Source organism: Mustela lutreola, chromosome 4, assembly GCF_030435805.1.
Source record: "Mustela lutreola isolate mMusLut2 chromosome 4, mMusLut2.pri, whole genome shotgun sequence".
Taxonomy (NCBI): domain Eukaryota; kingdom Metazoa; phylum Chordata; class Mammalia; order Carnivora; family Mustelidae; genus Mustela; species Mustela lutreola.
Window position 1 is genome coordinate 101,846,684 of NC_081293.1, and position 72,089 is coordinate 101,918,772.

Genomic DNA, 72,089 nt, shown 5'->3' on the forward strand with positions numbered 1-72,089 from the left:
AAGCACAAAGTTCCATTCCTAAGATAATTAAGTCCTGGGACTTTAATGCACACTGTGGTGACTATAGTTAACATTACTGTGTTATGTGTTTGAAAGTTGTTAAGAGATTAGATCTTAAAAGACATCATTGTGAAAGAAAAAACTTGTAACCCTGTGAGGTGATAGAAGGATGTCAGCTAAGTTTACTGTGGTAACTATATTTATAGCTATATATACAATGTTATATGTTGAATTATTGTTATATGTTGAATTATTTCTATAAAACTGAAAGAGGGACACCTGGGGGAATCAGTCAGTTAAATGTCTGCCTTTGGCTCAGGTCATGATCTCAGGGTTCTGGGATTGAGACCCCCAGCAGGGATTCTGCTTCCCCCTTCCTTGTCCCTTCCCCCAACTTGTGTTCTCCCACTCTCTCAGATAAATAAATGTTAAAAAAAACCGAAGAAACCCCGTTTTCCAATCTGCAATGCTAACAGTTCATAAATGTATATTCATATATGTGTGGATCTGTTTAGAGATCCTCAATTCTGTCCTGTTCATTTGTTTTTCCCTGGTTTGACACTTGGCCACTTTAAAGAATACAATTGTATAATATGATTTGATATTGGGAACACTGAGTCTTCCCATCTAAGTTTCTATTAAAGGTAACTTAGGTCTTCTCGGCCCATAGTGTTTTCACCGTGGTTTGTAATCAGCTCATAAGATTCTACCATAAAACTAAAAAAAAAAAAAAAAAAAAAAAAAAAAGAGAGTCTATCATAAAACCTCTAATGATCGAAGATACATTGAATCTATAGGTCATTTGGGGGAGTATTTTCTTCATTATAATACTTGGAATTTCACTGCATGAATGTGGTTTATTTTTCTTTTTTCTTGGGTCTTCTTTAATTTGAAAGAATTAAGTGTTATTTGGTAGTTTCCTTCATATTTTATACCCAACTTAAAAAACTCTTAGTACGGTTTTGATGTGTTTAAGCTATTGAAATAGTATACTTCTTGAATTCTCATTTTTGCATTTTGCTGCTAGCATATCCGTATGATTTATAAATTGTCCCTCTATCCGGTAGTTTTGCAAAACTCACTAATTTCGTTCACTCATCTGTAGATGATTTTATCAGTGCATCAGATGTGCCTCCTTAGGAATTTCATATATATATTTTTCCCCCTGTGGAAAAAATCAGAGATGATTGCCTGATTTCTTCCCTTTCAATATTCATTCATCTACCCCTTCCCTCACTCACTCATTCATTGTTTTATTGTACTGGCAAAATCCTCAAACACAACTAGAGCTCAAGTATTGTAGCCAAACATCCTTGCCTTGTCCTGTGTCTCAAATGAAAAATTTTCAACATTTCACCATTAAGGAGGATAGCGGTTTGAGGTATTACTATGTATGTTGTTCACATTAAGAATATTCCTTTCTGTTCCCAAGTTGCTAAGATGTTTTACTATGAGCGGATGTTTATTTTTTACCAAATATGTTTTATGCTTCTATCAGAGAGTCATAAGATTGTTCTTTTCATTTTTTTTAATGTGAAGAATTACACTTCTTGATTTATTACCTTTAGGTAGATATCCTCTTTATTGGATTTTTCCTCCTCCCAGAAGTAATAATCAAAATAGTAAACAACTGGCACAGCAGAGGTACCAATAAATCAGAATGGACAAAGTCTATACACATGTAGGGCAGGACTAGTATGTCAGCACACCTCCACCTGTTAAGTACCATAACCTGTACCTGTGGTCACACCTCCTTGTTTATGACTGATTCCGTTTCTATCTTTGCTTTTTTTTTTTTTTTTGAATATACTACCTTTTTTAAAAAAAAAAAAGATGTTATTTATTTATTTGAGAGAGAGAATGAAAGAGAGAGAGAGCCTGACAGGGCGGGGGGGTGGTCAGAGGGAGAAGCAGGCTCTCTGCTGGGCAGGGAGCCTAATGTAGGACTCAATCCTGGGACTTCAGGATCATGACCTAAACTGAAGGCTGTACCTTAACCAATTGAGCCACCCAGGCACCCTGCATCTACTACTTTTAATCCCACCTTTCATGCCAGCATGCCAGGTATAGGCTGCTGAACTCGCTCGTTCACACTAATTTTTTTTTCTTTTTTGCTAATATTTGTTTAGAATTTTTGCACTAAAGTTTATAATGGTGGACTTTCATTTTTTAAAATATATACTTCCCTTTTAAAATTTTTGTGAAGCAAAGTGAAGATAATATGAACTGAGTATTTAATTGCTTTTCTATTATTAGAGGTGATTGTGTAATTTGCAGATACTTTGTCTTTGAGTGTTTGGTAGAACTTTTTTTTTTTTTTTATAAACATATATTTTTATCCCCAGGGGTACAGGTCTGTGAATCACCAGGTTTACACACTTCACAGCACTCACCAAAGCACATACCCTCCCCAATGTCCATAATCCCACCCCCTTCTCCCAAACCCCCTCCCCCCAGCAACCCTCATAGCCAAACTATGTTTGGTCGAACTTTTAAGGGAAGCCACCGGAAACTAGAAATTATGTGTGTGTGTGTGTATGTGTGTGTGTGTGTGTGTATGCAGGTATATATGTGTGTAAAGGTTTTTGATGAACCTGAATAATTCAAATGAACAATTTTAAGCAAATGCAAGGTTGCTAAGTTTTTGCAAGTCAGTCTTGGTCTTGATAAATTACGTTTTTAAAGAAATTTGTATATTTTATAAATATTTTAATTCATTGGAATAAACACATAAGTTTGTTCATATTGTCATCTTATTTATAATGGCTGCATGATCTGAAATGATGTATTCTTATTCATTTCAGACATTGTTTATTTGCATTTCATTCCACTTTCTTTGGGTTTTTTTCCTCCCCTAACATTTTGAGATTTTTGTAGCTTGTTTCTTATTCTAATATATGTATATAAGGTTATAAATATCCCTCTAAATGCTATTTAGCTGTGCCACTCTTTTTGATAGTGACATCTCTCTTAGTATTCATTTTAATTTTCTTTGACCTGAGGGTTATTTAGAGCTATACATTTTAATTTTAAAACACCTTTATTTCTTTATGTTATTTATTCTAATTTAATTAAATTGTGATCCAAGAAGTTAATGCTATGGTTTTAATCTTTTCAATATTTTGAAACTAGTTTTATTCTCTAATAAAATATTCAGATATTTTGCATGTGCTTGAATAGAATGTATATTTTATATTTATAGGTTCGTTTGTGGGTTCATAAACATCTATACGTTTTTATTAGGGGAAGTTGACTGCATTGCTTAAATTTTATATATTTCAGCACTATTTTTGACAGTTTACTTAATCAGGTGCTAAAAGAGGGAATATAAATTGCTGATATAATTCTGGATTTGTTTTTACCTGCTTGTATTTGGTCAATTTTATGTTTTATATAGTTTAAGGCCACGTTTTTAGGTGCATACTACTTCAGATTTGCAAAATACTTCTGCTGAATCCATTATGATAAATAAAACAATTCCATTCTTAATCTCTGATATGCTTTCAGATTAATTTATTTTTTGAATGAATATTTGTATTTTCCTGTAGTTGGAGTTTAAATGATGTATATCTTTCATTATTCTTTGACTTTCAAACTTCCCACTACCTTATGATTTAGGCATATTTCATTAAAATAGCATAGAGCAGCTTATTTTATTTTATTTTATTTAGTCTAACACCTTCCTTTTCATTAGAACTTTGAATCCACTTTACATTCAATGTAAATATTTAGATAATTTTTTTTTTTTAATCTACCATTTTGCTCTCCATCTCTTCTTACCTCTTCCGGGTTCCTTTTTTCTCTCTTTTCTTTCTTCTTCTTTTTTTAATTAACTTCTTTTGGTTAATTTTTTTTCTTTCCTTTTTAAAAATTTAAAATCAATTTAATTAATATTTACTGTACTATCGTTTCAGGAGTAGAATTTAGTGATTCCTCACTTATGTATACCACCCAGTGTTCATTATTACATCACGTGCCACCCTTCACACTCATCCCCCACTTACCCCTCCCCCCACCCACCTCTCCTCCTGGAACCCTTAGTTAGTTTCCTATAGTTAAGAGTCTCTTATGGTTTGTCTTCCTCTCTGATTTCATCTTATCCTATTTTTCTTCCCTTCCCCTATGTTCATCTGTTTTGTTTCTTAAATTCCAGATGTGAATGAAATCATATGCTATTTGTCTTTCTTTGACTGACTTATTTTGCTTAACACAATGCACTCTAGTTTTATCCATGTCATTGCAAAAAGTAAGATTTCCTTCTTTCTGGTGGCTGAGTAATATTCCATCCTTATCCATTCAACTTTATCCATTTTTATGGATATGAAATCTTTATCCATTCAACTGTCGGTGGACATCTGGCTCTTTCCCTGTTCTGGCTATGGTGGACATTGCTGCTAGAAACATTGGTGTGCATATGCCCTTTTGGATCACTATGTTTGTGTCCTCTGGTTAAAAACCTAGTAGTGTGATTGCTGTATCAAGGGTAGTTCTCTTTTTAAGTTTTTGAGGAATCTCCATACTGTTTTCCACACTGGCTGTGCCAGTTTGCATTCCCAGGTTTAAGAAGGTTCCTCTTTCTCCACATCCTTGCCAACAACTGTTGTTTCCTGACTTGTTAATTTTAGCCACTCTGAGTCATGTGTATCTCATTGTAGTTTTGGTTTGTGTTTCCCTGATGCTAGTGATGTTGATCTTTTGGCCAATTTTTGTATTTTGAAGTCTCCTCTTATAGTTTGTGAGAAAGAAAGAAGCCTCTCCCTTTATTTTAGGATGCAATAGCTAAAGGACGGGACCTTCAGTGATACCATCCCCTCTCTACACCCTACCCCTCCCTTCCCGGGGTGAGCTCCCTGCCCAGACCCTGTTCTGGATAACTGAAGGAAGCCGCAAGCCAGGAGGCAACATGGGGAGATCCTCCTCCACCTCAGAAAGCAGGGAATGGGCCTAAAAATTGTCTTCTTCTCTTAGCCCACCTTGCAGGGGCCAGGGGAAGGTCTGCACCCTCTTTCCTTCCTAAGTGAGTGACATCGTTTAGTAAACCTGTCTTCATTTTGGAAAATATTTGTGAATAAGTAGTTTTATGTGAAAAAATAAAAAAAAAGAGATATAGATTTACAGTTGACCCTAGATCAACATTAGGGTAGGAAATGTTGACCCCAATGTGTTCAAAAATCTGTCTATAACTTTTTACTCCCCCAAAACTTAACTACTAATAGCTTACTATGGACCAGAAGCCCTTATCAATAGCATAAATGGTGAATTAATACATATTTTTTGTTATGTGTATTATATACTGTGTTCTAACAATAAAGTAAGCTACAGAAAGAAATATTAAGAAAATCGCAAGGAAGAGAAAATACATTTGCTGTACTATACTCATTTATAAAAATATTGCATATGAGTGGACGCACACAGTTCAAACCTACATTTTTCAGGGTCAACTGTATGTACATCTATATCTATATTTATGGCTGTCATCCAATATATATCTACATACTGTATATACAGACATAGATATGCACATAAACCCACATGTATCTATAAATACACATATTTATGTATGCATACATATATTTCCTCACAAGACATTTTACCTTCATTTTTAAGTATTTAATCAGTTACAATTTATATATATTTATATGTGCATTTACATTTTTAAATTATAATCATATTTTTCTATTTTGATTATACTTGTATTACTGAATTTCTTGCCTTTAATCCAAAATTGTATTTTTCTCCCTTAAAAAATTATGTTTTGGGGGGCACCTGGGTGGCTCTGTGGGTTAAAGCCTCTGTCTTTGGCTCAGGTCATGATCCCAGGGTCCTAGGATCGAGCCCCCCATCTGCTTTCTGCTCAGCAGGGAGCCTGCTTCCTTTCCTCTCTCTCTGCCTGCCTCTCTGCCTGCTTGTTATCTCTGTCAAATAAATAAATAAAATCTTTTAAAAACTATGTTTTTGTATATCTTTTAGTATAAATGCAGTGATTAATATTTTCCTAGTGTTTTTTTTTCCTGAAAATGTCTATATTTTACTTTCATTCTAGAAGCCTATTTTGTCCATGGTATTTATTTCTAGGTTGGCAATTATCTTCTTCACGTTTTAAAGATATTGTTAACTGTATTTTGGCCTCAACTATTTCTGTGGGAAGTCATTTTTGGTAATGATTGTTCCTTTTAAGCTCTTCTATACTTTACCTTTGGCTTCTTTAAAGATTTTTTTCTTAGTAATTTATGTCTTACAGTTATACTATAAGTGTCTCTAGATGTGCTTTTTTATATATTTTAATCATGCTGGACTACTTAGGGGTACTTGAATCTCTAGAACAGTATCTTGTGACCAGTTTCAAATGTTGTTTCTCATGTCTACAATAGCAAAATATGGAAAGAGTCCAGACGTCCATCAACAGACAAATGGATAAAGAACATGTGGTATGCATGTGTGTGTATATATATATATATACACACATATGAATATATGTATATTATGTATACATATACCTACATATATACATACACAATGGACTATCAGAAAGAATGAAATCTTGCCATTTGCAACAACATGGATAGAGCTACAGGGTATGATGCTAAGCAGAGTAAGTCAGTCAGAGAATGACAAAAAGCATATGAAATACTCATATGTGGAATGTTAAGAAACAAAACAGATGGATACAGGGGAAGAAGAAAAAATAACATAAAATAAAATCAGAGAGGAAGGCAAACCATGAAAGACTCTTAACTATAGGAAACAAACTGAAGGTTTGTTGCTGGAGGAAAGGAGAGTGGGGGATGGAGTAGCCGGGTGACGGGCATTGAGCAGGGCACGGATATGATGAGCACTGGGTGTTATATGCAACCGAAGAATCACTAAATTCTACCCCTGAAACTAAAAATACAGTATATGTTAATTAAATTGAATTTAAATAAAAACCTAAACCAAACCAAACCAAAACAAAAAATAAATGCTCCTTCTCCCCTCATTCTCTCTGGCCTCCCAGTGAGACTCAGTCCAACTAAACAAAAGTCAGTTTTTCTCACCTTTTTCCTTTTGTTGGTTCTTTTACAATAAATCATCTGTTTTTCCCTTGTAGTCCTTTAGTCTGAATAGTTTTTTATTTTTAATCTAGTTATTAATTTTCAGTTACATTTTCTAATCTGCAGTCAACCCTACATTCTGAAATCATAGTATAAATTATTGCAAATTTTTTGTAGACTTTTTATATAGAGATTTGCCTGTTCCTGTGCTCTTTTCCAATAAATTACTTGAATTTTTTCTATATTTGAACTTATAGTAGCAATAATTTTAATATAAAAATGTACAAGTAACATAGTTTGCCCAATTATTTAAAATTATGTTCTTCATGACTCCAGTATTAGAGGCTTTCTTGGTCTAATTCTATGGCAGAGCCATTTCTGTTGATTGGCATTTGTCTCACTCTTGTTTTGGTTATTTTTAATTGTGCGCCATTTATATAAGTTGCTTATACAAATTGCTTGTAGAAGTAACTTTAAGGCCTAGGTTGATGGTATAGAAAATAATCTTTGAAAGGGAAATTCTGCATTTCTTCTAGGTTTATGGTTATCAAAACATTAAGTAAAACTTTATTTCAGTTTTAGGCATTGATGGAGCTTTTCTCAGTTAGATGATTTGAAGTTTGAAGATAGTCTTGGCAAGTGCTTGCTTCACTTTTATCTCTTCCTTATCATTCTATTCAAACCTTTGGCATTTTACCTCAAAATACACAAACACTCATCTCCTTCTGCTGGCAGACCCCAAAATGTACATTCGTATCTCTAGTACTTTATGCCAACAGACACTGCACAGTTCCTCAGGTGCTTTCACGGAAAAATAGCCTTTCCAGATGCTGAGCTCACCATTCTGAAGGTTTGCTTTCTCTTGTTTCTTGACTCAGTAGTTCATCCCTAATTTGTTAACTGTCTGATGCTTTTGATTCTTCTGTGCACGTCTTATTTTTATTTTTCAGGTATATTAACCTGAACCAAAAAAGTGTGTCTGTGTGCGCAGAAGATATATACTATAGAAATTGACTCATGTGATTACGGAAGTGAGAAATCACAAATCTTCAGTTGGCAAACTGGAGACCCAGGAGAGCTGATGGAGTAAGTTTCAGTCCAAGTCTGAGTCCCAAGACAGAAGAGGACTGACATCCCAACTCTAAAACAGGCAGAGAGAAAGAGAAAGAATTCTTTACTTGAAGGAGAGAGACACAGTGAGAGAGGGAACACAAACAGGGTGAGTGGGAGAGGGAGAAGGAGGCTTCCCATCCAGCATGTGGAGCTTGACCCCAGAACCCTGGGATCATGACCTGACCTAAAGGCAGATGCTTAACGCTTAATGACTGAGTCAACCAGGTGCCCCAGAGAGAAAGAATTCCTTACTAACCTTTTGTTCTATTCTGGCCACCAAAGCATTAGATGAGGCCCATCCTCCTGCTTTACTTGATCTACTGATTCAAATGTTAATCTCATCCAGAAGCACTCTCATAGACACACTCAAAAAAATGTTTAGTGAAATATCTGGGCATTCCATGGTCCAGCCACATTGCCACATAAAGTTAACCACCACACCAAGGTTTCCAAGTTGTCCTGAGAGGGAGTTTGTCTAAATTACCTCATCTGTCATTACTAGAGTTGGAAGTCTTTACAGAATCCTTTAAAAATATGGATACACTCTGGGGTGCCTCAGTGGCTCAGTCATTAAAGGCTGGACTCTCGATTTCAGCTCAGGTCATGAGCTCAGGGTCCTGGAATGAAGCCCCACATGGGGCTATGGTGTACCCTGCTGAGTGGGGAGTCGGCTTCTCCCTCTTCATCTCTCCCTCTGCCTTCTCATGCTCTCTCTCACTCACGCTCTTAAATAAATAAATAAATAAAATATCAATATGCTCTGTTTTCAGGAATTTGTTTTATGGACTGAGACACACTGATACAGCCATGGCAATCTCCAACTATCCAGTATAAATGAAATAAAAATGTCATTAACTTCTACCCTTTAAATGCTCCATAAAATAAACATCTTTTTTCTCTTTCAAAGCTCTCCTGAGACAAAAGAATTCTCAAACTATGATCTATAAATCTTGTTTGTAACATTTCTGCTTAAACAGATCATTATTACTTCATAATCTTTGAAGGCTGACAGGCAGAGCTCCATGTAAAAGAAGTATATTTCAGTACATATTTTTTTCCTTAAAAATACACTATGCTCTTAAGTTTCATTTACCTAATAATGTTTCTAACAAATATAGGTGATTTTGATGTACTCTATTCAGAGGTAACATTGTCCTTTAACGACTAATCTTAAGAAATAATTTGTACTTTGATCTCGGAGGCAGGAGTCCTTGATCTTGACCTATCAGTTATTATGAAAATCCACTGTTTTTATCACTTGCCACCTAAATCCTTTTTACTCTCTGTTCTTTGCCTATGCACTCAGAAACTTTGAAAAGTAAGTCAAATTTAGAGTCATGAAATTATAGTTAAAGTTTATCGCTAATGATGAGAAGGTAAATAGACATCTAATTTGCATTCTTTAAATATTAATGTGTAGTGGAACTAAGTTCTATAACTTCAAAATGAATAATAAATCGACTTTCACATAATATTTTAGTCAACCTCTGTAAAATATCTCATCATGTAATTATAAATTGTTAGCCATGTAACACTCATTATAATTTACAATGGGAATACTTCTTCCCTGAGTGTCACTTTAAGGCCTTAGAGAAAAAAAGTATACTATCAAGAAATAAATTTTTCCATATATTTGAAATATGTACACAAATATTTATAATATGGATATTTACTGTATTCCCAGATAGACACACATCTTCAATTGAAAACACATATTTTAAATAATACTCTGCAGAGTATTTTCCCTGCAGTATGCTTTATCAGTAAGCAAAGTAGCTTATCTGACATTGAGAATCACTACCATTTTGTATGTGTGGGTCCTATCCCTCACTTTTTTAGCACTGGTAAAGAAAAAGAAAATAAATAGATTTGGACCATTGTTCTATAATTGCACAGTTACACTTCTGAGGACTTAAGTCCCAAAGTTTGAGTTGATCAAGAGGTGTTTCATTTAAAATCATATCACAATCTGACTTGAGCGTACAAAGTCACAAATACATATATGGGTACATATTTTCTTGAATCATTTCAACAGGAAGTGAGAAATGAAACAGTGTTGCGAGGTTGCGTGCATCGGTTGCAAGCAGCATCTATTCTTATGACCTGGTTGACCTTCTGTGCAGAAGCAAGTGTGTAGGCTGAGGAGACTGGGTGGCACACCGCCTCACCTGGCTGACCAGAAGAACCCTGTGGTAATTGCTACACTGACTCTGTAGCCTCCAGCTACATTTACCTCAATGGAAATCTTTTCTGAAAGTGTTGTTTCACCCTGAAATTTCATCACAGAAATCAAACTGATCTAAGCTTTACCATTTGGAACAGGCTACTTTGGTTCTCATATTGCGTTTCTAATTAAATTACTGATGGTGATTTATAAAGACACTAAGAAGTTTAGTGGGAGACTTCTTTTTGTAGTAAATGCCACTTTTATTCTATGGGAAACACTGCTTTAATTCTTAGTGGGACAAAAAAGACCATACAAATGTCAAGATGTTACCCTGAGGTAAAACATTTGTTTCCATTTCTTTCAGATTACTGCCTCGTGGATCTTTCACATAGAAAATCGGTACCTGTGCATTATGTACCCACTTACCATTTGTGGAATTTTTGTGTACATTTTGAAGATATTTCTGAGTATGCCCTAACTATGTATCTGTATTTTTTTTATTTTTTAAGAGTTTTTTATTTATTTGACAGACAGAGATCACGAGTAGGCAGAGAGGCAGGCAGAGCGAGAGGAGGAAGCAGGCTCCCTGCTGAGCAGAAAGCCCAATGCGGGGCTCGATCCCGATCCCAGGACGCTGGGATCATGACCTGAGCTGAAGGCAGAGGCTTTAACCCACTGAGCCACCCAGTCGCCCAGTATCTGTATTTTTATTCTCTAAGGATTATTCATTGTTTCCACTCATCTTTAGGTAACCAGTAACTGATTGCTAAGTAGTCAACTGGCATTTCATTAGTTTTAATTAAAATGATTTGATAAAACCATGAAAAAGTGCCGCATGAAATTCTTTCATAAAGATGGCTCCATTATTTCAAGTGAAAATTAGAACATTCTTAACAACCATTCCCATCACCCACTCTCACTCCCTCCTAAACAGTAAATTAGCTATCCAGTGTAGCTGTGCCCAGAAACCAGATATATCTCTATGAAGCAGAAGCTTAGGGCTGGAGTTAGAGGCCACCTGGACACTGGGACTGAAATAGGAATTGCAAGAACAGTTCGCCTCTTTGGAAACGATGGGTTGCAAAATGGGGAAGAGAATCAGAAATCCCTGTGTAAAGGAGGAAGCTGGAGCAGGTCCCTCAGTCTGTGAAAGAAGGCTGGAAATGATGGTGACCACACTTTGGCACACCCCTGGATGAGAAACCGCTATCGTGAAGGTGGTATAACACAGGGAAGATTTACACAGCCCTCAGATTGACAGGCCAATTCAGGGGGTGACAGGTCTCTGTTACCATCATATTATCTAGTGCTTTACTGGTGGCTCTGAAAGTCTGGATAAAGGTAATGCAAAACTCCAAGAAATGAAGACATGAACAAAACAAGAAAAGAGAAGTTCCACTCAAGGTTATAACCAATTAAAATTTAGAGACAAACTCATATTATATGAAAGTCAAATACACACACACATATATATATATATGTGTATATATATACACATTAGTTATATACATTAGTTATGTATATTATGTAAGTAGATATATATACACATTAGTTACTTATATTAGGTAATATTTCATATAGAAACCATATCTACAATCTATTTTGGTTTATTATTTTAAAGATTTTATTTATTTATTTGACAGACAGAGATCACAAGTAGGCAGAGAGGCAGGCAGAGAGAGAGGAGGAAGCAGGCTCCCTGCTGAGCAGAGAGACTTGATCCCAGGACCTTGAGATCATGACCTGAGCCGAAGGCAGAGGTTTAACCCACTGAGCCACCCAGGCGCCCCTCTATATCTATTTTCTATGCAAAATCCAAACCAAGAGAAATTGTTCCCTAGGAAAAACAACTAATGGACATAGAATATGACTCTAAAATCATGTTTACAGTCTTTAAGAAAATCAAGGCAAGAGCAACTTCCCTTAAAAAAGAAAAAAAAAAAAGACAATGGAATGGCAAAAACAGCATAGTTTAAAAATCTTTCCAGATCCCTACACACTATGTTAGGCCAGACACCTTCACTATGCACTCTAAAATCATGTTTACAGTCTTTAAGAAAATCAAGGCAAGAGCAACTTCCCTTAAAAAAGAAAAAAAAAAAAAAAAAGACAACGGAATGGCAAAAACAGCATAGTTTAAAAATCTTTCCAGATCCCTACGCACTATGTTAGGCCAGACACCTTCACTATGCACAGGATAGTATAGTCAAAGACCCAGGAATGCGGCCTACAACAGTATGCTCTGATAGGGTAGCCTTGCGATCCCCAAATCACAAGAAGGTAGAGACAAACCTGGGATAACATGAATCATTTCTGCAACTATGAGCCGAGAAGTGGATGGAAAGTAAAGTGACTTCTAATGTTCCTGTGAGCCAGAAGACATAACATCCAGTGACAGTTAATGTACAAAAGGGAAACATGAAAAGATGAGGAAGGCAGAGAAACTGGCTGTGAAATACGCAGGCTCCCGTGTGCAGGTGAGTGAAGGATTCTATAGACAGTTGGTGCTGGGGCAGTCTGGGCTCTAAACTGATCGAGTTAAATATTCCACAAGGAAAAGCCCATGGGGACATGAAATTTCTGTGAGTGGAATCCATATAAAAGGGACAGAAATAGTATGGGCAAAAGAGAAAAAAAGGATCCAGACAAAAGTTGTGAGAGAAAACTGTGTTCGAATATTTCAAAAAAGTTTGAAGTCATATTTTTGGTAACTGTATTGTGACAATAAAAGGAAATTCCAGAATCTAGAACTATAAGGTGGTGAAGCCAGAAAAATTGCCGAGATCCATGTCATTTTCTAAGAATAGAGGAAGTCACCTCACTTAAATGTGAACAAGTGAAAATATTATATTTGGATCCCACAAAAGTTTCATCTAAAATATATGAAGAAGAGAGACTATAAGAGTTCTAAAAAATGACAATGCTTTACCGGAAAGACAAGACTTCAAAGCAGATGCAAACTTGTAACCTAATATGTCAGAATGAGTTAGAATAAATTATACAAACAGTAACATGTATGAAAACAAAGCCAATCTTAGAAATACTCAGAAATGAGAAGATTGAAGAAAAGAGAGGTTTGAAAAACAACTAAGGAAGAATTGCTAATGAAATAAGTAAAAACCATTTTTGAATAAAGATTTAACTAGATGGAACAAGAGTGAATTAACACGAGGATAATGCCATAAGATGAATAAGACATACATAAAAATGATTTGACAGAAAGCAATAGCAATGCAAGATAGCATGTGAGTGAAGGGGCACACTAAGAAAAGAAGGAAAGCAATGGAATGAGACAAGAGGCAAAAATTATAATCCAAGGAAAGTTTGCTGACATAGAGATGACTTGGAAGTAAGCGTGTATTGAAAGAACACATGTCATACTTGGGAAAATCAACTCTGAGTCGCCAATGCTGAAGCGTATTTTGGTAAAATTTTTGAATTCTAAGGTAAAAGGGAGAACTCAAATCATCTCAGGAAAAAGTCTAAATTGCTTTTGATTTGAGTGACCAGATAATTTATTATCTGGAGAGTAAGAGGAATGAACACACAGGGCAATTGTTGTAAAGCAGGAATGTCCTGGAAGAAAGGAACATTTGATCCTCCTGTACAGAAAAGAAAGAAAATGGAATCGACATCAGCCTTTTTGACAGCTATAGTTCATTCCCCAAGAATATAGCGTAGCGAATTTAAGCTCATCAAGGAAATAAAATAATAACTAAAGATTTCATATCCAGTCAGATTGACTTCAAAATGCCAAAATAAACATGAAGTGAGCAAGTAGTTTTCCCTTGACTCACTTCTGATATACCAAAAGATCTTTACAGAAGAGACAAAACAAATAGTTCACATAGACTATTAAAAAAAAAAAAAAACACGAAGCATTTGATCAGATAAACATGAATTTTGCAATTTAAGTCACCAATTCCAAAGATTTTCAGATAGCTAACAAAGTGAAGTCTGACATTTCACCATGTATAAGAGACACGCAACTCATAAAACAATACTTAGAAAGCTTAAATATAAAAGCATGACAAATACAAACCAAGACTAGGTAAATGAATAGTAGAGCAGGAGTCTCACACTTGATGGTAGAATTCAGACCGGAAGACCTGAAAAAGCAAAGGTAACTTTATAAAGCTTAAAGGTGGGGCACCTGGGTGACTCAGTGGGTAAAAGCCTCTGCCTTCAGATCAGGTCATGATCCAGGGTCCTCGGGTCGAGCCTCGCAAAAATCTTATAAAGCTGAAAGGTATGGTTCACAACGAAACCATGACAATTCCTATCTTAGTTATTACCGCTCTCATATCTTCCCTGCAACACCGTTCTTCGCGGAGAGAATACGGAGCTACACATGGTAGGACGAATAGAATCGAACTCACAATAGAAGAAATTAACACGTCTCTCAGTCCAATACAGATCAAGGAATATAGATCTAAACAACGGAATGGACAATGCAGGTTTTATAAATACGTATCAAAGCTGCAATACAAATAGAGAATATCTGTCCTAAGTTTACAGGAATGATTACCCTAGTTTTGACTGCAAAAAAACCCTTAATGAATTCTAAAGGATGCAAATCATCCAAAGACCATTCTCTCACCAACATACAGTACCATAATCAATTTTAAATAAAAGGCCTTTTTCTTAGAAATTAAGGGGGGAGGACTATTAAATCTATTGTGGGAGAGCTCCCACCTCTCAGGTGCGCTGCAGGCTGTGCTGCCAGGCCCCTGTCACCGGGTGTCCACCGCGAGACGCAGAGAAGAGAGAGCGTCCGAGGGTCCGTGCAGTGCCTGGGGGAGTGAGAAGAGGAGATGCTGTGAGCCCTGCGCCCTCCCGCCAGCGCCCCAGCCTGGCCCGAAGCAGCAGGAGGGGCACTGCGGGAAGGCTTAGCGGATGGAGGTGTCCCTGAAGGGTTACCCACACTTCAAAGCACTTCTAGGGCTCGTGTCCATGCAGATGGTGATGATCGACTGGAAAATGTTCAGTATCCCTACCAACTCTGCGTTGCTCCTTCTGCCCGCAGCACTAACGGCCAAGTTCACATGGTCCACACAGAGCTTTTCAGTGTCCCGCTTGTGGGGTAAGAGAGAGGGTATTCAGGACCTAAGGAAAAAAAAAAAAAAAAAAAAAGCACATGCTTTTGGGTTCAGGAATTAACCCATTTCAGTGTGACCGCTAAGGGGAAAACTTCTCCTTGGAAAACACAGCTTTGAAAGCAACTGCTCTGTTCAAATGCCGGTAATTGGCCAGGTCTCCTCTACCCAGAACTGTGAAAGCACTTTCCCCTTGGGGTCTCTTGGTGGGCTGGCAGAGAAAGAAGAAAAAGAGCCAGAGCAGCCAAAGACCTGTGTTTTTGCCAAGTCAATCAGAGATGACACCCCGGAAACCTAATCAGAGCTGTCTTCTATAAGCATTGAGTGATTTCATGATTTGTCTTCATTTTTGGTTTTTGGAAGGTGCCTCTGCTTGGTCTTAAATTTAATTTAAATTAAATTAAAAATTATAAACAACAAAAAAAAAAGTTTGGGAGAGAGTTTTTCATGGCTGAGAGACTGTTTCTTGTAAGTTCACAATAATATATTGTTGAACCATAATTGAAACTAGGAGACTTCAGGAGAAGCAGGGGATTTAATCCATACATCAGTTTCTTATTCCATTGTTAAAAGTAGGCTGAGGAGATCCGTGGATAAAGAGGAATTCAGATGATTATTGACCTTCCTGAGATGGAAGAGTTGAACACAACTAGTTACTGCACAGAATTCGACAGATGTTCTAAATAGATGTTTACTCCCATACACAGGGCATTGTACAGTATTTTGTAATGCCTGAAGGTTTTGGAAATACTTATGGTAAACTTTCTTAAAAATTATTAGGGGAGGTCGCTTGGGTGGCTCAGTGGGTTAAGCTGCTGCCTTCGGCTCAGGTCATGATCTCGGGGTCCTGGGATCAAGTCCCGCAGCGGGCTCTCTGCTCAGCAGGGAACCTGTTTCCCTCTCTCTCTCTGCCTGCCTCTCTGTCTACTTGTGACCTCTCTCTCTGTCAAATAAATAAATAAAATCTTTAAAAAAAATTATTAGGGGAGGTATTTCTGAAACCCAACCCATTCTTTTTCTTTCTTTCTTTCGTTTTTTTAACTTTGTCATTTCTGTTATTTTTCATGGCAAAAACTGGCTATTGGGATAGGCATTTCCTCCACTGTTTTAGGACCAGGACCACTCCAAATAATCTTTCTTCTGTGAAAGAAGGCAAGAGAATCATGATCGAGAATAGTCAGTCTGCGCATGAAATGTGACAGGGAGAGGAAAATGAAGTACATATATCCTGCTTTACAAGAACTCTTGCAATACTGATTTTCTTTTTTTTCTTTTTTTTTTTTTTTTTAAGATTTTATTTATTTGACAGGGAGAGAGAAATCACAAGCGGCAGGCAAAAAGAGACAGAGGAGGAAGCAGGCTCCCCGCGGAGCAGAGATCCCGACGTGGGGCTGGATCCTAGGACCCTGGGATCATGACCCTAGCCAAAGACAGAGGCCTTAACCCACTGAGCCACCCAGGCGCCCCAATACTGATTTTCTGACTGAGACTGTGGTTTACCTGGTCTTTGGATGGTAATGCCTAACTAATTAGGTCATTGCCCAAATCATTCTTCTCTTGCCCCATGAACAATACTTTCTCTTACATATACTGGCATGTCATATGAAGGAAAAATTTTGGATCTTTTCTATATTTTATGTATAGTTTTATGTATTGTTGGAGATGTTTTAATTGTGCTGACTTAGACAAAATAATCCTCTGTTAAGGCTAAAACCCAAACAAACACAAATCCAAAATATATTCTAGGGGGAATAGAATTCAATTATCACAGAAGAAATAGAGAAAATGTTTTACGAGCTTCTTCATAAAACCCAGCATGATCCACTTGCTTTCACAGGGAAGTGTTTTATACAGATTTTCCTCATGTCTGTGGTAGATGCATTGTTGGAAAAATGAACTGGTTTCTCTTCAACATGCTATTAGTCCTGGACAGTACCTAACATTATTATTAAACTTTTTTTTTACACTGAAAAAATTTAACTTTTCTGATTTCTGATTTTGTGAATTTGTTGAAACTTTGATTCTCTAAGTGGCCATGTCTCTACAGTAAAATTTAGAAATTACTCTATTCTTCAGTGTCCCAGTGACTGAAAAGTATAAATAGGTTTAGTGTATGGATGTGAGGTTCTAGGTGGCCCATGATATTTGAGAAAATCTTTCCCATAGAAGAATTTTCATGCATCCTGCATAACAGTAAAATGTCTCCAGAATATTCATGTATGTAAAAAACTCCCATAATTATCCCATTTTTGATATCAATAAATGATATTTTGAAGCATTTATTATACAATAGATATGTTATTGGGGAGATATATTTTTGCTTGGAACTTTTCTAAGAATTTACTATTTTGGAAAATTGTATCAATAACTATTTGAACCACCAACTCAAGAAATCCACGTTAGACTTCATTTTCTGTTGTCATATTTGTGATTATTCTATATATAACTATATTTTTGAAAACTTCTTTCATAAAGTTTAAGATTGACATTCTATGAATAATTAAATTTATTTTTATATCTTTATGCACAGTTCTTCCTATGCCAAAACACTAGTTTTAATGAAGCAAGGAAACTGTCAAGATTAAGTAAATATTTTGCCCACATTTATCAGAAAATGTTGAAAAGGCTTATCTTGCTTCTGACATACAGAGGGAAACTATTGAATATTATCTTTGAAATGTTTAAAAGTCTTCTAATCAGCAAGACAAAAGCATTAGTTTTATGTAAAAAAATAGCAAAAAGTAATAACCCTGATAAACCATGGAATACTGGAGGAAAATTAACCTTACTAAATGTGAAAAGGGTTATTAATACACTAATAAAAAATTCAAGTGAAGTTATATCTCTGTCCAATCAAGCAATGATACTGTTTTTAAGAAGAATCAATGAGATGTTAAAACATTTTACAAATAACTATGTAACAATCTATAGTACAACAAATTTTTATTACAACTCAGTGAAATCATCCTATGTTACAAATGAAATTTAACTAATAGCATATATAAGTTGTCTGAGGAATGAAAAATTCACAGAAGAAATGCTATTTTAACATAATTATTTATGATGGATACAATGGGGTTGCTAGTATACACAGTCCTTAAAAATTATTTCTTAGAAAAATAATTCCTTTTACAAATGTCATTGTTTCTATAACAGAGGAAACCAAAGTTATAATTGGTGGACAACATGAATTTACAGAACTTTAGGAGATAACATCAAATATTTTACTTATTTATGTCACGAAAGATCTTAGTACTTGACAAATCATGTAATGACATGACATGAATGCTATCCATCCTTTAAATGACAGATTATTTGGTAAAGTCCAGAGACAATGAGGAAGATGCTAACAGCTTTTACATAGAAGTAAGATGGTCTGTAAAGGAAATTGCTTAAATATATAATGTTTATTATATTATAACAATGACATTTTATGCCCTTAGTTAAAAATTAAGGATGCTATTTTCACTTCTAGTTAGAATGTAGTAAAATGTTAATAATTGCCACTTTTAACAAAAGAGAAAGAAAGATTAATGGATAAAATAAAGTCATACATTTTTTATGACACTATTGAAATGCTGTGGGTGCAAGAAAGGTTTGGTTGATTAAATAGAGAGAAGCACAAATCCTTCACATGTTAGCAGAGAACCATGGCATCATCGATAGATTTGGTATGCAGAAAAGTGGGTTTGTCATCCACTGGAGATTGGAAGATTTGCAGGACCGAGAAGACATAGATCAAGCTTTGAGTGGCAGCATAAGCTAGAGGGATAGGTGGATATCTAGAGCGCCCCAAAAAAGGAAAATAAATAGCTTAAACACAATGTTTCCCTGCCACTCTCTTGTCAGACTGTAACCAAGGAGGCAGTAGTGAAGAGGTAGTAAATCAAAGAGAATTTATATAATGTCGTGTATTCTCCATGTGCTTGGATTCTGGGATCCTGACAAAATTGAATACAAAGTTGAAGAAAAACTATCTGAAACTGGAACAATTCCCTCTCGGCTCCAACTGTAGAAGATCAAAATTTAGCCTTTTGGTGATGCTGGCATAGAATGTAAAGACTTCGTTCAGTTTAAATGTACTCAATAAAAGTGTGGCCAGTTCCAGATCAGATCAATCATGGAGGAATCAAAATAGTCAACTCCTTATCATAACTGCCAGCTACAGAAAAAGGCTTGTGATTTCTGTGAACACAATAAGTAAATTCAAAAATATATTCCATTCTGCACTTTTTAAATCTTTAAATAAAACCTGGAATAAAAAAATTAAAATAAATAGAAAGAAGATAAGAAATAAATAAAATAAAATAGAAAGAAAATAAACACAAAATAAACAGAAAGAAAACAAGCAAATTCTGAGTGTCTAGTCATTGGAATTAATGCAAATAAAAGGATTTTAAAACAAGTATTATTTTTTTTAAAAAATAGGAAGGAATAGGTGAAGAAATACAGAATTTTATAAGATAAATGAAAACTCTAAAAAGGATCAAATAGAAGTCAAAAATAATAAAATACCTACAACTGCATCAGAACTGTTGGCGCCTTAGAGATATGGCAGAAATTGCCTGATGGACATTAAGGAGGGCACTTGCGATGAGCACTGGGTGTTATAGTATGTGTAGGTGTTGAATCACTAAATTTTACTCCTTAAACAAATACTAAACTATATGTTAACTAACTTGAATTTAAATTAAAAAAAAAAAATCCCTTCCAATGTGATATTCACACTTATGTGCACAGAAGTCTTCAAAATATCTTGATTTAAAAATACATATATTTTCTTCTGTATCAATGGTTATTTGCCCTTCTTGCTTATTTCTCATCTTGTAGTTTTGTGTTTTGGTAATATATTGTTAAAAATTAGGGGCGCCTAGGTGGCTCAGTGGGTTAAAGCCTCTGCCTTTGGCTCAGGTCATGGTCCCAGAATCCTGGGATGGAGCCCCACACTGGGCTCTCCACTCAACGGGGTACCTGCTTCCTCCTTTCTCTCTCTCTGCCTGCCTGCCTCTCTGCCTACTTGTGATCTCTATCTGTCTAATAAATAAAAAAAAAAAATCTTAAAAAAAAAAAGGGGGAGGTGAACCATGAAAGACTATGGACTCGGAAAAACAATCTGAGGGGTTTGAAGCGGTGGGGGGTGGGAGGTTGGGGGAACCAGGTGGTGGGTATTAGAGAGGGCACGGATTGCATGGAGCACTAGGTGTGGTGCAAAAACAACGAATACTGTTATGTTGAAAATAAATAAAAATATATATAAATTAAAAAATATTAACCAAGTTAGGCAGTGACTTATATATTTAATCATATTTTTCAAACACCAGGATTTTGATTCATTTGTTATTAGGTTTACTCTTTTTCTATTATCTGTCACTTTGGTTTTCCCTTTTACTATTTTCCATCTTGTGCCTTTTTCTGGTGTACTTTGTTGGTCCTTTTCTAGGTTTTTGGACTGGGAGCTTAATTCACTTATATTCATCTACTTTTTTTTCTTTTACTTGCAAAAGTGTATAGTGGCATCAAATTTCCTCTGGTCAATGCTTTTAATATATCCTATAGGTTCTGACATATTTATTTTCCATTATCATTTTTTGTTAGAAATTCAATCATTTTTGTACAAACATTGCTTAATAGAGGGTGACCATTGATAATTTTAAGCAAAAATTATAAATATGTGCTATGGTTTACTTGGAAGTAAACCATCTAAGATTGTAGCACAAATAATGGGAGGACATATAAATGGAATTATAATATTTTAAGATTTATTCAGTCTACAAAGAGTGATATGATATTAAGTCACAGCAGATTGTGATAATTTAAGGGTGGTTGTACAATTTCTACAGTACTAATACATAAGCAAACAAAAAACCCAAAGCTAAAAAGTAATACAGTATATAAAAAGAATATGAAAGTAAGCATTTGAATAATCAAAACAAAGCTGTAAAGGAGAAAATAAATAAAATAAATGGTATACAAACCACAAATACAACCACATATATAATTGCATTACATATAGTTGGACTGAACAACTAAAAAGCAATTAAAAGTCTAATTAAGAAGGTAGAGATTAAAAAAAAAGAAGGTAGAGATTGTCAATCGGGGTTTAAAATAAAAGGAAGTCTTTTTTTTTAATTTTTTCAATTTATTTATTTTCAGAAAAACAGTATTCATTATTTTTTCACCACACCCAGTGCTCCATGCAATCCATGCCCTCTATAATACCCACCACCTGATACCCCAACCTCCCACACCCCTGCCACTTCAAACCCCTCAGATTGTTTTTCAGAGTCCATAGTCTCTCATGATTCACCTCCCCTTCCAATTTACCCCAAGTCCCTTCTCCTCTATAACACCCCTTGTCCTCCATGATATTTGTTATGCTCCACAAATAAGTGAAACCATATTGACTCTCTCTGCTTGACTGATTTCACTCAGCATAATCTCTTCCAGTCCCGTCCATGTTGCTACAAAAGTTGGGTATTCATCCTTTCTGATGGAGGCATAACTCCTCAAACTCAACACACATGAAACAGGCAAACATATCAAAAAATAGGAAGAAGATATGAACAGACATTTCTCCAATCAAGACATACAAATGGCTATCAGACAATGAAAAAATGTCAATCATCATTAGCCCTCAGGGAGATTCAAATTAAAACCACCTTGAGATATCACCTTACACCAGTTAGAATGGCCAAAATTAACAAAACAGGAAACAACATGTGTTGGAGGGGATGTGGAGAAAGGGGAACCCTCTTATACTGTTGGTGGGAATGCAAGTTGGTGCAGCCTCTTTGGAGAACAGTGTGGAGATTCCTCAAGAAATTAAAAAAAGAACTTCCCTTTGACCCTGCAATTGCACTCCTGGGTATTTATCCCAAAGATACAGATGTCGTGAAAAGAAGGGCCATCTGTACCCCAATGTTTATAGCAGCAATGGCCACGGTCGCCAAACTATGGAAAGAACCAAGATAACCTTCAATGGATGAATGGATAAGGAAGATGTGGTCCATATACACTATGGAGTATTATGCCTCCATCAGAGAAAAAAGGAAGTATTAAGTAATATTATTTAAAGGAGAAATACCTGATACATGAGGACACAGGCTGAAAGTGAAAGTTAAATGATTGAAAAATATAGACCATGTAAACTTCAAGCATAAAAAAAGCTGGTGTACTAATATCAGAAATAATCATTTCAAAATACAGAGGAGCACTTTATAATGATGAAAGGGTTGATATATCAAACAAACATAATTCTAAATAAGTATGTACCTAGGAGACTCACTTCACATTAAATGAAACCAAATCACATCCTTTTATAATTATTTACAAAGATACTACTTATTACAACATTTCTTAGTTACATATTTGGTTGAAAACAGTTTCAGTACAGTTGTTTAGTTAATGCAGAAACAAAAAAATCTATTTGGGGTCCTTATGGAATATTTAGAACTAATATTAAGTTACCATCAATGAATATAAGAATCTCTTTCATTTTATTAGTAACTGTTAAATCAAAATTATGCTATTTTCAGCATATATATTTTTATAGTTATTGAGGTGGAATGAAAAAATCCGTTTTGAAAATTAAATGTTATTATTACTTTTTTAATCTTAGGGTTGCCTATTGCTCTTCACGTTTATCCTGGTATCATCCATAAGGTTTCATATTAAATTGTATATCACCTCTTTTCTCCCCTATCACCTATTTAAAATATCACCCCAAGATTGAATGTATCTGGATATGTGTGATAGGTTCACAAAATATTTTAAAAAAATCCTCATATTTTGTTACAATCACACCTCAAAATATGTTAAAGAAATTTATTTTGATATCATATATATATAAAAGATTTTATTTATTTATTTGGCAGACAGAGATCATAAGCAGGCAGAGAGGTAGGCGGAGAGAGAGGAGGAAGCAGGCTCCCTGCCAAACAGAGAGCCCGATGTGGGGCTCAATCCCAGGACCCTGAGATCATGACCTGAGCGGAAGGCAGAAGGTTTAACCCACTGAGCCACCCAGGCGCCCTTTGATATTATATTTTAAATAAGGTCTAGATCATATGCAAGAACATTTTGTTCTCTCATTTTTGAAACTAATTTATTCTTACTTAAGTTAAGGTGATTTACCTCTAATCATATGCAAAAATGAATGGCTTATTCTTACCTACTCTCAAACTAATTTTGATTCTAATATCTAATATTCATTTGTCTGTTTATTATTTATTGAGAATGCATGCCTATGAAAGGGGCAGGGGGAGGTACAAAGGGTGAGAAGGAATTTTGGAGAACAGGCTCCAGGCCCAGTGCAGAACCCACTGTGGGGCTGGATCTCATGACCCTGAGAGCATGACCTGAGGTAAAACCAAGAGTTGGGTGCTGAACTGACTGAGCCCTTCAGGTGCCCTTCTAACATCTAATTTAAAATCTGTCTGCTCTTTCATTTCTCTTTAATTTTTTCAAAAATTTGATGTATGGTCATTTTACTTCACTTAAATCTAAACTTACTCATAATAGATATAAACTTCTGACTATAATTTCTTCTAGTTTTGAAATAAATATTTTTTCCCGTAAAGTATTTCCTATAAGACCTTACATTATAATAAGGCCACTGTAAGTTATTTTAGAAATTTATGTGTAAATAGTTTATTAGTAAATTCTATTTAAATTTCAAAGATAAATGTTATGGTGTATTGAGTCTAATAAAGTTGACCTTTAATTTAGACTTTCTATCTAGCAAAACTTATGGCTGAGTTGTCATAGTTCTAAATTTTATTCTCATAAATTTCCTAAATATAGTTCTCTAATCCTCTACTATCACATATTTCAGTTTCTTTTTTTCTCCTTCTATATATTTTAATTAATTTATTTTTAACTCTTATTGAAGTATATTATGACTCATTGTTAAACAGTTTCATGTGAACAACATAATGATTCCACAATTTTATACATTACTCGGAACTCCATTAAATAAGTGTAGTCACCATCTGTTATGAAATGACATTATGACTATCTTATTGATCATATTCCCTGTATTGTACTTTTCAGCTTCAGGACTTATTTATTTTGTAACTAGAAGTTTGTACTTCTTACGCCCTGTATCTATGTCACCTATCTCCTGACCCACCTTCCTTTAGTAGCCATCGTTTTATTTTCTGTATTTTTGAGGTTTTTTTCTCTCTTTTTCTTTGTTCATTTGTTTCTTTTTAAAATCTCACACATGAGTGAAATCATATCGTATTTGTCATTTTCTACCTTATTTATTTTATTTAGTATTATTCCCTCTAGATCCATCCATGTTGTTGCAAATGGCAAGATTTTGCTCTTTTTTATGGATGAGAAATATCCTAAGGAATATATATATATATTCATATATCATATCATATCATATATATGATATTATATATAAGTATGATAAAGAATATAGAATGGATAAAGAAGATATATATCTTTATCCATTCATCTATTGATGGACACATGGATCACTTCCATATCTTGATGACTATAAATAATGTTGCAACATTCATGAGGGTGAATTTATCTTTTCAAATTGATGTTTTTGTTTTCTTTGTGTGAATACCCGGTAGTAGAATTACTATATCATATGGTATTTATCTAACTCTCTACTGTCACATATTTCAGCCTATGTATTTAATATAGTGGGAGGGAGTAGATGAAAAGCCACAACATCTCTTTCTTGTCTGATTGATTAGAAGAGCAGGAGTGTCCCTTGGTAAAGAACAATCAGACGTGTGGTTGGCTGCTGGGAAACTTGTTTCTGCCACCTATCCTGTTAAAGTTTGCAGTAGATGATAGACCAACAGACACTTTTTGTGAAATCAGAGTCGTGATAATTAACTCTTCATTCCAGATAATTACAACACCAAGTAGTAAATCTGAGGATAGTGTTTTAGAGATACCCTGGATTTCCTTGACCATTACCGTAATGTGGGGTGGGCAACCATGCCACTGAGAAGAGTCTAAAATTAGTTGAGAGAAAGAGTTGATGCTAAAATGTGGTCTTGACCAGAAGATATAGAAAACAGCAAGAAGCTTATTAGATGGAGTTCACCTGAATGTCAACAGAAACTCAGGTGAAGAAGAACTAGCTCCTTCTTGAGTGCAGTTGGGCTAGGCAAAGATCAGAAGGCACAACTGTACATGGCACAATTGTTCATTGTGTGAGATAAAACTACAAGATGACCATCAACCAGATGCATTCTTTGATTCAATGTTACTACACAGGACTCCCAGAGCTGAGATGTCTTCTGGAGAAAAGAAAAGCAAGAAAAGAGAAATACCTAATAATGGAATTAACATGGAGTAACTCTAAAAACTCTTTTACTATAATTTGCTATTATGCAGAAATCAAGAGTCAAACTAAAACTTCAGTAAGGTTTTAGAAGAAAACAGTTATGTAATTTTTGTATTCCCAAAATTCTAGTCTAGGAATTAATTCTTATATTAAAATAAAAATAATCTCACTGGCATATGTGCTCCTTTCTAGGTTAAAGTAGACTCCTTTTAAAATCAATTTCATTGGGGCGCATGCGTGGCTCAGTGGGGTAAGCCTCTACCTTCAACTCAGGTCATGATTCCAGGGTCCTGGAATCGAGCCCCACATCAGGCTTTCTGCTCAGCAGGGAGCCTGCTTCCCCCCCTCTCCCTGCCTGCCTCTCTGCCTACTTGTGATCTCTCTCGGTCAAATAAACAAATAAAATCTTTTAAAAAAATCAGTTTCATTGGATAACACAGCAACTTGCTAGTGAGCATCTCAAGAGATCAGAGAACTCTCCAGAAGAGGCATGATAAAGGAGGGGCCAAAAAGTTATGTAAAGGCTAATAAAGGGCCAGGAACTCTAATCTTCAATTTGTGCTACTCTTCTTAAAACTGAGTTGTCATTGCACAGAGAGTCAAATCCGATGGGAAACAGGTCAACAAATATTATTTCATAAGCATATGACATATTACATGTATTTGCTGTATTTCATAGCAAATCACTCCTCACTTATCGTACTTTTTTTTTTTTCAGTTGCACAAGTACTGTTTATTCTGTGATAAACTGTGAATTTATAAACATATATTTTTATCCCCAGGGGTACAGGTCTGTGAATCACCAGGTTTACACACTTCACAGCACTCACCAAAACACATACCCTCCCCAATGTCCATAATACCACCTCCTTCTCCCAAACCCCCTCCCCCCAGCAACCCTCAGTTTGTTTTGTGAGATTAAGAGTCACTTATGGTTTGTCTCCCTCCCAATCCCATCTTCTTTCATTTATTCTTCTCGTACCCACTTAAGCCCCCATGTTGCGGTTTCAATACCAAGGAGAGCAGCAGAATTCTAGAGGAGGAGAAAGCAAAGCACAGAACTCATGGCTTTTTCACTTATCATACTTTTAATCTAATTTTTCGAAGTTTTGCTCAACAATATGTCTCGTAGGAATATTCTGAAATGTTGACTAAGACAGCTAATTTTTTCTTATCAGGTTGCACATGTAAATCTCATGCATTTAAATATATAAATATGTAATATACAAGTTGAAACTAGCAAATACAATTAATAGAGCTAATGGTAGTGTACATTATGTGAAAAGGAAAACTAATTTCACGTTCACCTCCCTAGATGAAAGCCTGAGACAGGAAGGTCATCTTCTCAAATTCCTGTTCACTTTTCTTGTGCTCTAGTTCCTCGATTATATATGATATAATAATAATGATGGATTTAAAAATCTTATCTGAAAAAGGCTTTTTACATCTCTTTGTGAACTATCACTCACGACACTATGAAAAAATTAAAGTACATAGGAATCACCCAGGGATCTTGTTACAAGGTGGATTTCTGGTTTCCAGCCGTAGAGATTCTAATTCAGTGGACCACATACTGCTAATGTTGCTGTCGTGTGGACGAGCCCTTGAAGAATACTGGTCTAGTTCACAGACTAGATTTTTTTTTTTAAAGGTTTTATTTATTTATTTGACAGATCACAAGTAGGCAGATAGGCAGGCAGAGAGAGAGGAAGGGAAGAAGGGCCCCTGCTGAGCAGGGAGCCAGGATGTGGGACTCAATCCCAGGGCCCTGGGCCAAAGGCAGAGGCTTTAAGCCACTGAGCCACCCAGGCCCCCCAACAGACTACATTTTATTCCTAAATGGTTCTCTCTACCTCTGATGGAACATGAACTTGGATTCCACTTTTGCTCATAGTTTTTGTAACCTCTAGGAACTGACTTCGTAAATTATGTCTCTCTTTAAAACTCTCCTTCTTGGGCTCCTGGGTGGCTCAGTGGGTTAAGCCTCTGCCTTCGGCTCAGGTCATGATCTCAGGGTCCTGGGATCAAGTCTCTCTGCTTGGCAGGGAGCCTGCTTCCTCCTCTCTCTCTCTGCCTACTTGTGATCTCTCTCTGTCAAATAAATAAATGAAATCTTTAAAAAACAAAACAAAAACAAAAACCCTCTCCCTCTTTTAGATCTTTCCTCTCAGACTGAAAGCGTCTTATTGTTTAACAACAATAACAATATCCCGTTTCCCTCATCCCCCCTTCCTTTCTTGCTGCTGCTTCCCTCTGACGGCCCCATCCTACGTTTCTCAACCAATCTTCATACAGACATAGTCTGCTTGTTGACCTCCTCCCTCTCATTGCCTGATACCTCAAGACACTAAATTTGCCATAATTCACTCTGCAGTGCAATAACTGACTAAATCATTTGATGCTCAACACCTTGCCAAATGCAATGGGGTCTTGCTGTTCTTATCTTACTATTCCTAAGTTTGACTAAGTTATTGTTTATACTATGGGCCACTCACTTGTTGAAACTCTATTCTTTTGATGCTATTATTAGCTTCTCTCACAGTCCTTGTTACCCTTTAAGTTCCCACTTTTCTGCCTTTCCCACAAAATTCTCCACCTCCTCCTTTGTGGATAACACTTCAAATTCTTCAGCATTCTGTCTTTAGCTCATTCTTTTCCCAATTTAATGTTGTCTGACTTTTGCTTCTGTCCTGACATCCTTCCTGAGTTTTGGACTCAGATGCAGAAATGTTACTCTAGATTTCCATAAAAAGCTTAAGCATATTTAATAATTTCCTTTCTATCCCCTGTTCTTCCAGTCTCAAGGTATAGATCCATTTCTTCCTAACTCTAACCATAAAAGCCAGATACATGGCATTTGGCTTCCCATCATCCCCATGTCTGGCCTCTCTTAGTTCTTTAATGCTTCCCTCTTCAGTCCTGTTCTCACTGGCTCTATGTTTACTGTTGAGTGGGCATCATCTCTCATTTGGACAATACTGTGCCTTTCTAATTGCATTCTCTGCCTCTTCTCTTGACTTCTCAGTTTTACCTAACACATCATAGACAGGTGAATTATCTAAAATAGGAAGCATGATCACTTACTAACATTCATCAAGGATCCATCTACCTTATATATATATTAGTCTGGCAAATGTTGAAATGACAGTATTTCTCTAGGTGCATTTGTGAAAACATCTTACTTTGCCCCCTACCTATGAGTAAGAGTGAACAAATGTATTTTACCACTAACCCTCTGCTTACTTAGAATACACTTTGCTTCATTTCTTCTTATTAAAATTTTTGGTAGAGAAAAACTTAACAAATTATGTAACAGAAACATACACCAACTTTATCCTTTAGATTTTTTAAAAAATGGAGCTGTGTTAGATTTTTAAATTAGGTAGTGTTCATTTGGGGCACCTTGGGTGGCTCAGTCATTAAGCATCTGCCTTTGGCTCTGGTCATGATCCCAGGGTCCTGGGATGGAGCCCTGCATTGGGCTCCCTGCTTGGCAGGAAGCCTGCTTCTCCATCTCCCACTCTCCCTGCTTGTGTTCTCTCTCTCACTGTGTCTCTCTCGATCAAATGAATAAATAAAATCTTAAAAAAAAAAAGAATAATTAGATAGTGTTCATTCCAGTTCTGCTTCTTACTTCCATTGTGATAGTAAGTAATTGTTAACCTTTGCCTACCTGGTTTTATACCTTTAAAATGAACATGATCATTGTGAAATTTCAGAATGATGTAAGAATTAAATAAAGTATATTTTGTAAAGTACTTGGAAAAGGTGCTTGACACATGGAAGATGCTCAGTAAAAGTTGGCTTTAATTATTTTTTGTTTTAATTAATATTATTAATAATAATTTTATCAAAATTATATTTTCTTATTCATAAAATGGGCTCTCTCACTTTTTTGCTTCATCTTTTATGTATTTCAATAATGTTTTTACCATTTTTTTCCTAAAATTATTTTTCTAAATAGACTTTTTTGATAGAAAAGGTAAAACATCTTACTGGCATGTTTATTTTCCTAAGTGGCTACTGCTTTTACGATGCCATTGGTATTCCCATTTTTAAATTTATCCAGCAAATCAGCATGCTCTACAATTTGTAGAGTCCTTTGCATTTTCTGGATAGATAAAGTAAAATTTTAAAGCAAGGAAAAATTGGCTTTTCTTTTCAAATCTTTGTTACTTTATTTTCTTACTTCATTGCTTATCTTGAATTTTTAATAAAATAAGGTGACAAGATGCTGTTCTTGGCCAAACTTCAGTCAGGTTGTTTTTGACAAGGTGTTGACCAGCTGTCCTTGTTTGACATGCAAAGCTTAGTTTTAGCAAGAACCCTGCTGCTCCTTGAGATACAATCTACCTCCCTCTTAAGTGATTAGTCTCAGTATCTAGTCAAATTCCTTAACCTTCCTTCCTTATACTTGGTCATCCTGGCCCTCCTCAGCAAGAATTCCCTCCAACATTTGATGTCTCCTCCTTTTAGTAATTTTCCATACACTGAACCACTCCCCCATTCCTACCTATAAATCCTCAGCTGTCTTATTGTATTCAAAATTGAGCCCTGTTCTATACAGGGGTCTCCTTTCCCATACTGAAAGTTTCTGAATAAAATCAGTGTTTATCCTTTTAAGAAGAGTCTGGAGCTAGTTCTGTTTGGTAATAGAACTCTAAGTATTATGATGCTTATGACTGGTTTCCACCTAAATTTCACTAGAATACTTCTAAAACGGAATACTAAGTGTGAAGTTTACTGTAGGTTTTTGTAAAAAATATTTTTCATTTAAAGTTTTTTACTTTTTTTCCTCTGCTCAGAACTTTTATCACTGGTATGCATTAAATATCTCAGATTATTTCATCACTAATGTTTGTTAATTTTGTTTTTTATGTATTTTCTTGCATTCTCCTAATAATGTTTTTTCAAAATGGATTTTAACCATTAAATCCATTAATGGGGTGATTCAAATGAATAGATTTATAATGTTGAAATACTGTCTGCACACCTGGGGCCAAATTTGCCTACTAATTTTTTTTTGCATGTTTAAATTTGCTATCTTTTTTTTGCTTAAGGATTTTTGTATCTATGCTTATAAATTAGATTGAGCCATACTTGTCTATTTTTTGTCTCTATTTGTCTTATTTTGGTATTGATGTTATAATACCTTCATAAAATGAAATAGATAATTGCATTCCTTTTCAATTCTCTGAATCATCTTGCAATTATTTCTTCCTCATCTTTCTTGAGGTTGGCAGAACTTATTAATAAAACCACATCTGTAACTAGATCTTTTTGGTGAAAAAGTAGAGGTGACAGCAATTTAATTTCTCTATTTCATTGTTTTATTTAAACATTCTACTTACTTAAAAATACTTTTTAAAAATAAAGACTTTTAATTTGTAAATTTCTAAAGATTCTTTTCATAACAAAATAAGTTCAAAATGATGAAAAATAAAATATTGGCATAATTTGCTCAAAGTATTCTTTAATAATTAACAGTATTCTAGATATAGTCATGCCCCAGTTTTCTTTATTATAGTGTTTGGTTGGGCTTTTCTATTCTTATTTAATTATTTCAGTCTGCACTTTGTCCTGTGGCTGCTCCTGCTGTTTTTGCTGTTGTCTTTTGAACCAGTTTTGGTTTGTAGAGGATGAGAAACATTGCAGTTTTCTACTTTGTATCCATTCCCCTTCAACATTTCCAAGGGAGCCCAAATTTGTCCGGTTGTCTATTCTTTTCCATGCAGTGGGACTCAGAGACACTGACCTTAGACTCATCTACAAGGATGGACCTTGTAAGACGAAAGTCAATTCTATTTTCCCAGAGAGAGATTAATTCTAAAATAAGTATGTGAACAGTTGGCCCAAAGTGATGCCAGTTGATATTTGAAAGAAGTTTGAGCACATTCTTTTTTGTTTGTTTGTGTGAGCTCGTAAAAGCTGTGTTTTTCTTCTTTAGGATTTGTCCTGCACAAATGAAAGGGTTCTGGGAATACTGCGGCATCTACCTGTCTAAAGATAAAGCCAAAACACGGATGGGAAGAACCAAGAGAACTGGAGAAAAGGCCCCGAAGTCACTATAAGAAGCAGCCTTGAATTCCATTTCAACTCCGCCTTTATGTGCAAGTGTGATGATTAATATTATGTCTCAATGTGGTGTTTGGTCAAACACCAGAAGCTGCTGAGAAGTACTTTTTAGATGTGACTAACATTTCAAACATTTTACTTTAGCCGAAAGAGATTACTTTCCATAATGTGGATGGACTTTATCTAATTAACGAAAGGCTTTAAGAGCAAAGACTGAGGTTTCTCAGAGAAGAAAGAATTCTACTTCTAGACTGCCACGCAGAAACTCTGCATGAGTTTCCAGTCTTTGAATTTAGGACTGAAATCAACTTCTACCTGAATCCTCAGGCTGTCAGCTTGCTCAAGATTCAGACTTGCCACCAGCCCCTACAACTGTATGAGTCACTTCTTTAAATATCTTGCTCTTCTTCTTTCTCTTGTTTCTAATATATATATCTAATCTATAACCACATATATATTATAGAAAGAGAGAAGAATACATAAACGGTAGCATTATTACTGGATTTAAAGGATATTTTTATGCTAAGACCATTATTTAGAGTTTTAGGTCTTTGGTTTCAGTGAAGCTTTATTAGCCACTACGGATATTGAAAAACAATATATAGGAAAGCATGTCCAGAATAATGGGGTTAGTTACCTCTGAAAATTTTATCTTCTATAAAAGCATGAGAACACTGGTAAAAAATATTAAAATTAACTTTTACAGAATTCTGTAAATTAACCAAAGCCTGGCAATAATCCAAGGAATATTTATTCAAGAAAAATAACTGAATCTCAGTAAGATTGAGTTTTGTGAAATGTTAAATTGCCCTTTCCTCCTTCTGCTGTCCCTAACTCCAAGGAAGCCTTACAAACCAACAGTCTTGTAATAATGGTAGCCATGAAAACCAACAGCCAATACCTGTTGGAGAGAGGAGAATAGGTTTGGAGCTTTCCCAACCGCCCAAATAATTGTTATTATTTCACATATCTGGCAGTTACTTGAAATACATCACACCAGGCTTATTTGTATTAGAAGTGATTTGGAGTTTGTTCAATTCTCTTTCGTGGCATGTTTGGAAAAAAATCAGTGTCGACTGGTTTAACATTGCAGCTGCCTCAGGTGGTGATGTAGCTGCGGCCAACAAGAAACACACTGAAAAACTTAAAAGGAAAAGCTGTGGCATGAGATAAACATAAAGAGCTTTGAAAAGTTTTGACATATTCTTGGGAATATAGAAAACCACATTCATGCTCAGGACTGGGCACATGCTGAAAAGAGATCTGAGACTGTCCTAATCTCGTTCCTCTGGCTGATCTTGAGGCTGTGTGCAATGGGGACGTGAAGAACAAGGCAGTGTTGTAATCTATCTGTCAGAGCATTAAATGCATGCCACACAAGACTTCAGCACAAATTGGGAGTCCTATTATTCTAAAAAAATCAATATCTGATCATTAGTTGATCACTGACCTAACTGAAGAGTCTCCAGTGGCTATACATGACGAAGAGTATAGACTTTGCAGAATTAGTATGAGAAAGTCACTAGATAAACAAGCCACAATAACAACAACATGAAAAAAAAGCAACAATAGCAACAACAATAAACTCTGAGAAGAGGAGAATCTGATTTCCAGATTTGTCCAACTTAGAAAAATATATAAAATATGCAAAGAAGCAGCAAAGTATGGTCAACACACACATAAAAAATAAGTCATTGCATATGGTCCCTAAGTAAAAACATTGAACTCACTAGCAAGAATTGTAAGTTAGCTATTTTAAACATGTTTTAACAACTAAATAACTAAAAGAACCATGGCTATAGAATGAATGGAAAGTATCTGAACGATATCTCACTAATAGAGGATACTGATACAAATGCAAATTGTAAAAATAAACCAAACAAATATTCTGGAGTTGAAGAGTACAATATATGAGATACAGTGTCTTCTGAATAGCAGAAGAGTTGGTGAACTTGAAGGAAGGTTAATTGAGATTATCTGCTCTGAAGACCAGAAGATAAAAAATGAAGAAAATAACTTAAAAAAATAAAGCTTGGAAATCTACAAGGCACCGTTGAACATATCCAAATACAAATTGTGGGAGTTCCAGAAGGGTGATAGAGAAAGAATACTTGAGGAAATTGTGGCCAAAAGTTCTCAAATGTGATGAACACTGTTACTCTACTCATACAAAAAAACTAAAAATATATTTCCAAGTAGAACAAATTTAAAGAGATTCAGTCCTAGACACTGATAAAACCATCAAAAGCCAAAAATCAAGTAGAGAATCTTGAAAACAACAAGGGCAATGAGACTCTTTTTATACAAGGATCCCTAGTAGGATTAACAGATGATTTATCATAAGAACCCATGGAGGGAGGGATGCCTGGTGTCTCAGTCGTTAAACATGTGACTTCCACTCAGATCATGATTGCAGAGTCCTGGGATCAAACCCCACATTAGTCTTTCTGTTCATCTGGGAGCCAGTTTCTCTTCTCCCTTGGCCTGCCCCTCTGTCTGCCAATCTGCCTACTTGTGCTCTCTCTATCATAAAAATAAATAAAATATTTTTTTTAAAGAAGAAGCCATGGAGGGGAAAACAAAAACAAAAACAAAAACAGTAGGGTGGCATATTTAAAGAGCTGAAAGAAAATGACTAGCAATGAAAAATTTAATATCCAGCAAATCTGTGCTTCAAAGTAGAAGTAGAAGATATAACAATCCCAGATAAACAAAAACTGAGAGGAATTGTTTCAGATTTGGCTTATAAGAAATAATATAGGGAATTTTTCAAGCTGAAATAAAAGAACATTAGATAGTAATTTAAACCCATATAAAGAAATAATAACACCAGGGGGTGGTGAACATGTGGAGATTTAGGGGGAGATACTTGCCTAGAGAAGGCACGGAAGCTCTGTGCTCTGGAGCGATGCATCTATCTGGCTGTTCCTGAGTTATATCTTCTGTACAGTAAATCAGTGATCTAAAACATGGCTACATATGTCCTTCTGCAGGAGAACTTCGTAATGAAAGGAAGAACCCAGATTCTCAGTATAGTGAGCTCACTGAAAAGTACATTAAAGAGGGAAAGATGGTGCCAGTTGAGATAACCATCAGTTTAAGAGGGAAATGGATCAGACAATGGCTGCCAATGCTCAGAAATATAAATTCTTAATTGAGGGGCGCCTGGGTGGCTCAGTGGGTTAAAGCCTCTGCCTTCGGCTCAGGTCATGATCCCGGGGTCCTGGGATCGAGTCCCGCATCGGGCTCTCTGCTCAGCAGGGAGCCTGCTTCCTCCCCCCTCTCTCTCTGCCTGCCTCTCTGCCTACTTGTGATCTCTCTCTGTCAAATAAATAAAAAAATCTTTAAAAAAAAAAAAATAAATTCTTAATTGATAAGATTCCAAGAAATCAAGACAACCTCCAAGGTTAGAAGAAGACCATGGATGGGAAGGCAGATATGTCTTTCATTCTGTTTTTTTACTGTAATTATGAAATCTGTATTGAAATACGTTTTGAGAGGGGAAAGAGATAGAAGTGATGACAACAGAGAGCTTGGAAAAAAGAATTCAGCCCTATCTTTAGTCAACAAAGCTGATTATTGACTCTTATGAAGAAATGAGGAAAGTCAAGAGAATAGATGCCTCTAAATCTGTTGATAAAGTTTTTCATGTAATTGTGAAGATTTTTGACAAAGAAGGCTAACTATAAACATGAAAGCATCTTCAAAATCATGCTTGAATATTGCTTTGATAGCTGTGTCACCACCCCCTTTTAAAGCAAATTTAGATCTTTCATAATTACATCTCAATTAATGGCTGGAAAGAATGTAATAAGATAAATTAAAATTTTTTCCCAGTTTTTTTTTTGGGGGGGGTCTATATGAGTAGACAGTAAATTCAGGTCTTTCTATTAGCTATGGTGCTCACAAAACAAAGAAAGATATCAGCTAGTTCTTGGTTTTCACTTAGAAAGCATATCCTCCTTACAGTTTGTGCCTTCTGTGAGTGAAACTTTTTAGTATGTGTGTATATCCCTTTAATAATTACAACATGTTAGGATTAGGGATTACCCACTTCCCCATTTTCTTGCAGGTTTTAAATTTCCAAACTGTTAAGTAAATTTATGGCCAAATTCCAAAGGAACTTTTTATATAGTTGGTTCTTGCTAAATGTGTTTCGTAAACAAACTCATAAAATGAATTTCTAGAATTGCTTTAGTACTTATCATATAACTAACCATTTCCTATAGAAAGGTAAGAAAACTCAGGTTTTGTTTTATTACAACTTATACAAAGTCATTGGGGGTTCAGAAGAACCTGGAAGGTTTGTCAGTTTTATTCTGACAAAATAAATCATAAATCTGAGGGTAAGGGGCAAGATCACATCTAACAACATGTGTTCCTGTGTTCTGTTATATAATGTTATTAATGATTAAACTGATCTTAAAATTCCCAGCAGTGGAATTTGAAATGAATGTACTAGACTTATGGTCAATGATTTGGTTAGCATTTTAATAACATTCATTCAAAGTGTTTTTGTTTGTTTTCTAGACTAAATGTAGAGTTGGTATGAAATAAAAACATCTAATTATTAATTTTCCACTGTGTTTTATTTTTTTGAATACTTTTTTCAGTTATTTGTTTCAAGATATTTAAAAATAATTGCACTTTGGTCAGAAAAATAATGAGTATACCTTATAAATGCTAGAAAAAAAAAAGAAATAATAACACCATAAAGGTAACTACAAAAAATAGTTTAAATGCATTTTTGTTTTTGATGGTCTCTTCTGCCAACTTAAGAGACAGCTGCATAAAACAATAAATATAAAACTATGTTGATGGATTTATTATGTATAAATATGTAATTTTTATAACAATAACAGCACAAGGGGAAAAAGAGGGGACGGGGTTACATAGGAAAAGATTATTTAATAATGAAATAAAATTGTATTAATCTACCCACTTAAGCCTCCATGTGAGTGCTGTGAAGTGTGTAAACCTGGTGATTCACAGACCTGGGGATAAAAATATATGTATATAAAAAATATATGTTTATAAAAAATAAAAAAAAAAAAATTGTATTAATCTAAACTATGTAAATTTAAATTAAGATGTTTACTGTAACCTCAAGGTCAACCACTAAGAAAAAACTAAAAATTACATTGTAAAACAAATGGCAAGGAGATTAAAATGGTACACTAGAAAGTATTTAACACAATAAAAAATAGTAATGGAGAACATAAAGAACAACAACAATGGAGAAATAAAGAACAACAACAACAAAACCCAATAAGATACATACAAAGTAAATAACAGTGGCAGACATGAATACTGCCTTATCAGTAATTACATTAAATATAAATCAATGAATCCTTCCAATCAAAAGGCAGATAGATTAAAAAATAAACATGACTCAATTATATGTTGCCTGCAAGATTACACATTTTATGTTCAAAGATACAAATCGGTTAAAAGTAAGAGAATAGAAAAGATATACCATGCAAACAAAAACAAAAGAGAGCTAGAATAGTTATATTAAGAAGAGAAAATAGACTTTAAGATTAAAATCTGTTGCTAGGAAAAAAAGGATAGATTATGATGATAAAAATGTCAATCCATGGGGTGTTTAGGTGACTCCGTGGGTTAAAGCCTCTGCCTTGGGCTCAGGTCCTGATCCCAGTACCCTGGGATCCAGCCCTGCATAGGACTTTCAGCTCAGCAGGGAGCCTGCTTACCCCTCTCTCTGCCTGCCTCTCTGCCTGCTTGTGATCTCTGTCTGTCCAAAAAAAAAATCAATCTATGGGGTGCCTGGGTGGCTCAGTGGGCTAAAGCCTTATGCTCAGGTCATGGTCCCACAGTCCTTGGATTGAGCCCTTCATCAGGCTCTCTGCTCAGCAGGAAGCCCGCTTCCCCACCACCTTCCACCTCCCCTGTGCCTACTTGTGATCTCTGTCAAGTAAATAAATAAAATCTTAAAAAAAAAGTCAATCCATAAGAAAGACATAATAATTATAAATATATATGTATCTAACAATCAAGACCCAAAATATACAGAATGAAAACTGATAGAAATGATGGGAAAAAGAAACAATTTAACAGTAATAGTAGAGAATTAAATTTCCCACTTTCAATAATGGTTAAAACAGTTAGACACCAATCAACAAGAAAGATCTGAACAACCATATAAATCATTTAGTCCTAACAAATATCTGTAGAACACTCCACCCCAAAATAGCAGACTATACATTTTTTTTCAATCTTATGTAGAACCTTACCAAGTATAGATTATATATTAGGCCACAAAACAAGTCTCAATAAATTTAAAATGATTAAAATCATATAGAGTATCTTACCATGATCAAATAAAAGTAGTAACTAAAAACATTTGAAAAATGAGAAATTTAAAGATACATGGAAATGTAAAAATACAGCCCTAAATAACTAATGGGTCAAAGAATAAGTCGCATAAGGAGTTAGAAAAGTATTTTGAGATAATTGGAAATGAAAACAAGATATACCAAAATTTATGTGATGAGCTAGTGCAGTGTGAAGAGAGAAATGTGAAGCAGACCTATATTTTGAAAACTCTAGACATCATCACAATTCCGGACTTCAAGCTCTATTACAAAGCTGTCATCATCAAGACAGCATGGTACTGGCACAAAAACAGACACATAGATCAATGGAACAGAATAGAGAGCCCAGAAATAGACCCTCAAATCTATGGTCAACTAATCTTCGACAAAGCAGGAAAGAATGTCCAATGGAAAAAAGACAGCCTTTTCAATAAATGGTGCTGGGAAAATTGGACAGCCACATGCAGAAAAATGAAATTGGACCATTTCCTTACACCACACACAAAAATAGACTCAAAATGGATGAAGGATCTCAATGTACGAAAGGAATCCATCAAAATCCTTGAGGAGAACACGGGCAGCAACCTCTTCGACCTCTGCCGCAGCAACATCTTCCTAGGAACAACGCAAAAGGCAAGGGAAGCAAGGGAAAAAATGAACTACTGGGATTTCATCAAGATCAAAAGCTTTTGCACAGCAAAGGAAACAGTTAACAAAATCTAGACATCAATAACCCAACATTCTACTTTCAAAAACTAAAGGAAAGGAACTAACAAAAAATAAAGCAAGCAGAAGGAAGGTAGCAATAAAGATTAGAATGGAAATAAAGTAAAATAAAATAATTGGAAAATGTACTATATCAACAAATATGGCAAAACTTTACTTAGACTGTACCAAGAAAAAATGAGAAGCCTGAAATCATTAAAATCAGGAATAAAATATAGAACATTATTACACACCTTACAGGAAAATAAAAACAGAATGAAATAGAATACTATGAATAATTATATTTCAATAAATCATATGACCCAGATAAAACAGACAAATTGCCAAGAATACATAAACAACCATAACTGAGTCAAAAGGGAATAGAAAAATCTGAATAGACTGAACACAACTAAAGAGGTTTAATTAGTTATTAATTTTTCAAAATGTCAAAAATAATTACTATGTCCAGATGGCTTCATTGATTAGTTCTACTAAATGTTTAAAGAAAAAGTATTACTAATCCTTTATGAAATTGTCCCAAAGATAGAATAAGAAAGAACACTACCTAATTCTTCCTATAAGGCAATATTGCTCTCATAGAAGAGCCCAGAAAAGGCCATAGAGGAAAAGAAAACTATCTACCAATAACTCCTGTGAATATTCACACAAACTCTCCCCCCCCACAAAAATAGCAAATTGAACCCAGGACTATGTAAAAAATGATTTTAAATCATGATCCAGGTGAGATTTATACCAGGAATGAAAAATTATTTCAACAGAGGAAAGTCAACCAACATAATAGACCATATTAATGGAATTAAGAGGAAAAAAATCTTGATCATCTTAATGTAGAAAAAACATTTGAGAACTGCCAAGACCCTTCATGATAGAACATTCCACAAACTAGGAAACGAGGAGAACTTCCTAAACCTGATAATGTATATCCATAAAAACCACACAGCTAATGTCATGCATAATGGTGAAATATTGAATGCTTGTCCCCTAAATTTAGGATCAAAGACAAGAATGTCTGATCCTCCTATTTATATTCAACATTACACCAAAGATAATAGCCAGGGCACTTATGCAAAAAGAAATAAAAGACATTAAAATTTGGAAAGGAAGTAAAACTATCTCTATTTGCAGATGAGCTGATCATGTATTTATAATACCTTAGGGATAACACTAAGATTATTAGAATTCATACATTCATCAAGGTTGCAAAATACCTTATTGATATAAAAAAAAGTTGTATTGCTATGTTTTAGCAATAAACAATCCAAAAATAAAATTAAGTCATTTCATTTACAGTAATGTCTAAAAGTATAAAATATTTAGGAATAAATCTTAGTGTTATGAACTGAAAACTACAAGACATTGTTGAAAGAAATTAAAGTAAATCTGAATAAAGGGAAAGATATCCACATTTATTGATCAAAAAACTTCAAACTGTTAAGGATGGCGATACTGCCCAAATTGAATTACAGATTCAGTATACCCCTATCAAAATCCAATTGCCATTTTTGTAGAAAATGATAAGTTGATCCTAAAATTCATATGGAGTTGCCAGAGGTCAAGAGTAGTAAAAACAAAGTTGAAAAAGAAGAACAAAGTTGAGTCATTAATACTTACAACTTAAAAATTAAAAAAAAAAAATTTACTATGAACCCAGATAATTAAAACAGTATGATACTAGTATAAAGATAGACATATAAATCAATGAAATAAAATTGAGATTTCAAAAGGAAACTCCTACATTTATAATCAATTAATTTTTGAAAAGTTTCTAGAAAAAAAAATGGGGAAGATCTTTTCCAAAACTGGTGTTGGGACAACTGTATATTTATGAGAAAGAATGAAGATGGAGCCCTACTTGAAATGACATACAAAAATGAACTCAAAATGGATCACTGACTTAAATGTAAGAACTAAAATAAAATCTTTAGATGAAAATACAGGAGTAAATCTTTTAGACTTGGATTAGGCAATTTTGTCTTGGATATGATGCCAAAATTACAAGTGACAAAACAAAATAGGGAGAAACTGAACTTTACCAAAATTAACAATTTTGTGTTTCAAAAGATACCATTGGTGAAGGGCACGTTAACCCCTGGAAAAGGGGGGGTGGTATTTGTTAGTCATATATATGAGATAAAAAACGTATTCAGAATCTATAAATAACACAGCAGTGTTTATAACACAGCAATGAAAAGACAAACAACCCAACTAAAATAAATGGACCAAATACCTGAAAAGACATTTACCCAAAAAATATCTTTTTAAAAATCCAGTGATAAATGTGGATGTCAATGAACCTTTTTGTATGCCTAAAACTACCTTAATATTTTTATTCTTCAATACTTATTTTATTTAGTGTAGATCTCTAGACTGTTGCTTGACCCTATTATTTGAAAAATGTTATTCCAGAAACTTCCAACATCCATATATACTGATGTGAATACAGTGTGGCTCAGTCAGTTAAGCATCTAACTCCTGATTTCAGCTCAGGTCCTGGTCTCAGCAGGGGGTGAGTGGGCAGGAGGGGGTGGTCCTGAGATGGAGCTGGGAGTCAGGCTCAGTGCTCAGCAGGGAGTCTGTTTGAGATTCTCTCTGCCTCCCCCTCTTTCCCTCTCCCGCTCCTCTTGTGTGAAGTCCTCATTGTGAAGTTTGTTCCTATTTAAGTGACCTATAATACCGCTTCAGGATTTTTTTTGTTTTTTTTAAGATTTTATTTATTTATTTGGCAGAGAGAAATCACAAGTAGGCAGAGAGGCAGGCAGAGAGAGAGAGAGGGAAGCAGGCTCTCTGCCGAGCAGAGAGCCCGATACGGGACCCGATCCCAGGACCCTGAGATTATGACCCCAGTGGAAGGCAGCGGCTTAAACCACTGAGCCACCCAGGCGCCCCCGCTTCAGGATTTTTAATAAATTTCATTTTGCTTGCTATTGTTCATTGTCACTAGATGAGTCCAGGTATGAATTTGATTGTATTTACCTTTTTCAGAATATAAAATGTTTTTTTCTACCTTAGAATATAAATCTTCCCTCAATTAAAAAAAAAAAAAATCCTGGTTTTTATTTTCAATGTTGTCTCCTCAAATGTCCTAATTTTGTTTAAAACAAAACAAAAAACTAGAGTTTTATCTCCTTAAACTGCACGGTTTATTCAGTTTGAATGACTAATTCCCCCCATCCGGTTGTAAAAATTCCAACCACTGAGCTCTTTCTGTTTTTCATATATCTCTGAGAGTTTGGCTTCAATTCCTACTTTTTTCCACTCTTGGTTTATGATATATTTTAGTTTTTAATCTGACTACTGAAAATTTGCTTCATTTCTTTAATATTCACATATTTGTATTACTGTGTGTGTATAAATTATTGCATTTTATACTAAATATCAGTGCAACTGGTGTGTAAGAACTGTGGAGAGGACAAATTTCTGCATGATCTCTATCCACCATATTGATTTTTCATTGTTTCCCCCCGAGTACTCCTATGCACCTTTCAAGACTCAGTTATCTTTTGATTTCACCATAATAGCCATCTCTGGGGAAACAGACTATTTCTGAGCTCCTCCTATGTGTTCCCATGAGTCATTATGTGTACATCTAATAGTATATTATATCTACACCACAATCTATTACTTTAGCTTGTCTGCACTGCCAAGTTACATTTTGCCAAGCATTAAAAATAAATTTCAAGTATTCTTAAATGTTCTCTTTACTGAACACAAAGAACCCCATCTGATTTATATATATTTTAAGTTCCTAAAATAACTAATACTAAATAGGTAACAAGTAATATTGCAGAGATTCTATTGTAAAGAAAAATTAAGATGTTAAAATTATAATGCCATATCTCCACAATAATCTTTGTTTTCCTGTAGACAATCAATCTCTCAGGGGTGTAGGTAAAAGATCGCTCATGAAGGATGGCCTCAGCTTCCAGACCAATTTAACTTCAAAGCTTCTGATATTGGTTATTTCTCAGGGGTTGTGATTTTTTTCTCTATCACAACCACAGTTGGTCTAAAGGTAATAATTTCCTGGGCAGGAATCCAATTTTGTAACTATCTCTGTCAGCATGCCGATTTTGTATTGTGCCTTATAAGACTCAGTAGGATCCATCAACATAAGCTCAGATAGTTCTACCACAATACTTAAATGTGTTCTTAAACTAAGGCATTAGAGACAAAGTTAACAACTGGAAATACCTACAGTAAATTTCTGAGATAAGCATTTTGAAATTTACTGGCAAAGATAATTATTTGTATATGTCATGCAGGTTTGGTTTTTATTTTACCTGCAGAATGTCTTCACAAAGGACCATTACTCTCTTTTCTACTCTACTGATATTCTTATTAATTGCATTTCACTCTCTAGGTAGGATTCTTCCCTTGGTTTCATGGTCATTAATAAGGATGAATAAAGTATAGTAGGTAGATTTAAAAAGAATTTCCAAGTTTAAGAAGGTGGTATATTTAAATACCCATATATAATCAAAGGGAGTGAAAAGAAGATAAAGTGGTCGAAAAGAATAAGGTGAAAGACTTCAGTAAGGTATTAATACTGAAGAAATCTGGCTTGGGTCCCAAAAAGACCAGTGATGAAAGCCTACATAATCACAAATACTTATGGAATCACAAAATGTTAACTCAATAATAGGTAGCATCAGTAATATTTAGAAATATTTATTTCCAAAGATTTAAATGTTTTAGTTTCTGTTGAACACATATTTACCTTGCTACAGCAGGAGGTTTTATGCTATGTCTAAGCAGAGACACATGGATAATCTTAAGGAAACATTTCATGGATAAGATGGAATGAAATTCTATTTTCTTACACACTGGAGATGGATCTATACATCTTATTTTTATCGTTTTCTTATTTCTGGGTCAAATATTAATATAAAACATTGCACATTAAGGAGGTTAAACGGGTATCATTTACACCACAATTTAATAAATTAAAATGATGAGAAAACTGAATGTTATGTTAGAAATTTACAAGCAAAGGTTTGATTTAAGCTGCTTATAAATTTTTGAAATAAACATAACATACTAATTGGATTGTTTATATGTCCATTTTTCTTTTTCTTGTTAAAAGAGTATAGGTGATATAAACTGTGGGTGTAAGTGCATATTTGCCAGATGCTATAATTCAAGATTTTTCTCTACAGTGAAGCTCAAGGAAAATAGACTCTCTTTGACTGAAGTGAACAACATACACATCAAATCTTCAGTCTTGGATGTTTTTTATAATTTCATAAGCCATATTTGGATGTTGTGGCTGACCATGAAATGAAATTTAAAAAATTAAATTATTTTTTAAATAAAGTTAGTATAGTATAGTAACCATTAACCATATAGCAACCATTAACAATTTATTAAACCTGAATTTTAGAGTAAGCAATTACAATTTTATTTCCAAATGCAAGTATTTGAAGATAGAGTACATTTGATCCATATTATAAGGCAAACATTGAAAGGAAAAAAAATCAACAAATCAGTTTTCATGGTCAAAGTGACCTAATGTATAGTTGATACAATTCATGAGTTCCTCTCAAATGAGAAAGATGTCAAGTATGTAGACTCTTTATCAGTCTAGAGATATAAGTTGTTAATAATAAAGGAAACTTCCATTTTCTACATACCATCTAATGATAAAACTAACATATATTTCTCATATCTTCACATTTCTTAAACATAATTCAAATAACTTGACTAAAAGTAGACCAAATAAAACATATATTCAACTTTTCTTCCATCTCAGGTCTTTTTGAATGGGAAGACTGGAGGTCTCTGAAACATTTCTTTACCACAGAACATGGGATTAGGAGTCTAAGAAGACCCAGCTGGCTGGAGTTCATGAGACAAAGGACTAAAGATAAGAGAGCTACATGGAAGGCTCTCTGGAGATCTGTGGAGGGTCATTTTTGGACATTATTTAGGTAAGACTGATCAATGTGTGAGGAAACCACTTCCAATGCTGGGGAGAGACCAGCTGAAAAGATAATCTGTAAGACTGTCTGAAGTTCACATAGGGCCCCAAATAGTGTAAGCATCACTGGCAAAAACTTAATGTATGCAGTGGGACACACTCTAGAGCCATTAATATTTATCATTTGTAGGTATTGATAGAGATCAAAGAATTATAACTACTTGATGAAAACAAGTAGTATGAAAACTAGAAAAAAGATTAAACACACGCAATGTGCTAAATGAAGAAACAGAAGAATAAATTAAAATAAAAAAAATTATATCTAGAGAGGCAAAGCAAAAAAGAAATGAAGAAGTTATCACATCTATAAAACAAGAACAGGCTGTTACAAGAAATAATAATCAATCTTTCAAAATATGTATGTAATTGCTAAAAAAAATCAGTGAAATAGTTGAATAGCGTAAGATGCATGCTTGAAGACTGGTAACACAGGAAATATAATGTGAAGAAACAGTTTCAAGAATAATTGAAAAGAGTTTTATTGATTTATGTGCATCAAATACCCCTGTTTAAAAAAAATGAGAAAATTCTGGTATAATGATAAAGACATACAGCTGTTGCTTTTTACCTAAAGCTAATGTGAAATAAAATAAAATTACTGATTAAACTAGAAAACATTTAAAATTGCAAACAAAGTGTGCAAAACTGCTAAAAGCAGTGGAAATTGAAGAGGAAGTTCTGTAAAAGCAATCAGGAGAAAACATTGTGGCAGCCAGTAAGGAATGCTTCTTGGAAGCAAGGTACACAGAGAGGTAGCATCTAAATTGCTCATTTATAATAAGAGAGTGAGGTCCAATATCTGGCGGCAGAAGTTCCTATGAGACCAGTTTGGTTCCAAAGAGCATAGGAAATAGAGCTAAATGACTCACAGCCAAGTCATATTTGCAAAAGTGTGTTAGTAGCTGTGCCCAAGTGGAAGAATTGAAGATTCACAATGTGGCTGTAGCTGCCTCTCTGCATTTAACAGATCTAAATACATTCTTATACTAACTAGCTCTTTTGCACTGACTAGGTGTGGGCCATGTGAAAATTTAACTTCTATTTTTGTATTATGAACTCTTAGAATGCCACCTTCCCAGCATGGTCACATCCTCAACAGACAAGATGAAGGACCAGAAGCAGAAAAGTGGCATTAGTCTATGTAAACAAAAGAGAAGATCTACTATAAATAATCTGTTCTGTGGTAAGTATGTAGTACTAGAGTGAGTATCCAGAAACACAGTAGGACATTAGTAGACATTAGAACACAGAAGAATTGGTGGTAACCCAGATATGGTGGACAGTGTAATTGCATCCCAACAACCTTCAATAACCTTTGAGGAGTGCCATGTGATTTCGATGGATTGACCCCTTCCCTAGCCGCCTCTTTCCATCCTCACGTCACAGTCATTGGTGTAGGGGTAAGTGTCCAACCCACATTTAAGACCATCAGCATGTAGTCTGGACATCCTGAATGTTTCAGGATTGGCATATGCCTTTTGTTTGGAGTCGAGCTAGGGGTTTTTGTGCAGGTATTGAACATAGGATCCCAGGAATTGTTGGCATTCATTTATAGCCATGTAAGGCAATCTTGAAATAAAACTGCTAATTTAGAAGGCAGAACAGAAAGGTAGAAAAGAAGTCATTCCTCAGTTATGTCACTGATCTGATGTACAAAATCTAATCTGACTGGCATGACAAGAGTCAGAACTTATTCCATTTAGCTTTATATTGGTTTCCTGTGACTGAAGATCAGAGGTATCTTGCCAGAGCAGTTTCCCAGATGTACAGCCAGCCTAGAGGTTGGTGGTTTCTGAGTCTAGTTGGCAATAGAAATACTAAATGATAACCTAAAATGATGACTCAGTCACTGATATTGGCATCTATAAGGGTGATGTGACTTTAAATTACATCCATTCCGGTCTTCATGCTGGAGGTAAACAAAGAAAGGAAATTGTTAATGTACCAATGGCTACATAATTTAAGATTGTCTTAGAACTAGGTGGTGAGCAGCTGCAAAGTGAGAGAGGGGAAAAAATAAGATTTAAAAAAAATAGCAACTACGGTCTTTGGTTGAGGTTATGTCTCTATTCCAAAATGAGAAAGCTGAGTGCTAGAGATTTTGTTTGACTTTCTCAGGGTTATTTACTGGAAAAGTAGATCAAGGATTTAAATTCATGTCTACCAATCCCAAAAGATAACACTTCGCCTTCTGCATAATTAGTTCTCTAAAACCAGGAATGTTCAAGCACTCATGGGCAAACATATTTCAAGGCTGCATAGAACCAATCCTCTGACCAATTATCTACCCCCTTCTTTTTCCAACTGTGAGAATCTATGTTTCTATAGAAGATTTCAACATGTTCTCTGAAATAGCCTGTTGTCAAATACTTACTGATTCCTCTCATAGTTTTCTTTACTGAAATACAAGGAAGAAAGCAGAGGTAGGATGGTGTGATTGCTAAGGTAGATGGGCCAGTTTGGAGTGCTCTGGTACCTTGTTGTCATTGACACAAACACTGTTCTCATGTTTTGTTGGTGGTGTTCCTTTTCTTCTTTGCCTTTTCTTGGACCCTCTCTATCTGCCTTCCTCTATACATGCTATGAACACCAGATATTGTCAAATCTGATTTTCTTGTTTGGTAGTTGAGTTTTTTGTTTATTAGAACTGCTGTCAGCACAGCAAAATTCAGTGTAATCTTTCACATCTGAATCGCCCATATGCAATTTGGACAGCATGTGGATTATGCTTAGTGTAGACTGTGACATGAATTCAGTTTCTTTGAAGTTAATTGTCAGCTCTTACAGCTATAGTGACTGCAGAATAGTCAGCAAAATGCCGCAATCACCATCATTAAGAAATTTTGAATGACTGCCTGTAGATGCAGCATAAAGCTTATTGATGTGGGGGAAAAAAGATCATTTCAGAATACTGAACATTTATCATGGTACTATTGCCAAGTTCCTAATTATATCTTAAGGCATGACTTTGTGAAAGAAACTGCATAGAACTGAATCTACTGTCAAATGCCACTGATGTTGGTAACAAGAACTGACAGAGCAGCATTAAAGGCAACGTGCACACCCCCATTTATTGTTGTTACTAATAATGCAATAAACTTGATTATTAAGTAACTCACAGACAAAATGACTAAAGAGAGAGCAGAGAAATTTTGAATTGCAGTAACCAACTAGGAAGGAAACTGTCAGTATGGGGATAAGAGTTCTGTCCATTACATAATGGCAACACTGTCTACAGACATAGCAGTGAGTAGAGAGAGGCTGAGCTGAAGGCAAGGTTCTTGTCAGAGCTACAGCACCTGTTCAGAAAACACAGCAGTAATTGTGAGGCCCAGTAAAAGCAAAAGAATTAGGTGACAATACCGTAAGTTTTACAAATAAAAATCTTGTTCTATAAAAATTTCAAATCATAGAGAACAAAATGCACTTCCTTAACTTATAAATGCCATAAATTTTATGTGCATGCTGGTAGTCAAATACACGACGGGCTTGTGTCCTATGGTTTTGGTTATTTCCTGACACTTCCCACAAGTAATATATACTAAACCCAGTGGTTGGTATTTGTCGAGGATTTCCTTCATCTCATCTATACGTGTACTTTTTGATCTTTTGACCCTATTACTGAGTTTGATATGGTAATGAGCTGAGAAATTTTTGTGTCTATATGTAAATTCCATTTTTTTTTAACTAGCAGTGTTCTATTTTCAGTGCTTATTCAGAGCTCAATAGTATCAGTTCATTTCATTTAAATATCTCAAACTATTTGTGAGTTAAATGTTGCTATCCACCTAATTGCCAGGTGAGAATAATGACAATCAGGTTAACAATTTATGAAAACATAGAAGAATAATGAGTGGGAGATCTGTAGACTTAAGCCTACATCTACTATATGCAAAGTTTATGACCTGCCTCAAATCTGCATGCAGCCTTCCAGCAAGAGAGCCTTCAAATTCTTCCTTCTAGACACACACACACACACACACACACACAAGTATCAGTGCACAGAATTTTGGGAAGGAGATATAAGAATCAAATAATTTACATTTTTATCATTTGACTTTACTTTGTAAATTAACTGATAAAATTGCAGGGCCATCTATAAAAGTAAGAAATACTAATATCTTTAATCTTGACAAATATAATAGGAAAATTCTATAATCCTAATATAAATACTTATCTTCTTATTATATATTTTTCTCCTTTTGACAAAAGTTGATATTGCCCTGTTTTAGGAGGTGGTGGTCTATGACAAAATACTGCAATTTAAGGAAAGGAAAATCTGGGCTGAGGCAGGAAAGCTTACTTTTGAAATTATATCTCACAAAGCAAGTATGAATAAAATTGAACTAAAACCCAGAGTAAAAAATGTGAAGAACAAATGTCAAACTGTAGGAATAAAATTAGCTATATAGTGGATAACTTGAGAAATTCTCAGAATGGGAACTGAGACATGCAGAGAATTAAAGAAAAAAATAACTAAAAACAGATTCAGTTTCCAGTTTAGGGGTCCAATGTGGGGCCCAGACTCCAAAACTTCTGCTTTCTCATAAATTAACTGCTATCATTCCATTATTTTAATTTGCTGCTGGCTCTTTCCTGTCATCAAGTAACCCGTAGACTTTATTTGAATTTAAAATGTAACCAAAACGATCTCTATGGAGCACATCACCAATGCTTGTCAATGACCTAGACTCCCCCGCCCACCGACTGACGACTCTTCAATTCACGACATCTTTGGCATTGCTGAACACCTTTGCTAAAGATCCATTACCTTGATGTCCTTAATTAAAAGCAACATTTTTAAGGTTGTATTATGCTTGGCTTCCCTACGGCACTTGACATTCTGAGACATTCAGTTGTTTTAATTTTTTTTTTAATTTGTTGAAGTATGGTTGATAGTGATTTAACAATGACATACATCAGGCTGAGTATAGCTAACATCTGTCACCACACAAAGTCATTACAATGTTACTGACTCTATTCCTATGCTGTTCTCTTTATCCCTTTATTTTACAACTGGAAGGGTGTACCGTACCTCTTGATCCATTTCACTTATTCTACCCATCCCTCAGCCTCTTCTGCCTGGCAACCACTAGTGTGTTCTCTGTACTTATGAGTCAGTTTCTTTTTTATTGTTCTTGTAGTTTTTGTTCATTCCTTTTGTTTTTCAGATTCCACACATAAGCAAAACCATACGGCGTTTGTCTTTCTCTGTCTGATTTATTTTGCCTAGCATAATGTGCTCTAGGTCTGTCCTTGTTGTCACAACTGGCAAGATTTTATTCTTTTCATGGCTGAGTAATATTTCGTTGTGTATACATACCGTATTCTATCAATGAACACTTAACTTCCTAAAGTTAGTGGTTTGAAATGTGTAGTGTCTCTCACAATTCTATAGGTTTACTACCTATAGATTATTTGTGTTCTTTCCACAGTAAAATACATACAACTGCTTCCAACATTCACAGATTCTCACTTCACTGCAGCCTCAGGTGCAGGTGACAGGTGGTGACAGATTGGGGTCGGGGTGGAACATCCAAGATGGCTGACTCATAGTACACAGTAGGTGCTGGTCCCCACTGGGAGTTAAGCTAAGGGTCCTATCAGGGCACCTGGGTTTCCATTCACTTGAACAAACCATGTGGCTTAGACCTCTCATTTCATGACTGGGTTCCAAAGGGAGCATTCCAAGAAGTGAAGAGGGGATTTGCGGATTTCCTGAAGTCTCTGACTTGGAAGCTATATTTCATCAGCCTCACTGTCAATTGAAAGACCACTAATATTTCAAGATGTATTTTAATTATCCATTATCTGGGAAGCCTTTTTAATTCATCTATTAGATAAATGGCTTTCTTTTCATTTTAATTAAATTATAACGTTCTTCATGACCAGCCTAGTACTTGTATAATATATTCATTTCTATCTTCACTGGAATGCAAACAAGCTGAGAAAAAGACTGCTTTATCCATATATATATATTTTACCAAGTGCCTATCATTGTGTCTTTTTATTAGTCCTCAATAAATAATAATTTAATATTTGATGCTTTAAATGTTGAAAATAAACATGACTTCAACATAGGTTTATAAAATTTAGTGAGAAATAAATTAACTTGATAAAACTAAACATTTTCTAAAAAAACATTTATATACTTTTAAATAGGTTTAGATTTACAGGAAAATTATGAAGATGGCACAGAGAATTCCACTATTACTGACATAGGTTTACTTAGTACTAACATCTTATATTAATAGGGTACATTTGTTACAGTTAAGAACAATATCAATGCATTATTAATGAAAGTCTATGCTTTATTCAGATTATCCTACTTTTGACCCAATGTCCATTTTGTGCTACAGGATCCCATCCAAGATGGGATTATAGATGTAAGCTTATAGATGTAAGCTTCTCTTGGTTATGACAGTTTCTCAGACTATCCTTGTTTTCGAGGATCTGGATAGTTTAGAAGCACTGATCAGGTATTTGTAGAGTGCCCTTCTAATTGTGATTCACCGATTATTTGCTTCATGACCAGCCGTGGGTTTGTGTGTTTTTGGGTGGAGGATCACAGAGATATGGTGCCATCTCTTTCTCATTTTATCAAGCATATACTGACGACATGACTCATCACTATTGATGTTAATCTTGCTCACTTGACTGAGGTAGAATTTTTCAGGTTTCTCCTCTGGAATCTTTCCCTCTCTTTCCACACTATTCTCCATGGGTCACTACATGTATTATGCTCTGCTTCTTTGTGGTAGAATATCTACATCAATTATTTTCAATTATTCTGCATAGAGGTCTGTCCATTGTCTCCAATTTAGGTATTTATTTAATTAATTGTGTTTATCAGCATGGACTCATAGATAAACTGTAATACTATTTTAATTACTTTTTTGCACAAATTGTTCCAGTCTGAGCATTTATTAGGAGCTTGGTTCTTGTCACCCTTTGACATACCTCCATTATTGTGGATTTTGGTTTTAAATAACTTCCTTACTTTCAGGCACTACAAGATGCTTCAGTCTCATTTTGTATATTTCCTCCCTTAATCTTGGAGTCAGTCATTTCTCCAAGGAGTGCTAATTCCTTTTTATGTAACAATGGCATAGAAATCAAATCTGGGTGCTAAATGTTGCTACTGGATATCTCCGGCCCTCTAGCTCATAGAGAAAAGTTATATATACAAACCTTTCTGTACCAGCATGTCTATAAGTATTTCTATATTTAAGTATATGTATCTATATGAAGCTGAACATGAGTTCATACAGATGTCTCCAACTCTAATCCATTGCCATAATACCACTGTACAATCCTCCACTGGTTTGTTTGTGATATCCAGCTTTAATGGTGTGAAACCTGGCTCCCACCATTGCCACCCATTTAGTTAATTGTTCAATTCCAGTATATGTGTGTGGTGGTCTCAGTTGTTAACCTGTACCTTGTCAGAAACAATTTTATCAACTAGAGTACAGTATGCTTTATAATTTCTATTTACAAAATTATGTATAATTTCTTTTGCCTTTAGTCTTCTAACCCTTAATGTCCAAAGATAGTTAGGTCAGTACCTGCTCTCCCTTCCCTGTTCAGTGTGAGTGTTTCATATATATGTAAGACATGTAGATCATTTTGTCATTTTCTGCATTCCATCTTGGGATCCCTGAACTCCTGACTTCTTAAAAATTAGCATATAATAGATTAATTGTTATCCTGTAAAGATCCATGAGTTTTTGACAAATACTCAATATGCTCTGTTCGCCATTACAGTCTCATACAGAGTGGTTTCACTGCCCTAAGAATTCCCTGCCCTTCACCTATTCTACCCTCTCACCACAGCAATAGTTGGTCAGGCAGTTAACTGCAATCCAACAGTTCAGTCTCTCAGACTGTCTTCTCTAACCTGGTAATACGCATTTAAGTTTCATCTATGTCTTTTGTAGCTTGATAGCTCATCTCTTTTTAATCTCTGAATAATAATTCATTGTACACTGTTTCATAGTTGTTTATCTCTTTATAGGTTGAAGGACGTCTTGGTTGCTTCTAGTCTTTAGACATCATGAATAAAGCTGCTATCAACATTTACATGCAGGTTTCTACACAGACATACATTTCAAATCTGCAGATTAAATACTTGGAAACACAGTTGCTGGATCATATGGTAAGACTAAGTTTTTTCATTGTAAGAAGCTGCAGTATTGGCAAGATGACTTTAATATTTGTTTTAACTACAGGTATTTTTATTATAAATTATAATAAAATATATTATATTATAAATAAAATAGAAATATACTCTATGAATATGTTCTATGGCTATAATATAAAACTTATATAAATCAGATAAATACAAAGAAGAAAATAAAGGTCACCCATTAATCCATCATGTATAGTCAATCAGAGTTTCATTGAATATTCTTTTTATGCACATTTTTAACTTTTTCTAAAAGTAACACACATGGTATTTTTGGCTCTTTAAACTTTGTGTTGACTCACACAAATCTAATGCTTCCCACTAATAACAACCAAGGAACAAAAATTCCCAATATTAGGGCTAGGGGAAAAAAATCCCCTAATATTAGGGCTAGGGGTGACCCTTCAATTTAATCTATAGTACATAATAAATTTGTAGAAAATGATTAAGTTTTTCTGTCTTTAGCTCTTCATGATATGCATGGTAGGGTAACATTTTATAATTTCCATTTATCAAGTTATAATGAAATTATGTCAAATCACAAATTGCCTCAAATTAAAAACTCAAATGATCTTCTTTAATATCATCTTAATGGAATTAATATTTTTTCCATTTTTCAAGGACTTTTTATATAAAAAGTCTATTTTTATAAACTAAATATTGTACTATATAACTTTTAGATAAGACTGTGTGTACACTAAAGATATTTTAGATAAATTATAAGGAGTGGGATGGCTGAGAAAAACAAGCTACATCAATAGTATATGAAAAAAATCTAAAAAGAGTGCTACTTGTTTTTACAAATGGATGCTCCTTGAAGGCTTCATTTTATTTATTTATATATTTTTAAAGATTTTATTTATTTATTTGACAGACAACGATCACAAGCAGACAGAGAGGCAGGTGTGGGGGGAGAAGCAGGCTCCCTGCTGAGCAGCGAGCCTGATGTGGGGCTCCATCCCAGTACTCTGGGATCATGGCCTGAGCTGAAGACAGAGGCTTTAACCCCCTGAGCCACTCAGGCACGCCTTGATGATTTTATTTTAATAGTTAGTTAGTAGTCTATAATATGTTTTCTAATGTTATTTCAATTGTAGTTCATTTATGCTAATGTGCTTATGTTGCTTTTCATAATTTCCTATAATTTGTTTCTAAATTAACAAACAAGATTCACTTCTACTTTTTTTAAAAAATATTTTTTTTCAAAGAAAAGCAACAAAATAACACAACAATTTAGAAGGCAGAGGTATTTATGAAAATTAAAGAAATTAGAAGTAATTTAATGTTAATATCACTGAAGTTATTATAAGAAGCACAGAATAAGCAAACATTGATAATCACACACTATCATAGTTTAATTTTTAGGGAACTGGACAATGATACTAAATAATATTGTGTGATACTAAATAATATTGTGTGGTTAGTCAGAGGAAAGTTAGATCATAATGAGGAAAAACAATAACTTCAAAATACCTTCTCTACCTTGAAGTGGTTCATTGGTGTTATTATAAAAAATAAACCTGGTGATTCACAGACCTGTACCCCTGGGGATAAAAATATATGTTTATAAAAAATAAAAAAAATTATAAAAAAAAATAAACAATTCAATAAAATATTGCACAAAGATAAAATCTCATAGTAGATATAAATGGTCAAATAGTTTTTGTCTGAAAGATATACCTTAAATATACAGCAATGAAGTGTATTGAAGAATCCAAGTTTAGACAGTTATTACATATTCTGTATTCCAAATGTCCTGAATATTTCCAGTACTAATATGTTAAATTAAAAATACTACTGCTTTTAAAAATCAGGCTGGGGTGCCTGGTGACCAAGTCTTTATTTCCGCTTAGGTCATGATCTCATGGTGCTGGGATCAAGCCCCATGACAGGTTCTGTGCTCAGCAGAGAGTCTGTTTGAGATTCTCTCTCCCTCTCCCTCCCTCTCACTCTATCCCTCCCCCTGCTCATGAGCATGCTCTCTCTCTCTCTCTCTCTAAAAATAAATAAATAAATCTTTAAAAATATTATTATGACTTAAAAAGAATGCTGGCCAAGAGAGATGTTGGCTGTTCACTTTGGAAATGGCATATTTGATAGATCCATCATCATTATTAACAACAGTTGAATGGGAAAAATTTGGCAACAGGGATGCATGCTACTAAGTGAAGGAAAAGGTTAAAATTGTAACACATCTCATCGTTTTTGAATATGCAAAGTATATATTCTCTCTCTCTTTTTTTTAAAGATTTTATTTATTTATTTGACAGAGAGAGATCACAAGTAGGCAGAGAGGCAGGCAGAGAGAGAAGGGGAAGCAGGGTCCTTGCTGAGCAGAGAGCCTGATACAGGGCTCCATCCCAGAACCCTGAGATCATTACCTGAGCCACAGACAGAGGCTTAATCCACTGAGCCACCCAGGGCCCCTTACATTCTCTTTTAACACCCAGAGAAGTATCATAATTCATTTTCACTTTCAAGTAATATTTTAAAATTATGGTCTTCAAGAGAAAATATCAGAATCACCTATGTTACTGGCAAAGCATATAATATATGAACCCAATTACAAACATGTAGTACAAAATAAACAATTTATGAGCCCAGTTATTTACCAAATTGCAGTTTGTGGGGGTAAGCTATGGATATTAGTGCTTTCAATGAGCTCAACATATTTTATGAGTTCCACGGTTTGCTAAAGTATGTTTTCTTAGTTATAAATTAAAAAATAAAGTTGTCAAGCATGACATATTGACACCTGTGGGCCAATCATTTGATCGTATGCAAGAAAAGGGATTAGTGAGAGGTGAGTCTGACATCTGAACTGTTTTCCCCTAAACAGGTGACATTTGAGCTGATTCCCCATGTTTAATGGTATTTGAGATGATAAAGTAAATAGAACTTTCGTCAGGCTTATGGGGTCCAGGACCTGCCAAGGTTGAAAAGTCCCAATAGACCTCCTAGGATTTCATTTAGGGACACCATGGGCTAAACAGAGAAACCCACAGAGATATTATAGCAGTTTCTCTTGTTATGTTGATTCACCTTTGGACTACTTGTCCACTGTTAGCACGAAGAATTTCTGAAGTAGAATAGCAAAGAGAAATTACATAAACAGAATTATATGTCTGAACATTAAAAAATCAAATACCTAGGAACTAGTCCAACTAAAGTTATGCAAGACCTTATATGGGAAATAATAAAACATTATCAAGAGAAAAAAATAAATGCTTAAGAAATGGAAGTATATAACATGTCCATTAATCATAAGTATCTATATTTTAAATAATCCAGTTATCCTCTATGATCTAAAAATTCAGTGTAATCATAATAAAAATGCTTAGCAAGCCGTTTTGTGGAAATTTGCAAGCTGCTTCTGAAGACATTTGGAATACAAAGGGCCAAGAATAGTGAAGACAATGATCAAGGATGAAATGGAAGACTTCCATTACCACAAAATCAACATGTACAATAAAGTCATAATAACTAAAATGGTGTGATATCAGTACCAAAATAAACCACAAAACACAATAAAGAATCCAGAAACCAACCCTCCAAATTGGGTGGAATGAGTTTTATGACAATGGTGACAAATCAAGTGAATTTACAAGAGCAAGATCAGAAGCATTTGTAATTTGCTCCCCAGCAGAAGCTTGTGAAATCCCAAAGCACGTGTTCCTTCCTAACCCATCGCTGTACACTGGGATCCACTTTCACGTGTACACACTCAGAGCACTGGAGAAAATATTTCCCCTTTGGAACATCCATGAGGAAATTAATGATTTTGCACCTGCCTTACATGATACATAAAAACTATACAGGGCTGAGTGTGGATCTAAATGTGAAAATGTGAAATGAAGCTTAAAGGCGATAGCAGGTTGATCTTACTGATGGTGGGGTGGGAAAAGATTTCCTCAGAGTATACAAAAGGCACTTACTGTAAGGAAAAACCTGAAAAACTGGATGACATTCATCAAGAGAGATGATCTGCTCTTCATAAGAATTCATCATTAAGAAATTAAAAATTATTCCACCAACTGGAATAGATTTTACCATTTGTATGGTACATATAACCAACAAAGAAGTCATACCCAGAATATATCAAGAAAAATAAGTCAATATGGAAAAAAAGACAAACAAAGGAACATGGGCAAATAACTTAAAAAGTAACTTCACAAAAGTGGCAAGAAGTCATTATCTTTCATCAAGAAAATGTAAATTAAATCTTCCGTATTTGTACACAGCAAAATGGCTAAAATTATAAATACCAATAATACCAAATGTTGGTGAGAATATAAAACAAATGGAATGCTCACAGATTGCTGGTTGGAATGTAAACTGTACCAGCACATTGGAAAACTGTTTTCTATTGTCTAGATGAACATATGTTTTTATCTAAAGAGTATACTTCTTAATACATTCTCAACAGAATGTATATATATGTGCACAAAGATATTCATAATAGCATTACATACCATAGTTCCAAACTGGAAGAAAATGATATTTTCTAATGGATAAAAATGTTTAATTCATTCCTCAAGTAGACTACTCCCCAGCAAAGAGAATGAACAAGCTATAGATACCTGTAAAACATGATGAATCTGAAAAATTTTCAACAAAAACAGAAAGACAAAATTATCAATATTTGTTGAAACTCATAATCAATTATTTGCATCATAATCAATTATTTTTGGATGAATAATACAAAATAATTTAGAGTTGTTCTTTTTCCCTTACTGTAACTTGGCTTTTTCATGGTCAAAATCAATGATGAGTGAGTTCACCAAGGACACTCTGGGATCTACATTTTGTATATTATATGACTGAAGATACTAACATGGCATTGGCTAGCATTTTTATGTATTTAATAATTTTTCTGGCTGCTCACTTCTAAGCTATGGCTGATTATGTTTGAAGTAAAAAAGTTAAGGTAAATTTAATAAATTTAGAAACAAATTATAAGCACTTATGAAAAGTGACATATGCATATTGACATAAATGCATGGCAAAGCAAAGATTTACCACAGAAAATTAACTATCATAATGATCCAAGAGGAATAGTATTTGTAAAAACAAATTAACATTGTCTTCCCTTTTAAAAAATTCATATGCTGCAATTTTTCTCAGTTGTTCCATTTCACATAGTTTATCCAAAAGACGAAGAATAATCTTTAGTGAAGAGGTAGCTTTAACTAAACAATATTCATTTTAACAATATGTAAAATAGTAAAATAATTTTTATAATACAGAAGATCTTAAAGAATGGAATAGCTATATAAGAACATCTGTTATTTTTAATTAATCAATTTGGAAAAATATATGTTATTAATTTTAGGTAATTTTTTGTAATTTTTAAAACAGAAAATTTCCTTATAATACACAGGAAAAAAAATCTTATTTGCTCTTTAGAAAAACATGAAGACATCAACATTTCATTATTTTCTTTTTTTAAAAAATATTTTATTTGACAGAGATCACAAGTAGACAGGGAGGCAGGCGGAGGGGGGTGGGTTAGCAGGCTCCCCGCTGAGCAGAGAACCCAATGTGGGGCTTGATCTTGGGACCCTGGGATTGTCCCCTGAGCTGAAGGCAGAGGGTTTAACCCACTGAGCCACCCAGCCACCCCAAAACTTTGTTATTTTCTAATAGAGACACTAGAGACGAAACTAAGGAGTCACTCTGGCTACAAAATATTAGTTATGGTAGCTTTTGCTTTTATCATTGTTATTTTGTGAAACATACTAAAATTATATTTCTTAACTTTAAATATGAGAACAAAATTTGGAGTGCAGAAATGTCACGAGTATTCCCCAAAAATAATTCAAAGTGTCGATAAAAATAGGGAGTTCAAACAATTCACCAATCACAATTTAGTTGTGATTATCTGAGTCACAAAATTATGAATTTTTGTCTATTTTACCTTTGTTCATAGTTTCCAATTTTTCTACAATAAGTAGAATAAGAGAAATACAAAAATACATACTGCTAAAATAAATATTCAACTAATTCTACCCATCACACAGCTTCTTTTGTTGAATATTTAATCCCATGTTTAATTCATGTTGCAATTTAACATCAACCATTCAACAATTATTTATTAAGAGCTAATAAAATAGACACAGTTATAGTGACTTGGGAATAGTTATGAATAAAATATTGTTCCTTTCTCAACTTGTTTACTATGTCACACAGAAAGGAATTTAATATAAATCTCAAGTATGTTGCCAGTTATGAAAAATGTTTTAATGCAATTAATGAAGTGAAAGTCATGATTTTTGATGGAAGAATAAAAGCTGTATCTTCCCAGAGAATGAGGCGGTAAATCAAACCTTGAAAAATGAGTGTTCTTTCCACTGATGAGTGTGGGTAGAAATCTATCCAAGCTGAGATAAGAATAATTTATTTTTCTGTTATTATAGTTAAAAGAGTTTTACTTAATACATCTGTGATCTTTTTGATGGAATAAAGGTGAGGGGATTTTATTTTCCACTCTTGCCACTATTGGGTAAAGTTCAATTCACCCTCCTTAAATCTGGTTTACTTGGTCTTCTTTCACCAATGGACTACAGTTAAAGCCAGAGCTGATTGAGCCTTTAGTAGATTTGCAGCTCCTATCTCCACTTTTTGCAATGTGTCCTTTTGCAACCTAGCTATCCAGTGAAGAGCTAACCCACATCAAAGTCATATGCAGGAAACAAACCAATGTACATGACATGTGCCCATTTAAGTACATAGGTATACACTAATCTATCATTTTAGAAATCTAAGTAATGGTTAAATTTGGGAGGAAGAAAGACAAGACACCTTGGATCTTCTGGAGAGCTGCTGAACTTTTATGACTTTATCCAGGTGTTATATACATGGGTGATTCTTTTGGATACATCAATGAGCTGTGCAATTGCAATTGTAAACTTCTCTATATGTGTTTTATATTCAGTAAATGTTTGTAGAAAATGGATCTTTTTTCATTCCCATGCATAAAATTTTTGAAGGATTAGTCTCTTCAAAATAAATACATTTGTAATATAGTTATCTGCAGGTATGTAATTATCAATAGCATTCTGAGTGCAAATTGGATTGGAGAAATTTAATTGATGATTGAATTTATCTTGGGCAAAGGGAGAAAGGAATTAACATCGAGAGCCTGTGGTGTAGCAGGCATTTTACTTGGAATACTAAATATGTCTTTTTGTTTATTTTTTATAATGATTTTAGAAGTCCTTTGGAGATGAAAAGTCAGCTTATTATGACACATTCTGAGATTGTATGCAAAGAACAGTATTTTGTGCTTTAGTGGTAGTATAGTTGTGGGTTATACGAACGTCAAGGCTGCACCCTAGCAGTGTGATGCTGAATTAAACTGCAAATGGATGTCACAGGTTGGAGAAGGTGAATGAAATGCAAGATCAGTGCAGGCTGCATTGTTCATGTGTTAAGAGTGAAGTCACCGCACTGTTCCCTGTAGCTGACCTATAGATAAATGTGAACTAACCGCCAAGTTCACAGCAAGAGAAGAATAATGTGATGGTTACATAAGAAGATGCTACTGTATTTTTAAGCTAACATGGCTTTATGGGTGTTTTTTTCCCTGTCCAGGGACCCTGTCTTCTGTTGTTACTTCGTCTATTTTTAACCACTCGACCACTCAGTCTTGGTATTTTTTATGGGTATCAGTAATCCCACTCCACCTTTAATTCTAAACTTGTTTGTCGCACATTATGTTGCATGAGGGCTGTCTGCATTTTTCCTATAGCATACAAGTAAAGATGCCTGAGGTATTCTTGGGGTCTTCTGTTCTAGAAGCCCACTGTGGAGATAGAGGAGGTGCCCCGTCCCTCTACGTAGTACATTCAGATTAGTGGAAATATGGGACACAAGAGTTTTCTCATCTGGAGATCAAAGGAAGTCAGTGTGAATAGGATACTGGGGATGCTAAAAGGCAATATATGCAGGTCAGGTGGTGCTACAAACTTCCAATGTCAAAATCTTCACAAAAATCTTCACAAAAGGATGATCAGTTAAGGATCACAAAAGGCTGATCTGTTTGAATGAGGTTCATGTCTGATCTTCAGAATATTCCACAGACCCTTTCCAAACACTTGAGACTGAACCCAGTTTGTAAACATGGTGGTCTTATAATGTGCTGACAACCATTTCATCTCGCTCAGGAGCATGACAGGAACCTCAGTGAAGACAATAGCTGTAGTGATTGTAGCTGAATTAAATTACATTACGACCTAGCTATCCAGTGAAGAACTAAGCCACATCAAAGTCAAGTGCAGGACACAAACAAATGCATATAGTTAATTACATTGAATTAAATTATACAGAGAAATAAACAGTAACACATTAAATCGTACAGAGAAGTAAACAGGACATTCTTCTCTTTTAATTTTATTTATTTATTTGAGAGAAAGAGCATGTGCAGACACGCTCAAGCATGAGAGAGAGTGAGAGAAAACGGGAGAGCAAGCAGGAGCTGGGGAGAGGGCCAGAGGAAGAAGGAGAAGCAGACTCCCCACCAAGCAGGGAGCCAGATATAGGACTCTATCCCAGGACCCTGGGATCATGACCTGAGCTAAAGGCAGACACATAATTGACTGAGCCCCCCAAGGCCCCCAACAGGACATTCTTTAACTTCATATTCTACAGGTAAGTACAGTTCATTTTATCTTTATTTCTGTTCTTAGTTCTGAGAAGCAGGACTTGATTAGTTACCTTGACAGATCTGGGGATCATACAAATAAGCCCTTAGAGCAGCATGAGAACTGACCCTATAAAGTCTTGCACAGCCAAGAGAAATATGCAAAACCAATCACACTATTGATTCAATCACTGATTCAGAACATAGTATCAACAGGTGACAACAAAATTTGGAGCATGAAAGAGAAAATACAATGAATGAACAATAAAACTGACCTCAGAATAAGCAGACAATTTAGAAAAAAAAATTAAAACAATTTTCTATCCAGTACTCTCAGATTTTGAAGTACTTTGTATCCTTATCAAAGAAATATGATGTGATAAAATTGGAATAGAGAGCATGAAAATATTAAAAGTATCAATGCCAATATATTTTAAAACTAATTAAATGGGTCAAATAGAGGAACTAATTTAAAAGGTGCTATGGAAAGCAGAGTAAAATAATCAAGAGAGAAAATATAAACCCACAAATTGGGATAGAAGCTAGGAAATGAAGAGTTTGCCTATAAGCAGTGCAGAGGAAGAATTTAAAGAAGACACACATATATATGAGTATTAATTCACATTGGAGGAAACACTGCAAAGAGAAGTGCAGAACTTAATTGAGATCTGCCCTCTCCTTCTCCCTTTGCTCCTCCCACTTCTGTGCTCTCTTTCTTAAATAAATAAATAAAATCTTAAAAAGGAAGAATCAGATGTTGTGCCTGATTTTTTCTTTCAACATTTTAAATATTTCACTCATTTCTTGTTTGTTTTTTGAGGAAAGGTCCACTATAATAACCTTTACCCTTTTTCCTCTCTCTATGTGAGGCAATCTATTTTTCTTTTTTTTAAACTCTGGCTTCTTTCAAGATTTTCTCCAACTTTAGTTTTCTGTAGTTTAAACATGATATGCCTAGGTATGTTTTTGTTTTTTTTTGTTTGTTTGTTTGTTTGTTTTGTGTGTGTGTGTGTGTGTGTGTGTGTTAGTATTTAGCTGCTTGGTATTCTCTGAACTTCTTGGATCTGTTATTTGGCATCTATCATTAATCTTGAAATGTACTTGGATGGTAATGCTTTCAAATATTTCTTCTGCTCTGTTCTATTTCTGGTATTTCAATTATACATCTGATAAAACACTTAAAATGGTACAGTGGGTCTTTGGGTTTTCTGTGTTTGTGGATTATTATTATTATTATTATTTCCTCTCCTTGCATCTCAGTTTGGGAAATTTCCATTAATATATAATCAAGTTCAAAGATTTTTTTCTTCAATCATATCCATTCTACTAATGAGCATACCAAAAGTATCCTTCATTATTTTTCAATGTTTTTTACACCTAGAACTTCCCTTTTTTTTCCCTTAGTTTCCAACTTTCTGCTTATAATATACATGCTCTTGCATATTGTATGTTTTTTCTGTTAGAGCCCTTAGCCTATTAATTCTAGTTATTTTAAGTTTCCTGTAAGTAATTCCGACATCTGAGTCTGATCCTGATGATTGCTTTGTCTTTCCAAATGGTATATTTTTTTCTTGGCATTTGGGGTAGCTTGTATTTTTTCTTTCAATTGGAAACCAGACATGTTTTGTTAGGTGACAGGAACCGAGGTAACTATACCTTTAGTGTGAAGATTTATGTTACTCTGGGTGGGAGTTGAGCTATGTGTCAAGTACACTACAGCTACAGGTGGTAGAGGTTTCAAATTTGTCTAAGGGTCTTGCTTTTCATTTCTCCTTTACTTTGGTTTTCTCCAAGAGCTCTTCCTTAGAGTCAGTGTCTTGCAGCCTTTTTAGCTATCACTCATTGTTATTCTATTGGATCCCTGTAGTGTGGTGATTATGGTGTGAGGAAGTGGGAGCCTTCAATAATCTTCCAATTAAATCTTAGTGTTTTAGACAAACTGTGGGTTGGGTCTTTGACTTCCACAAGAGATTCTCCCTTGGTACAGCTTTCCATCTATCCCACCCTCACCTCTTTCCAACTTATGACCCTAAGGCCTGACACACACACACACACACACACACACACACACACCAGGTATAAATACTTAGATAAAATGAGAAGACAGACGGAATTTGTCCCAAATGAAAGAACAGAACAAGGTCACGGCCAGAAATCTAAGCAAAACATACGTAAGTAATATACCTGATAGACAATTTAAAGTAATGATTATAAGAACACTCGATGGACTTGAGAAAAGAATAGAAGAAATCCGTGAGACTCTTAACACAGAGATAAAGGATAACTTAGCAGAGATAAAACATTCATAAGCAAAATGAAAAATACACTTGATGTGTGTTTCCAGCAGAATGGAACAAGCGGAAGAATGAATTAATGACCTAGGAGACAGATTAATATAAAGTAATGAAGCTGAACAAAAGACAGAAAGAGGAATTATGCAAAATGAGAATAGACTTAAAGTCATCAGTGATGCCATCAAATGTAATAACATTCATATTATAGGCATCTCAGAAGATGAAGAGAGAGAGAAAGGGGACAGAAATTTGATGAAGAACTTATAGCTGAAAACATCCCTAATCTGGAAAACAAAAGCAAAAACAAAACAAAAACAGCTATCCAGATCCAGGAGGCACAGAGAATCCCCAACAAAGTCAATAAAAGCAGATCTGTACCAAGAAATGTTGTAATTAAAATGGCAAAATGTAGTGATAAAAAAAAAAATCTTAAAAGCAGTAAGATAAAAGAAGACAGTTATATACAGAGGAAACTCCATAAGGCTATCACGAAATTTTTCAGAAGAAACTTGGCAAGCCAGTTACATATTCATGATATATCCAGGGGCATGATGTATTCAAAGTGCTGAAAGGAAAAGAATCTGCAATCAAGAATGCTCTATCCAGCAAATCTGTCATTCAGAAGAGAAGGAGAGATAATGAGTTTCTCAGACAAACAAAACCAAAGGAGTTTATGACCACTAAATTAGCCCTGTTAAAGGGTATAATTTGAGTGGAAAGGAAATACCAAAAGAGACAGTATGAAAGTATAAAACAAAAGCAGTTAAAATGAATATTGCTATAAAAAGATCAGCCAAGCACAAAATAAAAGAATGTAAAATATGACATTATATATCTAAGACAGTGAGAGTTAAGAATGTGTTCAAACTCAACCAACCATCAACTTCATATAGACTGCTACAGCTGAGAATGTTATATATAAACCAAATGGTAACCATAAATCAAAAAAAACTAATGCAGTAAAGCTTGAAATCAGACAATGTGATGCCTTCAGTTTTGTTTTTCTTTTTCAACATTTCCTTGCAATGAGGGGTCTCTTCTGGTTCCATACAAATTTTAGAATTGTTTGTTCCAGCTCTTTGAAAAATGCCCGTGGAATGTTGATTGGGATGGCAGTGGAAGTATAGACTGCTTTAGGCTATATAGACATTTTAACAATGGTTATTATTCTGATCCATGAGCATAGAATCGTCTTCCATCTTTTTGTGTCTTCTTCAATTTCTTTAATAAGTGTTCTGTAGTTCCTTGAGTACAGATCCTTTACCTCTTTAGTTAGGTTTAGTCCCAGATATCTTAGAATTTTTGTCGCTATAGTAAATGGAATCTATTCTCTGATTTTCTCTTCTACATTTTCATTGTTAATGTATAAGAAAGCAACTGATTTCTGTACATTGATTTTGTATCCTGCCACATTACTGAATTGCTTTATAAGTTCTAGTAATTTGGGGGTTGAGTCTTTTGAGTTTTCCATATAAAGTATCATGTCATCTGCAAAGAGAGAGTTTGACTTCTTCATTGACAATTTGAACACCTTTTATTTATTTTTGTTTTCTGATTGCTGTTTCTAGGACTTCTAGTACTATGTTGAACAAGAGTGGTGAGAGTGGGCATCCTTGTCATGTTCCTGATCTCAAAAGGAAGGCTGTCAGCTTTTCCCTATTGAGGATGATATTCACTTTGGGTTTTTCATAGATAAATTTTATGAAGTTGAGGAATGTTCCCTCTATCCCTATACTTTGAATCATTTTAATCAGGATGGATGCTATATCTTGTTAAATGTTTTTTCTTCATCAATTGAGAGGACCATGTGCTTCTTTCTTCTCTTACTGATTTGTTCTATCACACTGATTAATTTGTGAATGTTGAACCACCCTTGCATCCCATGGATAAATCCCACCTGGCCATGGTGGATAATCTTTTTAATGTACTTTGGATTCTATTAGCTAAGATCTTGCTGAGAATCTTAGCATCCATATTCATGAGGGATATTGGTCTGAAAGTTGTGATCACCAAGACAGCATGGTACTGGCACAAAAACAAACACTCAGACCTATGGAACAGAGTAGAGAGCCCAGATATGGACCCTCAACTCTATGGCCAAATAATCTTTGGCAAAGCAGGAAAAAATATACAGTGGAAAAAAGACAGTCTCTTCAATAAATGGTGCTGGGAAAACTGGACAGCTACATGTAGAAGAATGAAACTCAATCATTCTCTTACACCATATACAAAGAAAACTCGAAATGGATAAAAAACCTCAGTGGGAGGCAAGAATCTATCAAAATCCTAGAGGAGAACTTAGGCAGTAATCTCTTTGACATCGGCCATAGCAACTTCTTTCAAGATATGTCTCCAAAGGGAAAGGAAACAAAAGTGAAAATAAACTTTTGGGACTGCATCAAGATCAAAAGCTTCTGCACAGCAAAGGAAACAGTCAACAAAACAAAGAGGTAAGCCATGGAATGGGAGAAGGTATTTGCAAATGACAGTACAGACAAAAGGTTGATATTCAAAATCTATAAAGAACTCCTCAAACTCAACGCACACAAAACAGATAATCATATCAAAAAATGGGCAGAAGACATGAGCAGACACGTCTCCAAAGAAGACATACAAATGGCTAATGGGAACATGAAAAAATGTTCAACATTATTAGCCATCAGGGAGATGTTTTTCAAATCTGTGATCTTTCAAATAAAAACCACATTGAGATATCACTTTATACCAGTTATAATGGCCAAAATTAACAAGACAGTAAACAAAATGTGTTGGAGAGGATGTGGAGAAAGGGAAACTCTCCTACACTGTTGGTGGGAATGCAAGTTGATGCAACCACTTTTGAAAACAGTGTGGATATTCCTTAATATATTAAAAATAGAGCTTCTCTATGACCCTGTGATTGCACTAATGGGTATTTACCCCAATGATAATGATGTAGTGAAAAGAAGGGCCACCTGTACCCCAAAATTCATAGCAACAATTGCCACAGTTTCCAAACTGTGGAAAGAACCAAGATATCCTTCAATGGTCAAATGCATAAAGAATATATGGTTCATATATACAATGGAGTATTATGCCTCCATCAAAATGGATGAATATACAACTTTTGTATCAACATGGATGGGACTGGAGGAGATCATGCTGAGTGAAATAAGTCAAGCAGAGAGAGTCATTTATATGGTTTCACTTACTTGTGGAGCATAAGGAATAACATGGAGGACATGGGGAGAAAGAGAGGAGAAGGGAGTTGGGGGAAATCAGAGGGAGGAACAAACCATGAGAGACTGTGGACTCTGAGAAACACACCGAGGGTTTTGGAGGGGAGGGGAGTGTAGGTTTGGGTGAGCCTGGTGGTGCATATTATGGAGGGCACATATTACATGGAGCATGGGTGTGGTGCATAAACAATGAATGCTGGAACATTGAAAAGAAATAACATAAAATAAAATAGAAAAAGAAGACAATTTAAATCACTAGACACAGAGCTAAATGGCTATGGAAAGGCTAAATGGCTATGGAAAGGCAAAGGGATTTTGAGTGTTAGGAGAATTGTAAAGGGAAAGATTTCTAATAGATTTATATCTAGATTGTGATACTGAAGTCAGTTGCCTATAGGGGCCAGACAGATAATATCAGTTAAGTGAGTTATGGACAAGCTTTGTCTGCACATTAGAGATGCAGCAATAGAATTAAAACTTCACCTAACCATATGAATGAATCTCACAGTCTACATAAAAGAAGGCAAACGTACAAGAATATATTCTGGATAATTCCATTTTCATACAGTTCAAACAGACGAAGCACATCAATGGCATTTGAAGTTAGGATAGCAACTCTTCTGGTTGCATAAATGAGTTCAATTTATGAATTGAGCTATATACCGAAATGACTTGTGTCCTTTTATGTATATATGTTTTACATCAATAGAAAGTTTAAAAAGTAACAAAAAAAAAATACCAATGCAAAGAATAGAGAAGGAAATCCAAATAAACCACTGAGAAAACCCAGCAAAACATGAGAGAAAGAGAAGAGTCAGAGAAAAGTCAGCAATAGCCACAAAACAAGTAATAAAACAACAGTAAAAACATTATCTATCAGTAATTACTTTGAATGTAAATGGACTAAATATTGCAGTCAAAAGACAGCACGGAATGGATAAGAGAACTAGATCTATATGCTGCCTATAGGAAACTCATTTTAGACCTTAAAACACCTACAGTTGAAAGTGAGGAGAGAAATAAATACTTACCATACAAATGGATGCCAAAAGAGCTGGAGTAACAATACTTATGTCAGATCAAATAGACTTTAAAACAGAGACTGTAATAAGATACATAGAAGTTAATTATATAACAATAAAGGGAACAACCCAATGAGAAGATATAACAATTGTAAATATTTATTCTTTCCAAGTGGGAGCACCCAAATATATAAAAGATAATAACAAACATAAAGGAAGTAATCGATGGTAATGCTATAATATTAGGGGACTTTAACACCTCACTTCCATAAATGGACAGAACATCTACTCAGAAAATCAACAAGGGAGCAATGGCTTTGAATGACACATTAGAACAGATGGGATTTAACAGGTATATTCAGAATATTCCGTCCTAAAACAGCAGAATACACATTTTTTTCAGATGCTCATGAAACATTCTCTAGAATGTGTCACATAATAGGCCACAAAACCATTCTCAACAAGTTCAAAAAGATCGAAGTCATACCATGCACCTTTTCTCACCACAACACTGTGAAATTAGAAATCAACCACAAGAAGAAAATCTGGAAGGAGCACAAACATATGGAGGTTAAATAGCATGCTACTAAACAATGAATGGGTCAACCAGGAAATAAGAGAAGAAATCTAGAAGTATATGGAAACAAAGAAAAAGGAAAACACAACAGTTATAAGAGGGAACTTTATAGCCATACACGTCTACCTCAAGGAGCAATAAAGCTCTCAAATAAACAACGTAACCTCATATTCGAAAAAGATAGAAAAAGTACAACAAAAAAACCCCAAACTAGCAGAAGGAAGGAAATAATAAATATTAGAGAAGGAATAAATGATATAGAAACTAAAAACAAAACAAAACAGTTGAATCCATCAGTGAAACCAGGAGCTGGTTCTTTGAAAAGATAAATAAAATTCACAAATCTTGAGGCAGACTCAACAAAAAACAAAGAGAAAACAAATAAATAAAATTATAAGAAAGAGGAGAAAAATCAACTAATAAAATAGAATACAAACAATTATAAGAGCATATTATGAAAACCTATATTCCAACAAATTGGACAACCTAGGGGAAATGGATAAGTTTCTAGAAACATAACCTACCAAAACTGGAACAGGAAGAAATGGAAAATTTGAATAAACCAATTACTATCAAGAAGATTGATTCAACAACTAAGAAACTCTCAACAAACAAAAGTCCAGGACCAGATTGTTTCACAGGTGAATTCTATCAAACATTTAAAGAAGAGTTAATACCTATTTTTCTCAAACTATTCCAAAGAAGAGAAGAGAAAGGAAAACTTCTACATTTGTTCTGTGGGGCCAACAATACTCTGATACCGAAACCAGATAGACACCAAGGCCCCCAAAAAAGAACTACAGTCCAGTATCTTCGATGATCTTAGATGCAGAAATACTTGACAAAGTACTAGCAAACGGAATCGAACAATACACTAGAAAAATCATTCACCATGACCAAATGGCATTTATTCCCAAGATATAAAGCGTGGGTCAGTGTTCGCAAATCAGTGTGATAACACTACATCGATAGAATGAAGGACAAGAATCAAAAGATCATTTCAATAGATGCAGAAAAAGCATTTGATCAAGTACGACGTCCATTCATGAACAAAGTAGGTTTTTAGAGGAAGCATTCCAACAAATGTACCTCAACATACTATAGCCATATAGGAGAAGCTCACAACAAACATCTTAGTTAATGTGGAAAAACAGAGAGCTTTCCCGGCAAGGTCAGGAGCAAGACAGAGGTATCCACTCTCACCACTTTTATTCAACATAGTACAATACAACATAGTCCTAGCCACAGTTATCAGATAACAAAAAGATATAAAAGGTATCCAAATTAGGAAGAAGTGAAACTTTTGCAATTTGCTGATGACATGATACTACATAGAGAAAATCCTAAAGACTCCAGGATGGCAAGGACATGGAGAAAAAGGAACTTTTGTGCATTGTTGGTGAGAATGCAAGCTGGTGCAGCCACTGTGGAAAACAGTATGGAAATTTGTGAAAAAAAATTAAAAATAGAACTACCTAATGATCTAATAATCACAGTCCTGGGTATAACCACCCACCCTCCCCAAATAATGCTAAGTGAAATAAGTCAGAGAAAGACAAATACCATATGTTTTTCATCTGTATGTGGAATTTTAGAAACAAATAAGCAAAGGAAAAAGAAGAGGAAGACAGATAAGCCAAGAAACAGTCTCTAGGGATGCCTGGGTGGCTCAGTGGGTTAAGCCTCTGCCTTCAGCTCAGGTCATGATAAGGATCCTGGGATCGAGCCCCACATCGGGCTCTCTGCTCATCAGGGAGCCTGCTTCCCCCTCCCTCTGCCTACTTGCGATCTCTGTCTGTCAAGTAAATAAATAAAATCTAAAAAAAAAAAAAAAAAAAAAAAAGATACAGTCTCTAAACTATAAACAACACACTGATGGTACCAGAGGTAAAGTGGGAGGGGGTATGGGTGAACTAGGTGATGGGGATTAAGGGCATTTGTCGTGATGAGCACCAGGTGATGTATGAAAATGTTGAATCACTGTATTGTAGACCTGAAACTAAGATTACAGTGTATATTAACTAACTGGAAGTAAGAGAAAACAAAAGAAAGAAGGAATCAAAGGAAAAGGAAGAAAGGAGGAAAGAAAGAAAAACTCCTGAGGCACTTCGTCATCTTGGAAATAATCTAATTAATATAATTATCATTAATCAAATGGAATGTTTTGTGCCAAATATATTCTGAGATGACTATATTTTTTCCCATGATAAATAAAGTAATAGAATGAAATGAAGATAAATAGGATGGAGGGTACATCTATGTCTATATTTATATCTATCTACATATAAAATCACAAAGATGTCATATGTCATAATTCATCACCAGTAAAATGGAATAACTGTTGAGCCTAATTTAAAAATAAGTGTTTCTTTTATGTAAAATTTTATTAATGCAAAGTTAGTGCACTTAAAAACAATTCAACTTATAAAAAAATTACTGCATAGATCTTAGGTTAAAATTAGGGTCGGTGTGATGAAATTAAATCCTTTTATATAAGACTGAGAAAAGGCTCAGTTATTTAATTCAGCCAGAAAAAGAGCAAATATACCTTGAAAAAAAATTATCAGAGACGCTCCAGCTAACAAGAAGTTAAGACGGCACTATTTTCTTCTTTTATGTAAGACACATTTTTCGAGTTAGCCTACACACCTCTGTATGATGTGGGTACTACATCTTGAGTATTTTAGAGTGCCACCTAACCCCTGAGCTCTCTTTTCATGTGCTATTGTAGGAAGCAGAGAACACAGTTAGGAAGAAGTGTGTCTCTGTGGATACATGAAAAGGGAGGTGCAGGGATGAGCGTTTACCTAGAAGAGAGCCTTGAACTCGGAGCTGGTAAGAGAAAAGAGCACATCGCCTGATCCCATGCTGGCTCCTTATGGTGCATTGTTATTGTTCAGCATCAGCATGGGGCACAAGGACAGCTCCTGTGTGTGGGATGGAAGTAGCTACAGTGATGCCTGACAGATTCTGTCAGTGGATGAAATCATGTATACCAGCGAGCTCTTCACCCACAAGGAAGTCCTCGCTCAATACTGGGGGAAATGAGCAGAGCTGAGGGAAGTCCACACGTGTCTGGGAAAGCCAGCGTCTGGTTGAGCCTCTACTCCCTGTAAACATAATGACATAAAAAATAGCCTGGAGATACATGAAATGACATACTGCAGAAGAGGGGAAGGAACTGATTTTCTCATTATTGAAAAGTAAAGCAGATCCAACAATAACTTAATTCCAGGCCTCATAAAATAATTTTAGTAAGCTATTTGATTCCTTTAACATTTTAGAAGAAGGCATAGCCCCATGTAATT

General features: G+C 34.9%; 1 pseudogene; it reads left to right on the forward strand.

Annotated features, from left to right (window-relative positions):
* The first annotated feature begins 15,207 nt into the window (after positions 1-15,207).
* On the forward strand, positions 15,208-35,530 carry LOC131830153 (UMP-CMP kinase-like; annotated as a pseudogene).
* Positions 35,531-72,089: the final 36,559 nt, after the last annotated feature.